Source organism: Bidens hawaiensis, unplaced genomic scaffold (assembly GCF_021521415.1).
Source record: "Bidens hawaiensis isolate Kalapana, Puna unplaced genomic scaffold, B.hawaiensis_p1.1 tig00023194_1, whole genome shotgun sequence".
Lineage (NCBI taxonomy): Eukaryota > Viridiplantae > Streptophyta > Magnoliopsida > Asterales > Asteraceae > Bidens > Bidens hawaiensis.
The window spans coordinates 42,617-114,705 of NW_027493626.1; the positions used below are offsets into that span (position 1 = coordinate 42,617).

Sequence of the window (72,089 nt, forward strand, 5' to 3'; positions counted from 1 at the left end):
AAGCACCAGGGACAAGATCAATACGGAACTCGACTTCACGAGCGGGAGGGATACCAGGAAGATCATCAGGAAAAACTTCAGGGAAATCACGCACAACAGGGATATCGCGAAGCTTCTTTCCTTCATCGGGTTTAACCACATGGGCTAGAAATGCAATACACTTCTTCCGCATGAGTCTTTGGGCTTCGGCGCAAGACATAAGTTTAAGACCACTGGAGGGTTTTTCGCCGTAGATGTGAAGATCACCATTTTCTCGAGGTATGCGAATCATCTTCTTGGCGCAAATAACTTCGGCGCGACTATGCGTAAGCCAGTCCATACCAATGATAACATCAAAGCTTCCAAGAGGCATAGGGATGAGGTCAATCAGAAAATCGTTTTCGTTAAGGTTAAGCGTACAATCTTTAATCACCGAGTTAATTAAAACAGTTTCACCGTTAGCCAATTCAACTGAAAAATCTTCTTTTAAATTGTTGCGCGGTCGCGCAAGCTTCTGCTCGAAGGCGCGAGAGATAAAGCTTCGATCGGCGCCAGTATCAAAAAGTACAGAAGCATAAAATCCGTTAAGTAAAAATGTACCATTAACTACGTCATTATTCGCTTGCGCTTGGTGCGCGGTTAGGTTAAAAGCTCGTCCACGCGTTACTTGGTTTGAAATCTGGTTCACCGGATTCGCTTGCGTAATCTGAACTTGTAGTCTTGGGCACGCGTTCCGGAAATGACTGGGATCACCGCAGTTAAAGCACGATCTGGGTCGTGGGTTTTGGTAGATTGATTGTGGGTTCTGCGGGTAGACTGGTGGTGTTGGCGCAATTGGATTTGCGGGAAGGACTCTACAGTTTTCAGCAGTGTGACCAGTACGGCCACATCGGTTACAAAGTCGACACGGGGTTTGGGTTGGGTGGCGAAATCTACAGGTTGGGCAAAAGGGATGGTTTCCTGTGTAAGGTTTCTTAGTTGGCGGGGCAGGGAGTGCTGGATTGGTTAAGGCATAGTTGTGGACTATAAGGGGAGTTGGGTAGGCTGATAGTGGGTTAGGCGTGTAAACTGGAGGTTGGTATGCGGGTTGCTGGACAATGGGCGGGTTGGTAAGCGCATAGGCCTTGCGCCTGCGCTTGAGGTTGTTACGGTTTGAGGGTTCTGGTTTGGTTTCTGCGGGTTCAGGGACAGTTTTGGTGGTTTTGGTCTTCTCAGTTCCCCGCAGGAACAGGGTTCCTGCTCTGACATGGTTGTCGCTAAGCACAGCGGCCAACTCGATGGCGTCAGAGAGGGTAACTGGGTTTCTGGCCCATACAGAATCTTGAATTTCCATGGGGAGACCCCCAAGGAATTTCTCTATGGCTCGGCGGGAAGGGGTAACAAGGTGAGGGACCAGTAAGCTTAGCTCGTGGAAGCGCGTCGCGTACTCGCGCGCTTCACCGCTGTATTGCTTCAAGTTCCAGAATTCTTCCTCCAGGCGCTTAACTTCGTTGGGAGGGCAGAATTCTCGCGTAAGAATTTCCTTGAATTCCTCCCATGTTATGCTAGAAGCTGCCTCTGCGCCACGCGCATGAGCTACTCCATTCCACCATGTAAGCGCTCTGGATTCCAGGACACTGGAAGCATATAGGGTTCGTCTTTCTGAGGGGCATTGGGTATGGAGGAAAGTGTTTTCAATCTTTTCGAGCCATTGGAGCATCACGGTGGCTCCTTCAAGACCTGTGAACTTCGGAGGGTTACCCGTATTAAAGGACTTAATGTTATAACTCGAGGTGTTGGTATTGTTTTGGCTCAAAGCTTGGGCTATTGCGGCGGCCATTTCCTGGGAACGTTGCTGTCTACGCATGCGCGAGGCTTCTCTTCTCTGAAATCGGCGAGATAGCGGAGGCATTTTGATAAAAGTTTTAAATTTTAGTTAATATCTTGGTTTTAGCGCAAAGTTTTAATCTTATAAAGCTTGGTTTCGCAGAGTTAGATACTATCAAAAGTTAAAGTAAAATAAATGACTTTAAATGCAGACTTAATAAGGGTAACAAATTCGAATCAAGAACCGACAATTCACGTATCACCGTGACCTTCCGAGTTCTCAATTTAAAATAGCTAGTAAACGAGTATTGGAGATTGACGATTCATGTATCACCATGACTTTCCAATCTTCAATATAAAATATACAAGAAAATGAGTATTGGAGGTTGACAATTCATGTATCACCATGACTTTTCAAGTCTCCAACCTCAGAACATAATCGTAAATGGAAATTGAAAATCAACTATTCATGTATCACCATGACTTTTCGGATTTTCAAATTCAACAAACGAATATGTAAGTAAAATCAATAAAAATCGAAATTCAACAAAAATCGAAATATCGCGAAATAAAACATAAAATCATATACCGCGCAAGCGCGAGCATATTCATAAATAACGAGTAATTAACAATAAGCGCGCAAACATGAGATTTCTCTCATGCGCGAGAAGGGACTCTTAGGTATTCTAGGCCGTTACGTCTAACCACCTATCCTAAAGTCAACGAGCTCTGATACCAATCTGTAACACCCCGACCAAAGGCGGATTATACATCGGGGCGCCACATATTGTTTCATTACTCGTGACACTATTGGTGTCAATATTTATTAATACACATTTTATCGCGCACGCGCAGCGGGGAAAATAAAGAACATAAATCAAACATAAATCAATATATTATAAATTATAACATTCAAACAACATTAACTTGTCTTGATACATTTTAATTCTAGGTCCAAAAGTAAAAACGTCCTACGTGTCCACAAGCTCCAAAACAGCTACTGCAAACCTGAACATGTGTTAAAATAAACGTCAAACACTTGCGTGTTGGTGAGGAATCAAGTTTAATACAATACATAGATAACAATAAATCTGCGCGCAACATGTGTATGTCTGGTTTTCAACAAGGGTGTAATCTGATCGGGACCAACTCTAAGAGACAAGACTGCCAGTGCTCGCAATTGAGCTCACAAACAAGACTAACTGTGCATGTGTAAACAAAAGAGAAAATCATAAACGAATGTTCTCCCGTGTTCATCTAATGGTACCATGAAAACTGCGGAATAGACCGACAAGACGGTTAATGATCCACACATACAAATAAACAGCCAAGTCTACGTCCTCAACACATGGGATACTGCGCGACTAAAGTTCATAAACAGTTTAAGACTCAAGTTTTGTATGAACACATGAACATCCCAAAGCAAAAATAAAAAGGGATTAGATACGAGATAACTCACTTGATAAACGATGCGGTGAAAGATATGCAAGAATCAACTCTTAAACAAGCAAAGTTAACCTATAATTAAGATTATTGTTTTAACGATCTGTTTTAAGTCTTGATAATAAGTTAGCATAATTAATAAGTAAATTATTATATAATATATATATATTACCGGAAAAGCAGGGCAGAACAAGGAGGAAGACGGAGGCAGAGAGGAAGACGGCAGAGAGAGCAAGGAGCAAGAGAACAGGAGAGATTAAGTGTTTTGTGTGTGAAGTGTTAGGAAAATATTATTATTACTTATAGAGAAACCCTAGGAGACATAAACCTAGAAAAAGGGAAAAAGATTTCAAAAAGTAAAAGAAAAGATATCAACGGTAAAAAGTTCTGAAAAGTAAAGATATCAAAAGATATGGCAGCTGCAGGGGGCAAGATAAAGCTGACAGGGAACAGTAAAAAGCATGGGCGGATCAGATAAAGGTACTGGTCAAGCATGGCAAAAGCAGATCTCAAAAGATTATGTCAGTCACTTTATCTGTCAACCAATGGGGTTGGTGCGCATGCTGCGCCGAAAGTAACTATTCAGACATTAGATGGGTTAGGTCAACGGCTCAAAAGATAAGACAACACAAAAGCAAACGGCTAGATTTAAACAGAAGATACAAGGGTTAAGCGCGGGAAGGCTGAGTGCGCGAGCGCGAAGGCTGGCACAACAATCCTTAGCGCACTGCGGGAAGAATCACATCCTTAGCGTGCTGCGTGAACTAGAATTCTAAGCGCATCGCGGGAAGAACATGCATTCTTAGCGTATTGCGGGAAGAACATGCATTCTTAGCGCGCTGCGAGAAGAGTCCTCTTCACGCATCGCAGGAACAAGATGTCTTCACGCAGGCTTCCATGTAAGGAGTCTGGCGCGTGGAGCTGCAGACATCCTTAGGCGGGAAGAACCAAAGGACAAGCAAAGAGTTGGAAACAAGGCTTAAGGGCGGGACGGCGACAAGAGGGAAAAGAAGGCGGAATGAGAGAAGGAAGAGGGAGGGGACGGCGGAAAGAAAGAGAGAGAAAGAGGCGGGAAGGAAATTATATATTATTATTAAAAGTAAAATATAAGTATAAATAAATATTAAATCATAAAAGAAAGAGATCGGATAAGGGAAACGGGTACCTGGGTCGGGTCGGATCAGGGCAGATGTCACAGTATGTTAAGATTATAGATGACAATATATTATAATACTGAAATTTTAAAATAGATCAGGGACCAGTTTTGCCATACCCCTTAACTATTTGAAACAAATTACATCTTTCACATGTGCCTTCGTCATCTCCGGCCCTCTAATATTCCGGCGCACATGAAGTTTTCCGGCGTGTTTTTTATTAAATTAAGAGTCAACGGCTCATTTTACAAATCCAACGGCTCTTTCACCATTCACCAAGTCCCCTCACGCTCACCAGCTCCCGCTACCCCACTTGCGCCTGCCTCGTTTTCCGCTCTCGCGCCCCTCTCGCGCCCCTCTCGCGCCTCGGTGGTGTGGTGCTCGCGCCCCGGGGCGCGAGCGTATGGCCTCTTGCGCCCTTCCTAGCGCTCCACACCCCTCAGCCTAAGTTGATTATAGAATTCATTATTCTATATATAAATAAAATTTCCCTACATATATTTATTTAAAATTGCTGAAGACATCAATAAATAGATGTTGAATTTCAAACATATTTTATATTTTTATATATATAAGTATTTTGTTCTACGTGTCTTACGAATAAAAGTTGTGTTCTACGTAGAATCTCTATACATTTGTGTATGTATACATATAAGTTACGTATGCATGCATGTATATGTTAACGTAGACCATATAAATATAAATGTTGTTGATGACATAACACTGACCTAAATGTCGGATGACGCTCAATTGAAACAGTTCAAACGTATTATCTTCATGTGGCAACTCATTTACACGCTTGGAAAAGGTTTGAACACGTACAACATGGCAACAGGACTTACCGATTTATTAGATAGTTGTAGCAACATACTAATTGTTATATTTAAAACTTCTTAAATTTAGATTTTAGATTTTAGAATAGTTAAGCATCAATATCCCATTCATAAGATGTTCGAAAGATTGGTAGGAAATGACTTGGTATTGGTTCTGAAACCAGAAAATTTTTTATTGCATTTAGCGATATTACTTCTTAAGGCTACAAAAGTTAATCTTGTCAATTAGATATACTTAGAACAACATAAAATTTACAAATGTAACTAATCAATCCATTTTCTATACAAAATGTAATGTCTATATTTAGAATTAAGTCAAACCTTAAAGCGTATAATTATTAATTAACAATATACTGATTCTATATATATACTCTTCTTTGTTCTATTTCTCAACACTTTGTTCTTGGGTTGAAATTTGTAAAACTTGTTCAGAAACCTCCTTTTCCTTGACTTCATCAAGAATCAACGAGTCCAATTCCTTCTCAGTCTCTTCAACCTATTTCATTTAGCATATTAGAATCCCTTCTTCTTGCAGTCTAGAAATAGTTAATGTTTTTAAGTTAATATAGAAAGTAAACGAGTATATATGCAAACCTTGTCGATTATTTCATTTACAACATGAGCATGTTTAGCCACATCTTCTGCCACTTTATCAATGGCTTCCAGGGTCTCTTTGAGTTGGCTTTGAGGAAGATTGTCGGTGATCCCATCGATTATTTCATCCGTTCCCTTAGCCACTTTTTCTACGGATTCCATTACATGATCCATCGTCTCAACCACCGTGTTCACCTTATCTACAGATAAAAGTCACAACAGCACACTTAATTAATTAATATTTAGTTATGTACCACTAATTCAGAAAAGGTTTAAGGATGTAGATTCTTACTTTTTATTTGAATGAATGACCCCTTACGGATGATTAAAGGTAAAATTATTGTTAATGCGATTCCTACGACCCAGTTTTTCCTGAAATTATATGCACACAATAAGAACATGTCAGCTAAAAATTAGAAATAATTTAGTCTAATGCATAAGTGGTCCAGGGGGATACATGAGTATTCAAATATGATGCTATGGGAGGCTTACAATGAACCGGAAGGCGATCCAGATGGAAGAGGAGCTCCCGGAGGAGTAATATTATTGCATACAACAAAGTTTCTTGGTGTTGGATTGTATTGCAAGCTTTTAGCAATTAAACCATGTAAACCGTATGATGCAAGGTTCTTGTTCCTTAATAATGATGCTTGAGAAGTTGGATTAAATGTGAGAGATGTTGAGCATTGAGATGGGCTTTTCGATATCGTTGAAGCATCGATAAATCTTGACAAAGTCGACAACATTTCTATTGTTCTACAAAGAGGAACTGTATAATTGGTGATTTGGTTGTGTTTGTATAAATTTATAGAAGCAAATTTGATGGTGAAGATAATATTAGATTTGTTCAAGGTGTAGCTAGCACATATATTTAAAGTTTTACTTGAATTGAAATTTCAAATATCTTATACACGTTTTGTATGGTCAAACCTTGAAACTTCTCTTAAGCTTCCATTTCACCTTTTTAGATTTGTCTTAATCCTTTTTTGCTATTATTCCAGAAAGTCATTATTGACATCTTAGAATGTCCTAAAGTAAGAAGCGTGTCTATTTAAAAGAATTTGATACTTTTTGTGTGGAGGTAAATTCGGTCTAATTAATAAGGCTGGTACGTAGTTGAATGGTCCGGACAATTACGTCTCTTTAATTTGTCAACTAAAAGAAGTCAAAATAAATGTTGAATAACAATTTTGTTTTTCGAATAATCATCAAACAATCACGAGACTTGAACTCACACCTTCTACGAAAACAAACCGCTAGCTCACTAGGGAGGAATCGGTTCAAAGAAACTCCAATTTAATTCATTCCAATGACTTTGTAGCAGTTCTATTAGAATTTATATTTGTATTAGTTAGATTGACGGTAAAATATCGTGGAGATTAGGCCTTGATATTCTTGCCTAAATTATGACAATGTAGATTGTATTTATAATGATGAGAAAGGCAGCAGTTATATTTTGGGGTTTATCTTCTCTTTCCTCCTCATAGTTATCATCTAACTCCACCTTGATTGTTTGTGTCATCTATATCCTTGTAAGTATTCGTAAGCCGTTGTAATACTCATTTGGTGCATTGACCAACAAGTGAATATATTATGTGAAGCAGGTCAGCTCTAAGCGGTAAAAAAATTTTGGACTGATTGCGGAATTTTTTTTAAGCATTAAGTAAAAGGGGTATCTTGTTTGATTTAAACAATTTAATTTTTAAATGGGCTTATTTGATTATAATTTGGTTGTGTAATTTTTTTTAAATAAATATAAGGTTAAAAAATGAATCAAGTGATGTTAAAATCCACAACATTTTAGTTGAAAGTTATACTCATTTGCAACTAAACCAAGCTAGTGGCTATGTATTTAATTTTAAACATTATATATACATATTGTTTTCATAGAAAATGGTTCAAATAAGAATAATAAGTTTCCTAAGAATGGTAAGAACCAAACAATTTTTGACATTTGACATTACAAATGATGATGAAAGAATAATTCTAGGAAATTATGTCGGTTTTAATGATTAAAGAGTAATTGTAGGAAACTATGTCGGTTATTGGTGATTTTAAATCTCAACCATTGATTAACATGATCTAATGGCTAGGATTTATTCATAGTCTTCCTAGGAAACTATCTTTTTTTATTTTAACCTACTACTATTTTCATATATATATATATATATATATTTAAAAAAATGGGCCTATCGGGGTGTCGGGCCGGGGTCCGTCGTCCACCCGGCCCTCCCTTAGAGCCGGCCACGATATGGAGGATGCTTCTTAGTTCTTAGAATCATGGTACTTCTTGTCTTCCATCTTTATAGTTTATACTATCCCATAACTTAAGGTCGGTTTGTTATGACGTAATTAAATGGAATTGACGTAATAATGGAATAAACAAAGAAATATAATAAATCATTACCATTCATTATCATGTTTGATTCCATAAAAGAATGAAATGATCATCCTTTTTATTAATAATAATGATAATAATAATAAATATTAATAATATGAATATTCATATTAACTCATTTCAAGACTATCAAATCGAATAAAAATAATCATAAAAATGTTGAACCACACATGCTTGTTGTGAAGCATTGACCCACCAAATAATAATAAACAAAATAATAATAATTGTCATATATAAATTGTTATATTATAGCATACAAAAATAATGGTAATATAATTAAATTAATTATAATAATAATATATAATAACCTTGATAATAATAATAATAGCTACTGTTGATATCATTTCTTGATGGAATTAATAAAAAAATACATATTCTTTGAAGAATGAAAATCCTATATTTGAAAGGAATTTCATTTATTATGAAATGATTTATTCCATTGCCACATTACAATCACACATAACTTTTTTTCATTCTCTCGGAATGAACCATTTCATTCCACATCTCATTCCTTTACATTCCTTTATATAAAACGTTTACATTTAGGGTATGTTTGATTTGAAGTAATATAATTAGTGAAGGAATGAAATTGATCATTACCATTTCATTGTCTTGTTTGGTTTTCATATGTAAATGGACATCACTATATAATAATAATAATAATAATAATAATAATAATAATAAAACACATATTCTTTAAAGAATGAAAATTCTATATTTGAAAGGAATTTCATTTATTATGAAATGATTTATTCCACTGCCACATTACAATCAAACATGACTTTTTTTCATTCTCTCGGCATGAATCATTTCATTCCACATCTCATTCCTTTACATTCCTTTATATAAAACGCTTACCTTAGGGTTATGTTTGGTTTAAAGTAATAGAATGGGTGGAGGAATGAAATGGATTATTACTATTTCATTGTCTTGTTTGGTTTCCATATGTAAATGGACATCACTTTATTAATATTATTATTAATACTAATAATAATTATACAAATATTAATAATAACTGGTTTTTGGACCTACGCATTGTGGTGACATTACCAAACCAAATAAATATAATTGTAAAAACATGAATCACGTATGCACAATAGAAGTGTTTATAATTCATCAAATTTAAATTAAGTATAATAATAATAATAATAATAATAATAATAATGTTGATTATATAATTATAACATTACATTGTATTATACAAATCAATAACATTAAAAATACAACAATAATATTTATATAATAATAATAATAATATTATTAATAATTGTTGACTATTCCATTTCTTGAAAAAATGGAAAAAAATACAATTTACCAAGAATGAAAATGATTAAAAAAGGAAAGAATTTCATTCATTAGAAATTAAGAATGATCAATTTCATTAATTCATGATAAACAAACATGTTCAATTTCATTTAATTGAAATGATCTATTTTATTTGTCTTTCATTTATTCATACTAAACGTTACCTAGATGTTTCATCATAATTATTCAACATCATGATGTTCATTTGAATCTTTCAATATAGAAAGGAAGTTTGTTACCTCAATATTTAACTTTGGTGAAACTTGAGATTTTTGTTTTAGTGGGCCCATAACTTTGGTATTTCACAAGTGGAGGAAACTGGAAAGTCCACTTCGTTCACAAGTGGGCTCACATTAGTTGGTATTGATGGGCCAGCCAATTGGGTTGTAAGACGCCAGACCAAGCGGGGCCGTCTCGAGGAGGTTGTGCATCTTATACATTTTTAAAACAACTAATTAAAATTTACATATTTTCTAAGATTACTTCTTTAAGTCAACATATACTTCTGGATTTGCTTCAATATCTATCATAGCACAATAAGTCAATAACCCTAATAACTCTAACATAATTTGGACTCTGTTCAAAATTTTGACCGAATTAAGATGTGAGCCCAAACAATTAAGTCCAACACTAAAAAAATTTTACTTAGAAAAAGCGAAATCCTTGTGTTTCGTTAAACCTCCTTTTAAATGCTAAGAGTTAATGAATATGTAATCTGCAAACTTTGAAACGAAAAGTAAATAGATATCGACATGTATATCATTGAGAACTTATTAACTGTTGATGTTAAAGAATGCAGCAGTTGATATTCGAACTTATTTATGAACTCACAAAACCAGCTTTTGTTTAAAGTTAATGAAGAAAGAGTAGCACAACATTGTTTTTATATTTATTACACACAAACGATGGTATTATGAAAACAATACAAGTACATAGTTTCAAATACAAACTGCAAGAGAACGATTAAACACCAAGCATGCAAAAAATGATAACACATAAAACAAAGGCGGGAAAACTAAGCAACACCAAACAAATCCCTTAATGCTCAAACTTAATAGTGCTCATCCTAATCGGAATCGGAATCGGAATCGGAATAAGAATCTTCATCAACATCGTCATCTTCATCGTCATCGTCTCCTTCTTCATCTTCATATTCACATGCATCCACATCCACATCCACATCCACATCCACATCTTCATCTGCATCTTCATCTTCATCTTCATCTTCATCTACATCTACATCTACATCCACATCTACATTTATACCTACATCTACGTCTTCATATTCTGCCAGGTTTTCGTCCTCATCATGAAGCATATCCAGACCGGCAAGTGTAATCCCAGCTGTTCCGGCTAACAAAAGGGCTCCAGTACCCACGTCCATTGCAATGTTTTTAGCCAACCCACCATTCTCTTTTCCTTGAAACTTCTTTCTAGGTTTGCGGTTCTTAGTTCCTGATGTGTCAGCTGACACTTTGCTGGTGTTCTTAGCTCCTGATGTGCCAGCTGACACTTTGCTGGTGTTCTTAGCTCCTGAGGTGCCAGACACTTTGTTGGTGTTCTTAGCTCCTGAGGTGTCTGACACTTTGCTGGTGTTCTTAGCTCCTGAGGTGTCTAACACTTTGCTGGTGTTCTTAGCTCCTGTGGTGCCAGACACTTTGTTGGTGTTCTTAGCTCCTGAGGTGTCTGACACTTTGCTGGTGTTCTTAGCTCCTGTGGTGCCAGACACTTTGCTGGTGTTCTTGGCTCCTGATGTGCTAGACACTTTGTCGGTATTGTTAGCTCCCGACTTGGCAGACACTTTGTTGGTGTCCTTAGCACCCGGTGTGCCAGACACTTTACTAGTGTTGTTAGCTCCCGATGACATGACCGCCGGATTTGAGAATTTATGTGAAAGGATGATTTTCCCCACAACCTCCCCGGTATCTAACTTCAACGGGTAACTGACCTTTTCTCCAAAAGCATTTCCTGCTAGGAGATTTGTGAAAGGCACTCGAACTTCTCCTATCTTACGGTCGAACAACGTCCCATCGTGGTTGATCTCGCAGAAGAGGTTGTAGCTGTTGGTCATGCTACCGACCTCGAATTGCATGGAAGAATTCCAGACGGGATTGCAGCCGGCATTCTGTGCCACGCTGATTTTGTATTGTACAGAGGACAAGCCTCCATAACTGTTGGTGATCCATAGCATGGCATAAGGATCCATGGTACCAAAGACTTTTACGTCCAACAGATCTACCGCGGAGTGGAGGACGATCTCTAACTTGCATGACTCCATTGGCGACTACAGTAGTAAATTAATTAAGATGAGCATCTAATATCTTGGAGTGCACATATATATACCTATTTTTATATATAAATCTGAACATTAAACATGCATATGACTATGAAGATCAAGTTCTACATATTACAACATTGCTAATGAATTATTAATCTAAAAGGTAAGAGCAAGTTTACTTATAACAAATTTTAAAGAGTCGAACACGTTAGTGTGAATCAGTGTTGTATGTATAGTTATCACAATAATGGCGTTTTATCAACAGGTAATTTGGTGAAATAGAACATATTAATTAGCTAGAAAGCATAATGAACACTGAGCTTAATTTCCATATCATACATATATTAGAAAGTAATTTTCATCCTCTCACACTTTTTAACTTTTCATGAATGTGTGATGCATATCTCTTAGTCTCTTACACGTCTTAACGTGTTGATCAACATTGTAACACATGGTCATAACGTCTTACCGATGGGTCCACTTTCCCAATTTTACAGTGGTCGCATTCTCTGTCTGCTCCTCATACAATCAGGTATGCCCTTCCAAATGTTGTTAGAATTTGTGTTTGTTGTTGATGCTAAGGCTACTACTGCAGCTGCAGCATCTGAAGCAGAGGTATGCGGGATGCACCTAGATGGTATTTGGTAATGACAGAACATATCGTAAATGATGCAAGTATACATTTTTAATGTTGCATGCTGAAACGATATACTTAAAGTTAATTATAATTGTCTATATTGATGGTATAATTAGTTTTAAAGACAAGGTTTTTATTTGCTTTATACAGGCTTACAACTTTTTAAATTTTTTCGAGGGCCTATCATGTCGTACGATTCCAGGTGTTTGACAGTAATGTGTTTCTTTTATTCAATGTCTAATGCGTATAACTAAAAATGGCACTTAAGTTTTGTTTGAATAATGAGTGAAGTGCGGTTTTTGTCCATGTAGTTTGTCCAAATCTACGATTTTAGTCCAACTGTCTCAAATTTGCGATTTTCGTCCCTGTGGCTTCATTTCACTTTCAATTAAACCTGAATTCACTAATCCCGTTAAGTCTGTTCGATAAACCCATCATCGTGCCCTTCATGTGAGAGACATTGTTGTCCTTTTTGCCCCAAATACAACTCAGCCCCTTGCATGAGTGTGTTTGCGAATTAGGATTGTAGTTTATTTGGGGAGAAAAATGACAAAGTTGCCTCTCACGTGAGGGGCACACTGACGGGTTTAACGGCCAGACTTAACGAGGTTAATGAATTTGGGTTTAATTGCAACTAAAATGAAACCACAGGGACGAAAATTGTAAATTTGAAACTATTGGATTAAAACCGCATATTTGGAATGAAACCACATAGACGGAAACCGCAATTTACTTTTGAATAAAATATATTCTCTATTTGAAAGTTAATCTATCATTACAGTAAAGATGTACGTTTCCCATCCGATTTCAGAAGAAATTCAGAAGACTTGAAACTTAAAAGTAACTAATTCACTCTTTATCATCTGTGTTTGTTTTCTAAAGGTGTTAACCAGAATGTCAAAGCCACTAATGGTTTCGATATGCTTTTGTAATATAGGTTTCTTATTAATTTCAAGTTACGATTTCCGTTGGCACAAATTGAAGTTTAAAATCAAGTGCAAATGGTCATGGTTCACCTTCGTCATTTATCAGTTGTTAGTAGCTTTCATTTAACATTGTCATGGAATGTCAATCATGGTTCGTAAGTTAACTGCTTTTGGTTGTACACACAAACAAACATCCGTGCGCCGCAATGCGCGGGCATAAAAACTTATTGCCTACAAATAGCACTGGCATCATCATCGTCATATGATCAGTTCACCATTAAAAAATGATGCTTCTAAGAATTCAATTATATTTAAACGAGTGACAAAATAATGTTTTATAATTTACGTGACTGATCATTCAATTTAATAGTTAAAAATTGTGTTAACCAACTCAATCTTAGAACCAAAAGTTAACAAATTCCGCTAACTATCAATATTTTTTTCTCCATCAATTTTGCTAATTAAACTTATTGGTTATTTTATCATCGTGGATTTTCAAGCTACTACTAGTTTCGTCAGCTACAGAAACTACATCAACAACATTTATTTGCCAATTTTTTACATTTGGAGGTTTGAACCTTCTAATCAAAACTACTTTTTCATAAGAATAAATTCACAAATTGCAACCTTCTAATCAGATTAAGAACTACATAATTTATAAGAATAAACCCAAAAATTATATAGCAATAGACAAAGTGTATTACCAACAACTTGTTTGTTCAACTATCCCATAACTTGGTTGATTTATGATTCACAATAATCTACTTATACCGTTAAAACAAGTGTTTCTATGAACACTTGGTCCCATTCAATTGGTTCAATTCATTGTTTTTCATAAATACCATGTATTCTCATAATTTCCTCGTAATATAATAAATAAAAAATATATATAATGGGCACAAATGGACGGGCCCATTTGTGTGCTTTATACCCATAACCCGACCCACCTAAGAAAATCGGGTTTATCATTTATTCAAAATGCATCCGTTATTTAAAACCATAATATGTTATTCTCTCCATGTTGGCTGCAAGATCCAGGCTAGAATAACAATTAAGGTTAACAATAACGATTTTGAATATTGAATCAATACATTCTTCGCTACTAGATTTGGTTAGGTTTGTTCTTATCTTCAATCGTGTTTTGAAAACCCTCCTAATCAATTGTGTTCATCAATAATATTAGTTAGTCTATCTGGTAGGAGAATTATCAATTATAAGGTTCTAATAAATGATTCTAATAGTATGAACCTTAATTATTTAATTTTGATTTAATGTTAGGTATAAAGAAATTGGTGACTTGTTGCAAAACACATCCTTTTTCACCTTGATTTATAATAACTTTTATCAACTTTATATTATTAAATGTTAAATAATGCTTGGTTTTACACAAACTTACATATGTTTGAATTTATAGGCACCTATGTACGAGAGGAGTGAAAAATGATACTAAAAGACACAAAAGAAGGCTCACACGGGGATTGGCACAAGAACCGATGACCGATGACCGATGACCGATGCACGGATCCCGAGGAATTAAAGTAATAGAATAATATAAAAAAAATTCTCAGAATACGTCTCCCCGTGCTACGCTAGGAAAGAAATTCAGGTTACGCACTACGCGACACATTGGAAAATTGGACCCGACTATTTTGTCTGTCGCGCTACCCGACGGACGTGGTAAAGACCCGCCACTATACGAGACAGGGTGGCTTGTCGGCTAAGCTTTGGTAACTTATATTTAAACAAGTTTTAACAACCCTAATTGATAGGACAACCCTACCAGGCGTCATATCAGTTTTTTGGAGAGATTTTGGAGCTAGGAGGAGCTTATGGATTGTTTGTTTGAAGATCAATGCTCCATATTGAATAATAAGCGAGTCCCGGGTTCGATAGTTGGTTTTATATTGTTCTATTCATCATAATCAGACTATGGTCATCATGTTTACTTCTGTTTTGCTACCGAATTTGATGTTTCTAGGCTAAACTCTTAAGTCTACCTAGGTTTTGATTGATTATTAGAATACTTTGATAGTTTAACGAATCTTGATTGATACTTGGTTGATTTGATGTCTTCGATAAAGTTTTTAATTATCTTGTTCATGATATTGTTGAGTAATCAGATTTGATATCTTACTTAATTCACTATTTCACTTGTGTTTGGTAATTGTTTGTGATTATCTGATGCATGTTAGGTTGTCTACTTCGTGTTTTCAACTTGTTTACGTTTTATGGCCAAAATAATCGTAGGTATAATTAATAAAAGTCGATTAGGTTTGATTGTTCTTTCACTAGAGACGCCCAGAGGCAATTTAATGTTGTGTCATCTTTGTCTTTTAAGGGTTTGGGTAATAATTGCACTGGAGTGAGTTATCCTATGTCCCTTATATTATTGTGATACAAGTTGTGTTTAAGTTAATTAATAATACCCTCTATATAATATATTGTATTCAAAGATATCGAGAGGTAATTTGGGTTTTGGGATACCATAGTATTATTAGGTAAGGTGAGAGCACAAAGTAATCCAAACCTTTAAAAATTGAGCTTCACATGTCATTAGAGTTCTAGGATTTCATTGGTGAGGTCGGGAGGCGATCTAGCATACTTTAGTGGTCTTTAGTGTCATAATTTAAATATATTGTTTTTCAACTAAGTTAAGTTCGTTAACTATTAATTTGACTAGTAGGATTCCATTACCCAGGTAGTTGTTTCTTGCATTTAACTAATACCCGATTTTTATAAAGTTTTGTTTTTAGTTTAATTCTTAACTAGTTAAGTATTATTAGTTTAATTAATATTAAAAAAAACAAAAGAAATTCTAGGCTAGTAATCGTTTAAGTTAATTAATTAGAATTTTCCCATAGTGTCCTAGGTTCGACATTGTGATCGGTACACTTGTCGAGTGCGTGGTTAATCTTGTGATTCTATTTTTTTTAAACACATACACATTTGACCACATCAGTTGGTCTTTTTAGTATGAACCTTAATTATTTGACCCTCGATTTAACAATGTCTTTTTCAGAAGAGTGCTAATTTGTATATGATGATTTTGACGATCTTTATTCTTTATATCCTAATAATATCTAATTATGCTTCAATGATCTATTTTGGCTTAAACCCTAATTTAAAATCGATTAATATCTGAAACTTTAACACTAGAACTAATACTTTTTCATTGTTGTGAGTTGTGTTATTGGCTTTTTTCTTTGGTGCAAGTTAGTGCTTTAATTACATGTGTGTGTATGTGAACGTTTGTGATACGTACTAGGTGTTTGATGAAATGTCTTTAACAAAAACAATCATTATTGTTGTTAGAATACCACTTACTAAGAAATGAAAATGGCAACATTCAATGCTATATCACATTCTGAATCAACTTTTCGTGTTTTAGATATAATTAAATGTAGTTAAGGTAAAATGTTGAAACGTGATCGAGTTTGGGAACAAAAGGATGAATGGTTTATAAGGTGGAATCCTTACACCCATTTAAATTCTTTGTGACATGTTTTACCACAAGTTTTACGTGCGCGCAGGGGGGGGTGCAAATTTGGGTTTATGGACTAGAAATTCATCGAACTCGTGCGTGCTCGCACGTCACGCGGACACGAATGCAACTCCGAAAACCCTAGCCCGCGTGAGACGATTTTTTGAATATTTTTGAAATTTATAATCATTAAGAGAATGATTATGATTTGCAGTTTTATAATCTGCACTAATGGCCATTATTTGATATTATTATTATTTAATGGTCATTAACAAATATTGATTGCTTAGTGTAATTGTATGGCTATATAAACATGACCAGTCTTCATTTGTAGACACACCAACAAAAACGAACACACTTCATATTCTTCCTATTGCAGCAACGATATTATTTCCGACTTCGTTTCAGGAAACTGTCCGAGTCCGGCAGAGCACCGATTATGTTTCGAACCGGGGTACCCTGGGAACAAACCGAGAATCTGTTTAAGGGAATTGTGTTAAACACAAGCCCGGTTACTGTGTTGATTGTCTCGTTTATTTCTGTTGATTATTAATACAAGATTTCCAACAAACTTAAACAGATTGCTTATTATTATTCTTGTATTTTCGAGAGATTGTTGCTACAATCTTAAAACCTTACTTGTAAGGATTTTTGGGTTCACGAAATGGTTCGAAATAAAAATATTTAGATATTATAATCTTATAAATATTTTCTTTTGGAAAATTATATGCGTAGCACATCTTAGTGCGTTTGGATTTTAGATATCATGATGCAATCTTAAATCCTATACAGTGTTACAAAATGTTATATTTGATCAAACATTTGGTTTTAGAAAACGTTTTGTGTAATCATTTGTGTTCTAACTATAGTGTTACAACTGATCTTGTAAACCCGTTGGGATTTTATTACTTTTGTTTTGACGATTTTTGCAATCGTTCGTGTCTAACAATTGTGTTAGAAATGGTTTTGAGTAAACATTCGTTTCTTGTAAACGTTAAATATCTAACATGCGTGTAACATACGATTTATTTATAACTTTTTGTGTAAACGTTAATTTTTCTAATGGAGTGTTAGAAAATTCAAGTTTTGCTACTTAAGTGTAGTAATTGTAACAAGTTGATGTTATTTGAACATATTTGTTCAAGAGTATGGTTTCAAAAGTGAAACAAGGATATGAGGTTATGTGTGCATGGATTTCTATTTGAGGGAATACTTGTATACATAAAACAATATCACTGAGATGATTCATGTCGGATGACATTGAAGATAATAACACTTGGAGAATTGATGTGTAAATGTCGTCAAAATAATTTCGTATAATAAACAACTTGTGAGTTGTTGCGAAGATTAACATCATGAGATGGTAATAGAATTAAGTGTGAATTGTAACATATGATTTAATATATGTTAATGACAAATTCAATTGTAACATATGATTTAATATATGTTAATGACAAATTCAATTGTAGCATATGATTTAATATATGTTAAAGTCAAATTCACTAAGTGTGAATTGTAAGATATGATTTAATATATGTTAATAACAAATTCAATTGTAGGGTTAGTGTGAATTGTAACATATATGACGTATTAACTCCTTGGAAATTCACTAAGTATGGATTGTAACATATGAATTAATATATGTTAATGACGTATTAACTCCTAGGAAATTCACTAAGTGTGAATTGTAACATATGAATTAACATATGGTAATGAGATATTTAAATCCTTGGATATTCATCATTGAAGATTCGCCGAACCCCTCGAGATGATTCACACCTATGTGTGTAATCTAAAAGCAATTCCTACTCGTTGTGGGAACAAGTACGTCATAACGTTCATTGATGATAGTACAAGATATTGCTATGTTTACTTACTTAAGAGTAAGGACGAGACTATTGATAAGTTTATCTTATTTAAAGCCGAAGTTGAGAATCAACTAAATCGAAAAATTAAAAGAGTAAGGAGTGACCGAGGAGGTGAATATGTTTCACCTTTTATTGACTTGTGTGAAAAAAGAAGGAATCATACATGAAGTCACGCCTCCTTACTTCCTCAATCAAATGGCATAGCGGAACGTAAGAACCGAACCTTGAAAGAAATGATGAATCCCATGATGATAAGTTATGGGGTAAGCCCGGACATGTGGGATGAAGCAATCTTATCGGCTAATTATGTCTTAAACATGATACCGAATAAGAAGAAAGATCTAACTCCATATGAGTTATGGACGAGAATTAAACCACCATATAAATACTTGCGAGTGTGGGGGTGCCTAGCCAAGGTAGTGGTGACTCCACCAAAACGTCTACTAATAGGACCCAAAACCGTGGATTGTGTGTTTATAGGATATACCCTTCCCGGTGGTGCATATTGATTTCTTGTGCATGATTCCAAGTATCCCGGAATAAACAATGGCACTATAATAGAAGAAAAGGATGCATCATGGTTTGAATATAAGTTCCCATGTTTGGATAAAGGAAAACCGAGCTATTCTAGACCGGTTGAGGAAAATATTCAAAACGAGAGTACTGGAGATGAACCTCGGGAACAATCTGAGACAGAGGAGGTTGAAATCAGAAAAAGTAAACGGCAAAGGACTGAAAAATCCTTTGGCCCTGATTTCCTTACCTACATGATAGAAGAGGAACCTCAAACGTATCAACAAGCGGTGAACTCCGCTGAAGGACCTCAGTGGAGGGAGGCCATAAAATGTGAGATAGATTCTATCTTACAAAATCATACGTGGGAACTAGTGGATCTTCCTCAATGGTGTAAACCACTAGGATATCGATGGATCTTCAAGAAGAAGATGAAACCTGATGGCACCATCGATAAGTATAAGGCAAGGTTGGTGATCAAAGGATATAAACAACGAGAAGGTTTAGATTACTTTGATACATATTCGCCGGTTACGCGAATAACATCTATACGGTTGGTGCTTGTCATTGCCGCCATTAGAAACTTGGAAGTTCACCAAATGGATGTAAAAACAGCTTTCTTGGATGAAAATCTAGAGGAAGAGATTTACATGGAACAACCCGAAAGCTTCATAGCCGTTGGGCAAGAAAAGAAAGTATGTAAACTTGCGAAATCCTTGTATGGATTGAAACAAGCTCCTAAACAATGACACCAAAAGTTTGATCATGTCATGCTTGATGTTGGGTTCAAAATCAATGAATGTGACAAATGTGTATCCGATGGATATGTCATTTTGTGTTTATACGTAGATGATATGCTCATTGCCGGAAGTGATGACAAAATCATAATGTCCACAAAGAACATGCTAAAAGCAAGATTTGACATGAAGGACATGGGTTTGGCGGATGTGATTTTGGGAGTTAAAATCACACGAACCCAAAATAGACTTGTTTTAAGTCAATCACATTACGTGAGAAAATTCTTGAGAAGTTTAATGCTAATGAATCTAATGTAGCTAGAACTCCCATTGACACGAGTCAACATCTAGCTAAGAATAGAGGTGAACCCGTTAACCAGTTGGAATACTCAAGAATTATTGGCAGCTTGATGTATCTTATGAGTTGCACTAGACCCGACTTAGCATATGCTGTGAGCAAACTAAGTAGATACACAAGCAACCCAAGTTCAAGTCATTGGAATTGTGTGATTCGGTTGCTTCGGTACCTAAGATACACTAGAGAATACGAGTTACATTATAACAGATATCCTGCAGTTGTCAAAGGACATTGTGATGCAAATTGGATATCTGACACGAATGATTCCAGAGCAACAAGTGGGTATGTATTCACACTTGGAGGTGCTGCTAGAGGTGCACAAATCGGTTTTTTTAAAAAAACCGGTTCGGTTATTAACCGGACCGGTTTTTTTTGGACCGGAAAAAAACCGAACCGGTTAATAACCGGACCGGTTAATAACCGGTTTTTTCATCTCAAAACCCTAACCGGTCTAACCGGTTAGGACCGGTTTAGAAACCGGTTAGAACCGGTTAATAAACCGGTTTTTTTATTAACCGGTTTTTTAAAAACCGGTTTTTTTTTTTTTTTTTTTTTTTTTAATAACCATAAAAAACGGTCAAAAAACCAAAAAAACGGCTATATGCCCGTTATACAACGGTCAAAACCGGTATAACCGGTTAACCGGTTATAAAAAAACCGGTTAACCGGTTATAAAAAAACCGGTTTATAAAAAAACCGGTTAACCGGTTTTTTTATAACCGGTTATTAAAAAAAACCGGTTTTTTTTATAACCGGTTTCAAAACCGGTTTTGGCTCTAAAACTTAAAACCGATATACAAACCGGCGGTTTGTAAACCGGTCAAACCGGTTTTTAAAAAACCGGTTTTTTTTAAAACCGGTTTCCGGTTTAAACCGCCAAACCGGTTCGGGAACCGGTTTTTTTGTGCACCTCTAGGTGCTGCTATATCGTTGAAATCGTCTAAACAAACGGTTATAGCTAGATCCACGATGGAATCAGAATTCATCGCCCTAGATAAAGCGGGCGAAGAGGCAGAATGGTTACGTCAATTTGTTGAGGATATACCAAGATGGCCTAAGCCGGCATCAGCCATCTGTATACATTGTGATAGCCAATCGGCAATTGGCAGAGCTCATAGCACAATGTATAATGGTAAGAATAGACATATTAGACGTAGACATAATACGGTACGACAACTAATATCTACTGGAATTATCACTGTTGACTACGTGAAGTCAAAGGATAATATTGCGGATCCGCTAACAAAAGGCCTAAGTAGAGAGTTAGTTCAGAAGTCGTCCATGGGAATGGGATTGAAGCCCTTGAAAAAATTAAAGTTCATGCGAAGGAAACCTAACTCGACAGAATGGAGATCCCAAGAGTTGAGTTCAATAGGAAAACCTACTTGTATGAATTAGTGCTGTCACTGTGGGGGGGGGGGGGGGGGATAACCCTACAATTTTAAGAGGGAGTTTACCACGTGGCAAGGTAACATTCCTAGTCCATTCCTAAAAGTGACAAGTGTGAGGCTAAGCATATGGCTTTTAATGATTCGACCAAGGTAGTCATACATGGTGAATCACCTATGTGAGAAAGAAGTGGGGTCGCTTCGAAGGGTGTTGTTGGGCACAACACTTAATAGCTCTTGCAGAACCAGGCGCATGTTCATGACCATAACGAACATAACTATGAGGACTTGACTTTGTCAGGGAGAGTCTTGTGTGAAGTGTATTGTCGTCTACATAAACGGCAGACGAGTTCAAAGACATCACTGTCTACTCAGAGCCAGTGGGCTAAGTATGCTTCATAAGCAAAGGTTCAAGGGATAACACCTACCTATTGTATGCAAGATTCAACTGTTGAAATCTAATCGGAATAATGTTGTTGTTTCGACCTCCATTCATGTGGGGGATTGTTGGAAGTTTTAAGTGTGTGAATGAAGGAAGTGGTGGAAGTGGTAAAGGTTTGTCCCACATCGGTTTGGGAACAAAAGGATGAATGGTTTATAAGGTGGAATCCTTACACCCATTTGAATTCTTTGTGACATGTTTTACCACAAGTTCTACGCGCGCGCATGGGGGGTTGCAAATTTGGGTTTCTGGATTAGAAATTCATCGAACTCGTGCGTGCTCGCACGTCCCGCGGACACGAATGCAACTCCAAAAACCCTAACCCGCGTGAGACGATTTTTCGAATTTATTTTTGAAATTCAAAACTGGTCTGGTCAATATAATTAATAATCATTAAGAGAATGATTATGATTTGCAGTTTTATAATCTGCACTAATGGCCATTATTTGATATTATTACTTAATGGTCATTAACAAATATTGATTGCTTAGTGTAATTGTATGGCTATATAAACAGGACCAGTCTTCATTTGTAGACACACCAACATAAACGAACACACTTCATATTCTTCCTATTGCAGCAACAATATTATTTCCGACTTCGTTTCAGGCAACTGTCCGAGTCCGGCAGAGCACCGATTCTGTTTCGAACCGGAGTACCCTGGAAACAGACCGAAAATCTGTTTAAAGGAATTGTGTTAAACACAAGCCCGGTTACTGTGTTGATTGTCTCGTTTATTTTCGTTTATTTCTGTTGATTATTAATACAAGATTTCCAACAAATATTTGATTAATTCACAAACTTTTAAACTAAATTAAATTAATAGATATTAATATATTAATATGCATATCCTTAAGAACTTATTCATTTGTTGATGTTATATATAGACAACAACAGTTAATATTCGAACTTATTTAACATTTTAACATTTAAACATTTATCGGCTTTATAATTTCAAACTTATGAACTCATGAAATTAGCTTCTGTTTAAATTTAAAGTAAGAGTAGTACAACATTGTTTTTAAAATTCACACAAACGATGGTTCTATGAAAACAATAAAAGTGCATACTTTCATATACATACAACAGAATATTAAACACCAAGCATGCCAAATATGATAATACAAAAAGCAAATACGAGTATGTAATACCCAACAAATCCCTTTCAATGCTCAAACTTAATTAATAGGAATCATCCGAATCGTAATCGTTATCTTCATCCGAATCATAATCATCTTCATCCTCATCGTCGTCATCTTCATCATCATCGTCATCATCTTCATCTTCATCTTCATCTTCATCATCATCCTCATCTTCATCTTCATCTTGTTCTACATCTTCATCTTCATCTTCATCATCATCCTCATCTTCATCTTCATCTTGTTCTACATCTTCATCTTCATCATCATCGTTATCGTCATCTTCATCTTGTTCTACATCTTCATATTCATATTCATCTTCATAATGTTCTACATCTTCATATTCACATTCATCTTCATATTGTACAACATCTTCATATTCAAATTCATCTTCATCTTGTTCTACGTCTTCATCTTCTTGGTCCACATCCACATCTTCATCTTCATCTTCATCTTCTTCATCCACATCTGCGTATGCATCTACATCGACATCTAGATCTGCATCTTCGTATTCATCAAGGCATCCGTCTTCGCCCATAATTTCATTAAGAACATAGCCACCGACGAGTGTAGCCCCAACTGTTCCTGCCAACGAAAGAGCTCCAACCGAAAGAGCTTCAACCGTACTCCTGCCCTTTTTAATCTTTTTAACAACTTTCTTTTTTCCTTTAACCTTCTTTTTAGTTTTGTCAGCTTTGCCACACTTGCTTCCCGATTTGCCAGACAATTTGAGGGTTTCCTTACTTCCCGATGTGCCAGACACTTTGGTTGTTTCCTTAGGCCCCGATACGCCAGACAATTTGGTGGTGTTCTTAGCTCCCGATGTGCTAGACACTTTGGTGGTGGTGTTAGCTCTTGATAGGCCAGACAATTTGGTGGTGTTCTTAGATCCCGATGCGCCAGACAATTTGGAGGTGTTCACTTTGGTGGTGTTGTTAGCTCCCGATGCGCCAGACAACACTTTGGTGGTGGTGTTAGCTCCAGATGCGCCAGACACTTTGGTGGGTTTGTTAGCTGTCGATGCACCGGACACTTTGGTGGTGTTCTTAGCACGCGATGCGCCAGACACTTTACTAGACATGACTAATATATGGTTTTGAGAATATATGTTAAACGATGATTTTGCCCCGAACCACCCCGGATTCTAACTTCGCTAGGTTTAGGAAATCTCTGAAAGGCACTCAGAGTGGAGGACGATCTCTAACTGCATGACTCCATTAGCGCTACGTAATCAAGATGAGTATTTTGAAGTACTCCGTATATATATAGAGAAACCAATAATTCAACTATATATATTAGCGTACGAATGTGTACGTTATATGAAGACTAGTAAGTTGTTGACTACGTCAACCGAAGATATTTTTGGTTCTTTCTTGCAGGGTCTTTGGAACGTGTCACGAAGCATAGAAAATAAGAATATACATGTACTAATTACTAACTAACAAATGTGTGATATCTAAAATTAACGACTGGATATAACATATGTGAAAGCCATTAAAGAACATTAAGTGGTCCAAAATCTCCAATGTACTAAGTCAAATTCCAACAAATTTTTTTTTGCTTTTTTTTTTTATAAAAAAAAGCTAGACAATTCCATTACTATACCATACATCAAGATGCCCGTTGCGACGTATACACGTTCACTGATTGTTTAATCGGATTCTAATTCAAATTAATCATCTTTATCGCTATCGATCGAATGAATAATTATTGAAGCAAAAGACAAAATCATTAATTTTAATATAATATCAGAGTAGGGATTTTTATGATCCAATAAACCATAGCTCAAAGTTGAAGATACGATGGTCGAGGACGAAGTAAAAAGAGAAAAGCCCAAATCAAGAGTCGGTCGTGTCGAATTCGGTGAGAAGGCGCGCAACAATTGGCGGGTTAGATGAAGAGCAATATCAAACCCTACTAAAAAATTTTACATGAACTAAAGAAAATTCACACGGTGATCATATACCAAAACCTAATATGGCTATGACTGGTAAGTTTAATCAATAATGAATGGATTATAGACTCTGGATCAACGGATCATATAGTCCACACATTCGTTTTACTTCAAAATTACACGGAGAATGCAAATGAAACACCCGCTATGATTCCAAATAGTGATAACACACTTGTTAAAGCCACATGTGATCGCCTATTAACAAAACCAAACGAAAATAACATGAGTCATATATGAATTTCAATTGTAATCTACTTTCTGTAGGCAGATTAGCAACTAACCTTTAATGTGTTGTGAGTTTCTTTTCTGATTTTTGTTGCATGCAATCTTTACATTCGAGAAAATAACTGGAGTGGGTAAACGCGTAAATTGTTTCTATTGGATGTGTGTGGTGATTAATGAAAAGAGAGCTATGTGTCAAAGGTGGATGCAAAAATTTGGCAAAAAAAAAAAAAAAACTCGGACATGCCTCATTTATTAAATTATGTTGGGTTATTTTTTAAAGAAGATTTGTTCTAACAAAAATTGGCGGAGCCACATATAATTGGCAGGGATTAACTGAACCCGGTCAATTTTCAGTTTTATATATCACCTATAAGTGTGATTTTACGAGAGAACCCACTATTTTTCGACGAGCGAATCCGATATCATTTAAAAATATAATATTTGAACCAATTGATTATGAAAAAATGAGTTAAAAATGTTTTAGTAATGAATGTTTTTCTGTGAAATATAAAAAAATATTTAAAAAAATTATAAAAATTAGTAACAAACATTATAAATGAGCCAATAATAACCCATATATACGTTTTGAAAAAACTAATAACCCATATATATATAATAAAAAAACACAAAATTATTAATAGAATCGGTTAATAAGCCCAACCAATTAACACTAAACATAAAACCTATATAAAATTAAAATAAAAAAAAGGCCAAAAACAACGACCGATCAATTTTTCTTCTATCAACCGGACTATCGCCTCTTTCTTCGCTAGTTCAGCCCGAAAACAACGACGATGTACTTTGGTTGTGATAGTGATTACGTTTTATTATTTGGCCAAGTGAGCGACTCAACCCATAAAGGCCCGAAAACTGTGACGCGACAAAAAATTCGAGCACCAAAAAATCCCGAACCCATAGAGATTCTTGTAATAAATCTATATTTACGCATTTGCCATTTCCAAAAGGTTATATCAAAAGCCACATGCTTGTTTTGATCTGATACATTGTGACGTTTAGAGAAAGTATCGCAAACCCTCTACTTCGTATGCTAGCTTCTTTTTAATCATCGTTGATAGGGGTGCAAACGAGCCGAGCCGAGCCCGAGCTTGACCAGGCTCGAGCTCGGCTCGTTTAACTTACATAGAGCTCGAGCTCGGCTCGTTTCGAGCTCTATTTTCAAAGCTCGAGCTCGGCTCGTTTACATTTTATAAGGTATTTATTAAATAATATAATTATTATTATATATTTTTTCTATTATAATTTTTTGTATAAAATAATATATAGTATTTACTTATTTTTATTTATTTTTATAACATGATATATATATACACACACACATATATATTAAATAATTATTAAATATATATTTTAAAAATTATATAAATAGCAGGCTCGTTTAGGCTCGCGAGCCGGCTCGAGCTCGATAAGTGAAACTCGGGCTCGGGCTCGTTTATTAAACGAGCTTACTATTAGGCTTGAGCTCGGGCTCGGGCTCGATTAAGCTCGGCTAGTTCAAGCGTTTTGACGAGCCGATCTCGAGTAGCTCGCGAGCAGCTCGGCTCGTTTGCACCCCTAATCGTTGATGATTTTAGTAGAGCACTATGGACATATCTTATTAAACACAAAAGCAATGCTAGCTAGGGGTGTTTAAAAATATCCGTATTCGAATTATTCGACTATCCGTATCCAAACTATCCGAATTTTCGAATATCCGAATTATCCGGTATTTTAATTTTAATATTATTTAATTTTATTTTATATTATATATAATAACAAAACCGGCCCAAGATATACACATACATAACACAAGCAGGCAAGCAGCGGAAGCGCCTCTCCTTATTAGTTTTCACACATTAACCCTTAGTCCTCACTCCTCACGGCAACACCTGCACCATCGTCGTTGCACCACCACCGTCCGTCCCACCTTCACGGCAGCACCAGCACCACCATCGTTCGACCCACCCTCACGACAACACCAGCACCACCGTTGCAACACTACCAGCGCCCGTCCCACCCTCACGGCAGCACCCGCACCATCGTCCGTCCCAACCTCACGGCAGCACCAGGACCACCGTCGCCTCTTCTTTGGTTGTTTAAACAAGGTTTTTTTATTTATTTTTCAGATATCCAAAGTTTCGGATTTAGATTTGGATAGTGATTTTCACTATCCGAAAGGTTCGGATATCAGAAAGTTCAGTATCCGGTTTTGAACAACCCTAATGCTAGCGAGTGCCTAATAAGCTTCCAAAGAATGGTAAAATCCCAATTTGGGAAATCAACTAAAAGGATACGATATAATAATGGTGGAGAGTTCATATCAAATGAATGATGGATTTTTTTATTCACAAGAAGGGATTCTGTTGGAAACCACATGTCCACATACCCCTAAAAAACGGGCTAGTGGAACACGAGCTTCGACATCTTCTTGAAATGGTATGTTCACTCATGTTTAGTGGATATTTAAAAGGTTTGAGGGCTTAGATCCTCTAATTTTGGCTCATTAATTCGGAGGCGGAACCGGTAACAAGTCTAGCTTTGAAGGCAACAACTATTTAGGTGAGATGAGGGTAACCAGGTTGTGGTGGTGGTTGGCGTAGTGGTGTTTCAAGTAGTGTTAGTTGGTGTAACACCCGACCAATGGCGGATTATACGTCGGGGTGGTATGTTGATTGCCTATAAGCTCGTAATATTGTTAAAGTGACAATAATATATTTATTTCATTTGAAGCAAGTCGCAAGAACATCAGAGTTTTGAAAGAAAATAACAATACATCGGCAAATCAAGTATTATGAATTCCAAAATAAATCCTAAAGGCAAACTAGTTTTCTTCTTCCTAGCAAATCATCGATTCAACATGTAGCAGATTTAAAATAATAGCATTTAGTCAGCATTTATGTTGGTGAGATTTCGTAAGTAATATATATATATATGTATAAAATATGAAAATGCTAAACGATTCAAAAGCCATAATGTAATAATACCCAAACAAAAAAGAATGAAATCGTCTCATTCCCTTGACCGAAGTTGGATTACTAGGGGAATGGAAACCACCATCCATTCTAACTGAAGTTGAAGAATAGGTGGTGCTGGTACGTCCCTTCGGACCCTCCCATTTCGATTTTGTGTACCAACCACCATAAAACAATAAATGCGTTGCCCACACAACACTTATAGTCACCGTAAACCATTTGAAGGTATTATGTTAACATGCATGACATAAGTGGGATCGGGTTGTAAACATGACATGAACTAGCGAGAAAAACAACTTGGAACGTGCTACACCCCAAAGTATTATAAAACATTAAATAGGGTTGGAAAATTGATTTTTATTGGTCCCAACTATTTTATTTTTGTCGGCGTTGGTCCCAACTTTCATTTTGGCTGTCAACGGTCCCAACTTTCACATACGTTTCTTCCACCAGTCCACAACTAACGGAGTACTAACTCTGTTATGTAAATGCTGATGTGTCCATCCAACTTGTCAAAAACAAATGACATGGCTGCCTACTTGTCAAACTCAACCTCTCCAGCAACAAGCAGTACTCAACCTCCTCGTTGTCTTCTTCAACTCTCTATTGTTCTTCCACGAACCACTATCAATGGCTCACTCTCTGAACTTCACCATATCAACAGCCCCCCACTCACCTGACCTCACACACTACCAATACACCAAACCCACATCCTAAACCCCTCTTCGCATCTTCCTCATCACCAAACGCCCATCAAAACCACTCCTTCTAGTCTCCGCAGCATCCGACAACAACCCCGGAGCCTCGTGCTTAACCACAGATCACATAATCAACAACTGAACCAAACCGATCACAGTTACCACTGATTTGGGTTCAATTGAGGTGGATGCGATGACAGAGGCTGAACTGAAGGAGAATGGGTTTAGGAGTACCCGGCGGATGAAGCTCGTATAATCTAGGAGAATGCTTATTGAGGTGTGATCAATTTGGGGATTTTGAGAATTAGGGCTTGAGAGTGAATGAAAGTTAGGAGAGAGATTGGGGCTTAAGTATAATCTACATAAACAGCCATAATATCCACGTGGGCTGCCATGTAATATTTTTTTGACAAGTTGGATGGACACGTCAGCATTGACATTACGGAGTTAGTACTCCGTTAGTCGCGGACTGGTGGAAGAAACGTATGTGAAAGTTGGGACCGTTGCCAGCCAAAATGAAAGTTGGGACCAGCGCCGACAAAAATAAAATAGTTGGGACCAATAAAAACCAATTTCCCAAAAGGGTTAGATGATTCTCAAACAAGTCTTCTTAAACAAATACATAAATACTAAAATAAATTATTAATGAAATGAAACTAAGACATTTTTGGGGATTTATTTTTCATGTATCGAATTTGGGAATTCGACTAAATAAACGATAATTGTTCGTTAAATACAGCCAACGACAATGTTTTGATAAAAAACGATAATAGTTAAATAAATAATGACAACGAAATAGCATGTAATATAATATTCTAAAATAATAAAAGTGTGTCAACGTTTTTATATTAAACGAATAATTATAATAATAATAATAATAACAACAACTACGTTCGACGTTGGTTCGGTTTTAAACAAAAGAGTCAAGAATGTTATACAATATCTACTAAAAATGATATATCGTTAACAAATTAAACGATTTATATATTTTTATGTTAAATGGTTTAAAAGAACGTAATTGCGTAACGTAAACATCTATATCTATTAAATATTATTAAATTTGAACCGAATGAATGTGGTTTTAATCATAAAACAAACTAAAAATAGGACTGGAAATGAAGCGGGAATGGGGGATTCAAACTCGGGTCCTGTAACCACACAAACAATAAACAACCCAATTACACTAGCTTGATAACTTGTTTAGGATACGTTTCAATTATTTTTAACACATAAATAGGAAAAACCTTAAATTCTCATATGAACCTTAGAATATTAGTTCCCCAAATAGAATGTGATTCACCCTCTATTAATTGAAATTGATAGAGGGTTAACGATCACGACATGAACTCATACTAAAAAGTAACACAAATCAATTACCCGGAAAGAAGACGAATTAAGAGTTCATCACGAGATGTTTGTTCCAAACCTAGGGGAAAATCAAAAGGAAACACAAAGGTTGACTTCGAAGCAATTAGATGTGACAATTGGATCGCGAGTTTCTGAGAAGTGATTTGATAGCCCCAATTTAGAGAAATCGTTTAAACAACGGGTCAATTTGATGACATTAAGTCCGATTTTGCGTTTCATAGTTTATTACCAATTCAATGTTCATAAAAATGCAATTAAACCATCGATAATGATCAATGATCATATTGTTGTGTTGTAACATAAAATGGATTAAAATCTAATTAATGGTTTATAAAAATGGTGGGGTTGGGAATGTGAACGTGACTCAAGGAAGGAGAAGAAAGAAGAAAAACAAAAGAGTTGCACTCTGGTCTATAAGGTTTGAGGATGGAAACAAAACAGAAACTAACTGCACTAATTAAAAAATAAATAAATGACTAACCAAACTAATTGAGGGCTAAACGAATAAACTTTAACGAACATAAATGAACAAAATATGATTGATATTTCATGCTTCAAATCATCAAATTAAGAGATAGTTGTACAGAAAGAAAGAACTAAAATAATAAATAAATGATTGAATTTGTATTAAATCTCAAACGGGTCGAGTTATAAATACAACAAAATAGACGAATGATGTTATAGTTGGTGGGTTGTTGTTGTGGTGGAGGGTGTTGGAAAGGTGGTGACGGTGAGGTACGGGGTTGAAATTGAAGATTGAGATTGAATAGTTGGGTCCCATTTATATTATTATTATTTATATTATCATTGTTATTGTTATTAAGGGTTAATTTGTCATTTTACACATACTTAACTGAAAACTTTAACGATGTTAACGAGTAAAGACCGCCGTAGTTACAAAAATTCGCACATATGAACTACCTTAGTAATAAGTTTATAACTATGAGAATCAAGTTTGTAATCAGTTAACTTTGAATATCAAGCGTGCAATATCTTTAAACCACAAAGAACAACCATGTAGTTAATTCTAATTTTAACTTAGAAAGAAAACGAAATCCCTTGTTTCGTTAGACCGCCTTTTAGATGCTAAGAGTTGGTGAATATTTTATATACAAACTTGGAAAAAAAATAATATAGATATTGACATGTATGCATATTTTTAAGAGTGAAAGGTTAAAATACAAATAGTGACAAAAATGAAAAGTGCAAGAAAGATTCGTGGCTACACAAAAACCCCTAAGAAAATTTTTATTAAAAAAAATCATAACTCAAAATATAAATAAAAACAAAAAAATTAAAAAAACTAAAATGGTTCCCTCGTCATTCTCATTCCAAAAAAACCGCTGAAAAGACACAATGACGAAAGTAAACAAAAAACAATAAAAAAGACACAATAAATCGCAAAATATAACACAATAATAAACAAAATATAAATACAATGTTGAGTAACACAATATCAGAAAAAATAAAGACACGATGTTAAGAAAAAAACATAATCAGTGACGACAATAAACACAAAACATAATGATATTAAAAAGACATGATTTTTCCCTCAACATTGTGTTTGTGTTTTTTTAGATCAAGAAAACGGTGGAAATATGTATGTGTTTTTACTTTTTTCGTTTTTTATTAAATGTTGAGTTATGATTTTTTTTATTAATTTTGTTGATTTTTAGAGGGTTTTTTTTGTGTGATTATAAATATTTCTCATTCTTCTTATTTTATTTACCTATTTGGAGAATAACTTACCCATTTGTTTTTGAATGCAGTGGCTTAAATTTAAAGAAGAAATTAAGAGTACAACACTGCTTTTAAATTTATTACACTCAACCAATAGTTGTATGAAAACAATGAAAGTACATAGTTTCAAATACAAAGAAGAGAACGATTAAACACCAAGCATGCAAAAACAAACATTAAAACAAAGACGAGAAAACTAAGCAACACCAAGCAAACCTCTTCAATGCTCAAACTTTATAGGATTCATACTAATCCCAATCGTAATCGCAATCGTAATCGTCACCATCATAGTCATTGTCATAGTCGTAGTCATCATCATCGTCATCTTCATCTTCTTGTTCTACATCTTCATCTTCATCCTGGTTTACGTATTCGTGTGTAGTTTCATGAAACATATACTCACCGGCAAGTGTAGCCCAAACTGTTCCTTGAACCCTCTTTCTAGGTTTGCCGTTCTTTGTTCCTGATGTGCAAGATACCTTGTTGGTTTTATTAGCTCCCGATGTGCCAGACACTTTACTGGTGCTCGCCGGTTTTAAAAACATATGTGAAAGGATGATTCTCCCTTGAACCACCCCGGGTGCTATCATCACCGGATAACTAACCCATTCTTTTGGCATGTCTTTTGCAATAAGATGTGTGAAAGGCACTAGAACCTCTCCTATGTCCCTGTCGATCAACGTCCCATTGTGTTTGATCTTGCAGATAAGGATGTCGCTGTTGTTCATGCTACCAACCTCGAATTGCATGCGCTTTTGCCACACGGGATAAGGGCCGGCCTTCTTTGCCACACTGGTTTTGTATTTTATAGAGGCCATGCCCCCGTCCGGTCTGGAGATCCATAACAAGGCATAAGGATCCATGGTACCAAAGATTTTTACGTCAAACAGATCTTCTGCGTACTGGAGGACGATCTTTAACTTGCGTTGAGCAGACAATTTTTTGGTGCTCTTAGCTCCTGATATGCCAGATGACATGACTACTGGTTTTAAGAATTTATGTTAAAGGATGATTTTGCCTTGAACCTCCCCGGTATCTAACTTCACCGGGTAACTAACCTTTTCTCCTAAAGCATTTCCAGCTAGGAGATGACTGAGAGGCATTATAACCTCTCCTATGTCTCGGTCGAACAAAGTCCCATCGTGTTTGATCTGGCAGATGAGGATGTCACTGTTGTTCATGCTAACGACCTCGAATTGCATGCGATATTCCCAGACAGGATAGGGGCCGGCACCCTTTGCCACGTTGGTTTTGTATAGGTCGGAGGTCATGCTCCTATCCAGTCGGGTGATGCATAGCAAGGCGTAAGGATCCATGGTACCAAAGATTTTTACGTCGAACAGATCTTTTGCGGAGTGGAGGATGATCTCTAACTTGCATGACTCCATTGGCGACTACTGTACGTAATAAAGGTGAGTATATATCTTGGAGTGAGCATATATTATACCTATATATATATATATATATATGCATATGACTATGTCAAGAGGGGGATAGAGGGTTGACCGAAGATTTTTAGGTCTTAATTTCATGTAGGATCTTTCAAATGCGTGTGTGAAGGAACATAGAAATAAGAATGAATATACACAATTCATGGAAAATATTAATGACTGAAAATAACGTATTTGGATGCAAGCATGTAGTTAAAGAACATATATATATAGTCGTCTTTCCATTCTTCATTTCACACATGGACAGATCAAGATAAGCACATCAATAGGGTACATGATAAAAGATTGTAACTTGTTTTCAAGTAACGCCAATCGCATATGAGTATGTCAAGTGAGGAATGGGTTGACCGATGATTTTTGTTCTTTCATTTTCATGTAGGTCCGAAACGTTAAAAATAAGTAATGGGTTGACCATTACTTATTACATAGATTTTGTAATGGGTTAACCAATGCCCAATAAGTCAGGGGTTGTGAAGATAACTCTTAACCGGGCTTGGGTCACTAAATTTAGAGTTTCATGATGGTGGTCATGAAGCTCCCTATATAAGAGGTCTTCGCCTCTAATTTTAGTGGACGTTTGGCCTCCACCATTTTTTTGTGTCAGTAAATAAAAAGAAACTATCGGCAGTCATCTCCACTCCCCCGTTTTTCATGGCAGGTTCCATGCACCCGGATAAGAAGATCGAGGTATGGCTACGTTTGTGCTCAAAACTAGAGAACATCCATTCGACCCGGGCGGGGTTGAATCTATGTTTCTTTAGTATTGATTGAAAAATAACAAATATGTGTTACATCTCAAATTAATGAGTGAAAATAATTAATGTAGGTGGATGTGGGGATGAAGCCAAAGAACGTGAAGTACTCGAACATTTCGTATGTACTACTCAAAGAATTCGACAAATTATGTTGATCATATAGCTAGTTATCTTTCCATTCATCATTTTACACCTAGACAGTTCAAGATAAGCACGTAAAAGGGCGGCGAACCCGTTAATAGATTGTAGTTTGTTTCTAACACCAACTCTTACATGCACTTGAGCATCACTTAATCTTTTACGTGTTAGGATTTAAACACACACATCACTTTTGTAGATGGCAAACACGATTCGGCACTAACTAGCAGTGGTGAAGCTTGGATGCGTTTGTCAAAATGCCGGACTCAAAATGTATTAAAAAGTGATAAATTTTAGGTCAAAAACAGTTAATTTACACTACATATACAAATTTTCGGGGAAAAAGTGATTAATTTACACTAATACGCGAAATAAACAATGGGGTTGGGCCACCCCAAACCCTCACTAAGCGTCACCCTTGCTAACTAGGTCATGGACTTGTGGGTACCATGAGGCAAACCACTTGTAACGGTTTTGATTACCGAAACCCAAGATCAAACCATAAAAAATTAAAACCGTCATGGCTAGGTTTTCAGATTTCGTCTTTATATAAGATACATGGAATGCAATTTAAAGACTTCCTAAATATATATACAAGCTCTTCAAAAACTTATTTTTGTTTGATTCTTTTACGACCATTTATTTTACAACTTCAATTATCAAAATTGTTGCAACTAACATTTAAATGATTTTCATCAATTATTTATATTTCTGAAACAGTGAAATGTGAAAAACAAATTGGTTTAGAGAGACGAGAGGTGTTCATACGACAAATGCTATATTCTTACATTAGAGAATCTTTTAGAACCGTTGAAAAACAATTATCTATCTATATCTATACTATATATAATACACCAAACAATGACAAATTAAGACACTCATTTTTAAGTAAATTACAACTTTTAAAGCTTAAAGTACACCTTATATAGCATGTAAGAGAGGGACAAACTTGTCCACTACAAATTATGTCTTGAAATAGTTACAACATTGCCCCCTTAACTATAATCAACTTTTGTAAATATAAGAAATAGTTACTTCTTTGGACCTTTATCTTTACCTATACATTCATTTTAATTTTAATTGTAAATAACTTCCCACCAACAATTTACAACGGCCATAACTTTTTCATACGTTAATATTTTTTATAAAAAATTACGCCATAAAAATGAGCATTTTATTGTCTTTAATTTGGGCATGGTATTGCTATAATTTTTCAAATAAAAAAATTAACATATTACGTATGGGCGTTCACAATTCGGTTTTAACGGTTTCTAAGTTATACCATTGGTTCGATTATTTGTTATTGAGAACCGAAATTGAACCGTAGAAACTTTAAACTAAATCATTACCAATGGTTTTGGTTTCATGAATTGAGCCTTAATAATAAGTTTACCGTCCAGTCCGGTTTTATATGGCCAAATTTCTGTATAAACCACAAACCAAACTGTTAGCTATGGTTTGAACATTCGGAAACCAGCTGACCAAAAGTGATGATTAGTTCAAACGTTTTCAAAGTTTCAAACGAACATGATTACTATGATTTTTTTTCCCCGCTGCATCGCGCGGGCACCCGTCTAGTACTATATATAATGTATGAAAGGAGGGCAAATTAAGACACCTTAAGTTTAAGGGATTTACAAATTTTAATGTATAATATACACCTTATATAGCATGTAAGAGAGAGACAAACTTGTCCATTAAAAAATATGTATTGAAATAGTTACAACATTGCCCCCTCAACTTTAAGCAACTTTTGTAAATTTAAGAAATAATACTACTTTGGACCTTTATCTTTACCTATATATTCATTTTAATTTTAATTGTAAATAACTTCCCACCAACGATTTTCCAACGGCCATAACTTTTGCATACGTTAATATTTTTTATAAAAAATTGCACCATAAAAATGAGCATTTTATTGTCTTTAATTTGAGTATGGTATTGCTATAATTTTTCAAATAAAAAATATTAACATATTACATATGGGTGTTACAATTCGGTTTTAACGGTTTCTAAGTTATATCATGAACCAAACTGTTGGTTCGATTTTTTGTCATTGAGAACCGAAATTGAACCGTAGAAACTTTAAACTTAATCGTTACTAATTGTTTGGTTTCACGCAGTGAGCTTCAATAATAAGTTTACCGTCCAGTCCGGTTTTATATGGTCAATTTTCTGTATAAATCATAAACCAAACCGGTTGCTATGGTTTGAACATTCGGAAACCGGCTGACCAAAAGTGATGATTGGTTCAAACGTTTTTACGGTTTCAAACGAACCTTGAACATCCACAATTATTACATGATTACTATAATTTTTGTTCTCCGCTGCATCGCGCGAGCACCTGTCTAGTTATATTTAAATATAACAATTATAGTTTGGTGTCGTTAAGTGTCGACAGGGACACTTGGTGGCACCGTATTGATCGTTGATTTTTTTAGTTTCGGTACCGTAACGAACATAACGAAACCAACCAAATTCGTATAGACACGCTGCCTCAACGTACGAGTTTTACCAACGGCCGATTTTACCAACCGATGCCACCCCATTAGTCCACCTCATTTATATATATATATATATATATATATATATATATATCCACCTCATTTATATATATATATATTCTGTTTTTTTCTCTGGTGGCGTACGAAAGTAACCAAAACCGACTAAGTCATGTCGAGTTACCGTCTCAATGCCGGATCGATAACGCTTAGGTTTGACTACCACCCTGGTTTACTGACCAAATATTATGTGTTAATCTTTTTATATGTTAATTTTTCTAATTTATTTTTGGGTTTTAATGCTCAGATTTTGCCAACGGTTTCTATAACGAGCGTAACAAAAATGTCCGAATTCGTGTCGACTCACCATCGTAACGCTCGGGTTTAACCAACTCCTGCGTTTTAACGTTGGGGTTTTACCAGCTGTCCTTTAGCGTCGCTAAGCCCCCGCTGGGCCACTTGGCGGCACAATATTGATAGTGATCAACATTTTGTTTTTTTTCTTCCGGCACCGTAACGAAGACCGTGCTAATTTTTTGGTTTTGTTTCCGGTATCGTAACGAACGTGACGGAAACCGAGCGGATTCTTGTAGACTCACCGCGTTTGTTTTAGTTCCGGTATCATAACGACACAACGAAAATCTACCGAATGCCATTTTTTTGTTTTAGTTCCCGTACTATAAGAATGTGACGGAAATCTAAAGAATTTTTGTAGAATCACCGCATCAACGTCGTGGATCGACAATGATAGGGTCTTTCCAACGCCTGATTTTACCGACCGACGCCACTCGATTGGTTCACTTCAAATTTTATATGTTTTTCTTTTATTTTTGGTTTTTAGTTCCAGTATCATAACGCACTTAACTGAAATCAACTAAATTTGCGTTGAATTGGCGCTTCAATGCTCAGGACCGGCAATGTTTGGATTTCTCATCGCCTAAGGTTTACCAACCTGTCCGGCACAACATGCCGGATAAAACCCTAGTTTAGAATGATATGAAATATTTGATTTCATGATAACAAGTTAACAACGCTATTCACTTATGAATTTATGCCATGTACTTTCTGTCATTTGGTTAGCACCAGAAAAACTGAAAAACACACATCCTTTTGCCCTTTAACCAACCTACTTAAATTCATCATTAATCCTTTTGAAGTGCTTGTCACATCTACTTCTACGGTTTAATAAAATGAAATTTTTATTCATAATTATTTTTTTGGAATTTATTGCATGTCACGGTTCAAATCCTTATTGATGTGCTGCTATCAACGCTTTTGGGCTTGAAATTTTTATGCAATTATTTTTCACGGTTTTCCAAAACAAAACATGATCCTGTTCCTGTCTTTTACTTGATGTAAGATATGACATCCTTCAAGAAACCAAACTGTAGGTCTTGTTTCAAAATTATTCTTTGTTATCATATCACTTTTTATTCCATTCAAAAATTGTTCTCATTTTTTATTAGACTAAGGGGTGTGGGGGGCTTTAGTGGGGGCTCTAGTGGGGGCTTTAAGAGCCAAGAACCAATAATATTATGACGTGTGGCAGAGAGAGAAACTGGATAAGGGGGGTGTTGGAGCCCCTGGTGGAGCCCCTGGCCCCTGGTGTGGAGGGGCTCCAGCGAAATTTTTTTTTTATTTTTTTATAAATATATTCAAATAACGTATTAATAAAAAAACTCATAAATTATTAAAAAAACACATTAATATCTAAAAATAAAATAAAAATTAAAGTACTAAAAAGAAACATTCTTCTTATTCTTCGGCTTGGTCTTCTTCGATCAACCTCTTTCGGATACGTTCCTTTTGCTTTTCCATTAGCATTTGATCGACCGGATTTAGGTTACTGAAGTCTCTAGTAAGAAAGTCCAAATCTCTCATTCGATGGTATAAAAATGGGTGAAATGGAGTATAATTATATAGGAAAAATATTTTTTTTTTGGTTTCTTTGGCTCCCAACGGTCAAAAAAACATAAAAAGATGTGCAGCTCTCTCTCTTCTCTGGCTAATCGGCTCACGCCTGCCTTGGTTTTCCCGCTAGCGCCCCCGCTAGCGCCCTGGTGGTGTGGTGTTAGCGCCTGGGGGCGCGAGCGGAGGGGCTCTAGCGCCCCCGTTGAAGCCCCACACCCCTCAGTCTTACCATGACCAAGTTATATCCCTAATTCTTTTAGGTTTCAGCTAACTAAACTAATCTTGATCAATGACTTGACGATTCATCGTCTAATTGCTTCCTCAATAAAAATATCGCTTCATTCAGTTTATGGCTGGCGGTACCTTTGGAATACTTTGACCGTCCTCATCTGCTAAAGTAGTTCAAATATTGTTCATTCCATTTCGTTTGAGGTTTATTTATTATTATTTCCAGCAATCAAACGAACTTTTATCTAACTATACTATTAAAGCAATAGGCTTTAAGTCCACCCCCTTCCTATTGGTTGTTGATTATACTTTCCATATATATCAATGGCTTCTCTAATTTTCATCTTAATAAAATAAATTAATAATAAATTTAAATAAGATTCATTAATTCTCTTAAAGTATTATCTTTCATCTTTCATTTAATTTTGAATTTTGAATTTTGAATCTTTTATAATTATGTTTCAACTTAATAATTATAATTACTAATTAATTATGATTTTTTTATTATGTATACTATAACTATAATTATATTTTAAAACTAATTTTATTTTATTATATTTGATTGATTCATTCACAAGCTTTGTTTCTTCCCAGCAGGTTTAATGTTTTTTAATTAATATATAATATATAATTTAGATAATTAATTGATTTTCATCTTAATAAATCAATAATAAATTTAAATAAGATTCATTAATTCTCTTAAAATATTCTCTTTCATCTTTCATTTAATATTTAATTTTGAATTTTGAATCTTTTATAATTATCTTTCAATTTAATAATTATAATTAACAATTAATTACGATTTCTTTATTATGTATACTATAACTATAATTATGTTTTAAAACTAATTTTATTTTATTATTTTTGATTGATTCCTTCACAAGCTTTGTTTCTTTCTAGCTGGTTTAATGTTTTTTAATTAATATATAATTTAGATAATTAATTGATATTTAATCAATAGGATTCAATATAGAGATACTATGGATTTAACTTTAGTAAAATCCAATGGTTAACATTTGTATCAGTCAATCCGTTAATTAATTATTATTTTACATAAATTTTACATAAATATAAAATCAGAACCAATAAATTATACATTAATATAAAATTGGAACCAATTATATAAATTTCAATTACAATATTTAAATCATTAATGGCTCAATTGATTAAGGATTTGACTAACCATCCGTAACATTTACTATAAATACAAATGCTGACCAATTGAATGATTCTAAATTTAGCAATTATTCATTTAAATATATGGTTCTTATTTTAAACTAATTGATTATATCGGATTAGATAATTAGTGTTCAATTGTATTAAAATTGTGTTAATGTTAATAAGTAAAAACAAAATTAGTAACTTATTTTTTCACACCTTATATTAATTACATAATTAATTAAATGTTGATTAATTATATTATGTTGAGTGTTTTTATAACTTTCAATCATATGATTCAGTAGTTCATTATATCGGAATTTATTATAATTTTATATATTATAGACATTGTTATTTTATAAATTACATATACGGTGTTATAATTGATGAAGTTATAAAACATTTATAATAATCTAATTTTGGAATATTACATATACGGTTTATTTCCGTATGTTTAAATATGGTCAACATTTAAATGAAATAATATTACATTTGTAATAATCTAATTTTGGAACATTACATTTTAGTAAATTCAAAATTTGAAAATACATTAATCCTAATTCCCTATCTTTCGTTGTTACTTAAAGTATTTTGAATTTTTTTGAATTTTCCTAATTTTTGGTTTATAATCAATTCCATGTATACCTTCCTTCTATAATCAAGTCTCACATAATTCAATCCCTATAAATACCTAATTTTCATAGGGTAATTCTTACACCATCAAACCATCTTTAACAAAAACGATTATCTTTGTGTCTAAGGTTTTTATTTGCGTTGTGTGTATATCGTCCATTTTTGTATTCATTTTTTGGCTTTAAAGTGATACTGTTGCTAAATGATTTTTTTTATTTTTCACCACTAGCAAGATGGAGCCAACAAACATCACCATTTTGAACCAATTGGATGTTCTTAACAGTGAGTGTATTCTAAATGTGCGTATTTTTAAACTTTGGCGGCTGAAGGACAATTCAAAGCCCGGATAGGTTTTAGGTTTTACATCAAACTTCAAGATTCAATGAACATGTTGAAGTTTTCTAACTGCTTTATCTTCCATACAATGAATGGTTTATTAGACTGTGATTAAAACTTCTCTAATTGCATCTATCCGTCATTGGTAATTCTCACTAAACTAAAATATATGTTTTTATTTTTAATTTAGCCAGAATAATATATTATGTAACATTAATTTAATTTTATCCATTTCAGCTTATAGCGGCCCAACTTGTAAAATAGCGAATTGCCTAGAAGGAGTATTTGCTGGAACAATGGCTTTGTTTTTGTACAACATGGATATTAAGTTACGAATGATTTATGTATTTATGTAAGTTACACAATTTATGTAAATTAAATCATTTATATATGATCAATCTTTATTTTAACTGTTAGCACATGTGAATATTCTCTTGAAACTTCTATCAATTGTTTACGTGTGTGTTAATTTAATTTTTTTTTTTTTGCTTTTTGCATAACTTGTTTACAGTTTATTACCAACTTCTATTTATTTTTGTTTTTATATAATACCCTTAAAAGTTTCCATACTCTTCAATCTTATCAAGATTTCCATTTTTGTTATTTCACTATTATTTAATTATCTCTAAATATCAAAATTAATGTCTAAAATGAACCACTCATTTTAATGTTTCAAAAGTAAAAAAACATTTCCATAATTTTTGAAAGTTTTCTAATTAACCAATTTAATTTTAAATTTTGCAATTATGTCTAAATTATTTAGTAATATTAGTAGAATACAACTTTATTGTTTTGATTTAACATATCTAACTAAAAAGCCATTGAATGTAACTAAAACAAAAGTTAAATTAATAATTCCTTTATAATAAAATGTACATCTATTTATTTTTTTCTTTTTTTTATAATACACTTACTTTATTCTTATTATTTATAACAAATTTAAACACATTTTAAATTTAGAATTTGACCACTCTTAAAACAAACCTTTAAAGGTTTTCATATCTTCAATCTCATAAAAGTTTTCATATCTTCAATCTTATAAAAGTTTCCATTTTTTATATTTAACCATTTTTTTAATCATCCATAAATGTCAAAATTAATGTCTAAAATAAACCCCCCATTTTAATGTTTCAAAAATAAAAAACGTTTCCATAATTTGTGAAAGTTTTCTAAAATAACAGATTTGATTTTAAATTTCGTAATTATATGTAAATTATTTAGTAAAGATTTTCTCAAACTGTATAGCTAACTGATTTGTGTCTTTAGCCAATATGTGGAGTTTGTAACTTGGCTACTATCGCGTTATTATTTACATTTTGTTTTTACGTCTTATAAAATTTTATTATATTGTAGTTATTTTTTGAATGACCAACAAGTTATATTGGAACTTTTAAACATTCTGTCAGTTATTCAAATTATTACCATAATTATGTAGTTCTTTATAGGTATATATATGTATAATTAATATGATTATGTCAAACATTTAATAATTGAATTGACTAACAATAACGATTTCTTTAATTATATATAAATATCAATATTTGAGTCATTGTCTTTTAATACGTTAATAAACACCTTATGTAATATTATTGTCATGAGATTTTAATACTTTCTAGAAAAACTAAAATAAAATAAAATTAATTAAATTATTAAGTCATTTTAAAATTTCTTAAAATTTGACACATATATATATATATTTTATTTCTAATTTTATTTTTTTACTTTGTGGTTGATATTTTCTTTTCATGGTAACGGGGTCAACAAGTAAATTCATAAACATTCAATTGACTTTCTTTATATTATTTTCTACGATTGTATTTAAATGTGATAGGCTAAAACAATAAGAGTTTAAGGATCATAACAATGCTTGCATTCTTATTTGATCATTCTTAAAGAAAGTTTAGTGAGTAGTTTAGTAAATGAAATAGTTTCATAATATTATAATTATTAGGCATGGCTTTCTACGCATTTCATTTTTGGATAAATTTCAATAACATAACATTTATAAAAAAATATTCGTTCATATAAACACAAAATTTACAATATTTCAATATATTAATGTTGGAATATCGTATGCCCGAGACACATAATTAAGTTAATGTGGCTAGTTATGTTTGATCCAAGTCGGGTCATACCCAATAACGAGTTAGACACACACCAATTATGTATTTGTTAAGATAAGATCTATAAGACAAATACAGAACACGACACTTTCAGAAAAATGGGTTTCTGAATAATTACTTGAAAGTATTAAATAATTAATTGGTTAATTTATTTATTTAAATAATTATTATTGGAATGATTATTTAACTATGTATTCTTTTATAAAATGGTTTATAAAAGATGGGGTGTTTATATATTTTATAAAGTATAGAATATATAAAATAAATAAAAAAAAAAAAATAATAATAATAATGTTGGGGCCGGTTTTGGGTGGGCCCCACACCCCACCAACTTGGTCATATTGTCAACATGCAAAAAGAGATTGAGTGTGGACTTGTATATAACTAAATCTTATGTATGCATGTGAGTAATCAAGTTCTTACAACTTTCAAGTAACCATTTTGAAAAACAACACCCATTCTCTCTTTCTCTCTAGCTCACGGCCAAAGAAGAAAGATTTCGGGTCTCGGGTTTTTCGTGTTCAAGCTCCCTAGCATAGCTCGGTGCGTGTTGGAGGCTCGGGGTATATTCCGTTTGAGGGTTTTTCTTTGAAAATCTAGCATTCACATCATCATCTTCTTCAACATCCACTAAACTCTTAAAGGGTTAAGATTGTAAGTGTTTATATGCTTTGATAGTTTAGTTGTTCCCGTATCATTTGATCCTAGCTTCGGGTTTCTAGTAAATAGATTATTGGTAATCTTGAAATGAATAAACTAGGTTGTTCATATGTTTAGTTTGTCTATCACGTTTCCGCATATATTATAACTAGTTAATCGGTTAACTAAGTTTGTTAAATCCTATAGAAGCCCAACAAATGGCATCAAGAGCCGGGATACGGGAAACTAAGCTACGGGTTCTCGGTTTTTTATTTTCCCCTTGAAAGATTTATACAAAAATTAACATGCATGATATTTTTGTATTTAATCTTGTTATTGTTTTTGGCTTAGTTCAAATTTCAAAAAAAAAAAAAAAAAAAAAAAAAAAAAAAAACCGAGCAAATGGGCCGAAGCCCAATTCGGGTGAATTTGGGCCGAAGCCCACTTGAAAAAGGGTTATTGGGCTAACCGGTTTTATAAAAATTTTTGGGCCGAGCCCATAAGGATTTTGGGCCGAGCCCATGGGTTTTTATATTGGGCCGGGCCCATAAGTTTTGTTTGGGCCGAGCCCATGCAGTTTTGATTGGGCCGAAGCCCATAATCTTGGTATTGGGTCAAGCCCAAATGGGTTGGGCTAGGCCCGATAAAGGCAAGGGGTTTTGGAACGGGTTCCTATGACATAACGGGTTATGTTTGCTAATACTAGACCGAGCCGTAGACCAATGTGGATGTTTGTTTGTGGTTGATGTTGTGATTGTAGTTAATTATTCAAGTTTCGGTTTGTAATAATTAATTATGGGCAATTTTGTAATTTTGTAATTATTTATTCATATGGGTATGTAATAAATAGGTTATTTGTAATTTCTTTATTTTATAGAAAAAATGTATTAGGACATTTGATTTTGTAAAATTAAAGAAGATTGCAAAATTGGAAGTTTGGGCCTAATTGGGCCGGGTATGGTGATAATGGGTTTCACAAGCCCATTAAGGGATTCAAGCCCAAAAGAACCTAAGCCCACCAATTGAGCCCAAGTGGAAGCTTATGGAAGCTAAGGCCCAAGTTCAAGCCCAATGGATCACAACAAGGTTGAAGAAGATGCTCGAAGCATTTGGATGCGGGATCGAGTGGGAGCTACAACATCCATGTGTCATGTGTCCCTTAGGATCGGACCTAAGACACACACTTGTTTCGGCTAACAAGTGTGGTCTAACTTAGTGGCTCGTGTCTAGTATAATTGTGTATGCTTGTTAATTGATTGTTTGATTGTGTGGTTGTTAGATATTAGGATATCAACTTCGTCACATAGAATTAATTAACAAAGCATAAAACGGGTTCTAATAATTATCGGTAATTACGTGACACATAGTTTAATAAAATGGATTTATTAACTAGCCGTCTCACGCCCATAATAAAATGGCTTTATTATAAATTAGAATTTTGAAAATGGTTTCAAAATATCATGTTACTAAATGCATGTTAGAACATGATTTAAAGTTTTACAACTAGAATTATTAAAACTAAAAATCCCTTTTTTAAATTTAAGGATAATAAGTTAAACACCATCCTTTTGTATAACACTTAACATATTAATAAGCTCTTAGTGGGAAAAAGGTCACCTAACCGCATAGAGTAAATTAACATGTTGAGGTAATATTGGCATAAAATGGGAAAAAGGTCACCTAACCGTTTGTATGTTAATATTACAAGTTGATACAAGTAGGACGACTTAAATTAGAACCATGTGAAGAGGGTCACCCAAGCATGGGGTCTAATAGGTGTTGATGGGATAAACATGCCAACACGAAATATGATTTCGAACCGGTCCCATAAATTCTAGAAGTTGCAAAAGGGTTTGCAATTGTTATGAATAACTACCTTGATAAACCGACAATGGGAAAAAGGTCACCTAACCGGAGTCGGGTTTATCGTTGGATTCTAGATTTTAATTATTAATTATATTTGCATATATAAAAAGGGTATTAATAATTAAAAGGTAAAACACTAAAATGAACTTAATTAAAATTCTGCAGATGGCCGCACACGTCGACGACAACATAATCCCTAACGTCCAAAACGTATCTCTCCGATCTATTCTCGCTAAAGACCGTCTTAACCACAATAACTTTTCGGATTGGTTCCGAAATTTAAGGATTGTTCTAAAACAAGAAAAATTATATCATGTTTTGGAAACACCTATCCCCGAAGAACCGGAAGAGGGAACTGAGGTCGAATACATGAATTGGGTCAAACTCACGGAAGATTCCATTCAAGTATCATGCCTCATGTTGGCGACTATGGTTCCCGAAATCCAAAAGGATTTCGAAAACCATAATGCGTACGACATGATTACTCAACTTAAGGAAATGTTCCTTAAGCAATCGAGAGTGGAAAGGTTCGAAACGGTTCGAGCCTTGCATGCATGTAGAATGGATGATAATCAACCAGTTTCAACTTATGTACTTAAGATGAAAAGTTACATTGATCGCCTCGCCAAGCTCAATTGTCCCATCTCAAAAGAGCTAGCAACGGATTTGATCCTTAACTCTTTGTCGAAAAGGTTCGACACTTTCGTGTTAAATTATAACATGAACGGGTGGGACAAAACCATTGGAGAACTTCACTCAATGCTTAAAACAGCCGAGGCGAGCATGGGCAAAAGGGTTTTACCCGTGTTTGCGATCAATGAAGGTAGATCCAAGAATCGATCTCAACCCAATCTTAAGGCTAAGGTAGCAAAAAGAAAGGGTCCCCCTATGCATCTTAAGGGTAAGGGCAAATCACCGGTTATGGCAAAGAAACAAAAGGTTATGGAACCGAGGGGTCATAAGGATGATCCTTGTTTTGGTTGTGGGGAGACCGGACACTGGAAACGCAATTGCCCGGTCTACCTAAAAGAGCTAAAAGACAAGAGGAATGCGGCGCATACCTCGGGTAATGTCTTTATGATTAATGTTGAGCTAAATCTTATTTCTTCTAACACATGGGTATTGGATACTGGATGTGGAACTCATATTTGCAATTGGTTGCAGGGGTTCAAAAAGAATGAAGACTTAAAGAAGGGCGAAGTGAATCTTTTCATGGGCAACGGTGCAAGAGTACACGTGGTCGCTAGAGGAGACTTCACTTTATCACTTCCAAGTGGTTTGGAAGTTGTTTTAAAAAATGTTTTGTATGCTCCTAGTTTGACTAGGAACATTATTTCTGTGCACCTTCTTAGACAATGTAACTTTGACTTTAAATTTGTAAGATCGGAAATGCATGTGTCATCTAATGGTATCTTTTATTTTAAAGCTGTACCAAACAACGGTATTTATGAATTGGTTCATGATAATACCTCAAATAGCTCATTATATCAAACTTCTACTAAAAGACTCAAAAAGGGTTTGAGTGATTCCTACATTTGGCATTGTCGCCTTGGACACATAAACAAGAATCGTATAAATACTCTCCAAAAGAAAGGTCTTTTGAAAACAAACGAGTTAGGTTCGTTTGATGAGTGTGAATCTTGTATTCAAGGCAAGATGACCAAAGAGCCTTTCAAAGGTACAAATGAAAGGGCTAAGGATTTGTTAGGTATCATACATACGGATGTATGCGGACCTTTCAAGCCAACTAGTAGGAATAGTGAAAGGTACTTCATTACCTTTACCGACGATTTTAGTCGATATGGGTATGTTTATCTAATGAAACACAAACATGAAGCCTTTGAAATGTTCAAAGAATTTCAAAATGAAGTGCAAAATCAGCTCAACCGAACAATCAAGGTACTCCGCTCCGATAGAGGAGGCGAATACCTAAGTGATACCTTTCAAAGTCATCTTAGAGATTGTGGAATTATTTCACAGCTCACTCCTCCTGGAACTCCTCAACATAACGGAGTATCCGAGAGGAGGAATCGAACACTGTTGGACATGGTTCGATCAATGATGGCACGAAGCTCACTACCGCCATCATTTTGGGGATATGCGCTACTCACAGCGGCTCGTATTTTGAATATGGCCCCGACCAAAAAGGTGGATCGAATACCCTATGAAGTGTGGCATGGAAAGGTTCCATCCTTTTCATATTTAAGGGTATGGGGATGCATAGTTTATGTTAAACGTGACACCCCAAATAAGCTTGAGGCTCGATCCATCAGGTGTGTCTTCATAGGATACCCAAAGGATGATATAGGATATATATTCTATGATCCTAGTGAACAAAGAGTGTTTGTTTCACGCAAAGGATACTTCTTAGAAACTAGGTTCCTTATGGAAGGACCTAGTGAAAAGAGAGTGGAACTTGAAGAGGTTCAAGAATCACTGGATGATACACAGTTGGTCGATACTAGCTTTCAACACGAGGATGTTGAAGATGATCAAATGGTTGATCATACACACGTTGCTCGCAGATCTAGTAGGGTTAGTCAACCTCCCAAGAGATATGGATTTCTTGTGGATGATTGCTACTTGGTCGATTCGGATGAACCGATCTCCTACAAAGATGCTATGTCACAACCTGATTGTGACAAGTGGCTTGAAGCCATGAGCGCCGAGATGCAATCCATGCACGATAATCAAGTTTGGGAATTGGTTGATCGTCCACTTAACTCCAAACTGGTTGGATGTAAGTGGGTCTTCAAAAAGAAGACCGATATGCATGGAAATTTAGATACTTACAAAGCTCGACTTGTCGCAAAAGGTTTCACGCAAACTCAAGGGATTGATTATGATGAAACCTTCTCGCCAGTCGCGATGCTTAAGTCGATCAGGATATTGTTTGCCATTGCAGCTCATTTTGATTATGAGATATGGCAAATGGATGTCAAGACCGCTTTTCTAAATGGATATCTTGAGGAAGATGTCCATATGGTTCAGCCTGAAGGTTTTGTCGATCCATCTAATCCTGATAAAGTTTGTAAGTTAAAGAAATCAATCTACGGGTTGAAACAAGCATCACGGATGTGGAATCATCGTTTTAATGAAGAAATCAAAGCGTTTGGTTTCGTCCAAAACGGTGATGAGGCGTGTGTGTATAAATGGGCTAGTGGGAGTATAATCATGTTCCTTATTTTGTATGTCGATGATATACTTTTATTTGGAAATGATATACCAAGTATGGAAAACGTTAAAGCGTGGTTAAGTAGTCGTTTCTCAATTAAGGATCTTGGAGAAGCGACATATATCTTGGGAATAAAGGTCTATAGGGATAGACAAAGGAAATTGATCGGACTCAATCAAAGTGCGTACATTGATAAAATCCTAAAGAGGTTTAGGATGGAAAACTCTAAGAAAGGTTTGGTGCCTATTCCTAGAGGAACCGTATTAAGCTCATCCCAAAGTCCTAGCTCTAAGGAAGAGCAGGATAGGATGAAGCATGTTCCTTATGCTTCGGCAATAGGATCTATCATGTATGCAATGATGTGCACTAGACCGGATGTCTCGTATGCTTTAAGCATAACAAGTAGATACCAGCACAACCCAGGTGACAGTCATTGGATGGCTGTCAAGAATATATTAAAATACCTTAGAAGGACTAAGGATATGTTTTTAATATATGGGTCTGGTGAGGAGGAACTCGTCGTAAAGGGTTACGTGGATGCGAGTTTCCAAACTGACCGAGATGATTCTCGGTCACAGTCGGGATATGTTTTCATCTTAAATGGAGGCGCTGTCTCTTGGAAGAGTTCGAAGCAGGATGTTGTCGCGTTATCCACTACAGAATCTGAGTACATCGCCGCTTCAATGGCAGCCCAAGAGGCTGCATGGATGAAAAAGTTCATCATGGATCTAGGGATTATCTCTTCCATTCAGGAGCCCCTAGAGATATTCTGTGACAATGAGGGTGCTATTGCACAGATCAAGGAACCTCGTGCTCATCAGAAAACGAGGCACATTGAGCGCAGATTCAACTACATAAGGGATGAAGTTGAAAAGAGAAAAATATGTATTCATAAAGTTCATACCGATCAAAATATTGCGGACCCACTCACGAAGCTCCTCGATAGGCCAAAGCATGAGGGTCATGTTTATGCATTAGGACTTCGGTATTCTAGTGAGTGGATTTAAATCCGTGTTTAGTGTTTGTATAAGAACGAATGTAATGGGTATCTCATGAAATTAATTAAGTTTTAATTATTAAATGAGTTATGTTCTAATTTTGCATGTTTAATCCATGAATGACTTATGTTATTCTAAACGTCCGTAGTCGATCATGCTTGTGGGAACAAGTATGAAGGTAAGACTATTATGAACCCGGATTGGTTGATATTCATGTGATGAATATAAGGCATAGGTTTGCCACCAAGGTTCATAGATATTTGTGGGATACAAATATTGGACATGATCCGCTCTCAAGGATCACTGCATGGAGTTAGTGCAACTGATCATAAGTAATCCTTGAGTAAAGGCGAGTATCATTGTGTCCTTTGACCTGAGATGCATATTGGATCTGGCTTTTCATCAAGTCTGATAACTTGACTCTCTTCTTTGTTTTTCGGTAACACGATGACATAAAAGAAAGAGCTCAGATATCATACGAGATGTCAACAAGGATGTATGCAGTCAAGATGGAATTTGTTCCTCTTATGTGTTGAGAGTTTAGATGTCTAAGGCCTGTTAAGTTAAATCAATGAGAGAATGATCAATCTGTGTCTCTCCGATTTGACAGGACATCTAGAAACAAAGGGATGTAGTGATAAGACTTACCTATATCATATCAAGTATGGACTTGAAGGGGATGATGTTATTGAATGGCACTTAGTCAAACATACTAGGGGTGGTGACCTGTTGTTAGGCGGTATTCACCATTAGCATTAACTTCCTATGAGTCTCGTGCAAGTGGGAGATTGTTGGAATATCGTATGCCCGAGACACATAATTAAGTTAATGTGGCTAGTTATGTTTGATCCAAGTCGGGTCATACCCAATAACGAGTTAGACACACACCAATTATGTATTTGTTAAGATAAGATCTATAAGACAAATACAGAACACGACACTTTCAGAAAAATGGGTTTCTGAATAATTACTTGAAAGTATTAAATAATTAATTGGTTAATTTATTTATTTAAATAATTATTATTGGAATGATTATTTAACTATGTATTCTTTTATAAAATGGTTTATAAAAGATGGGGTGTTTATATATTTTATAAAGTATAGAATATATAAAATAAATAAAAAAAAAAAAAATAATAATAATAATGTTGGGGCCGGTTTTGGGTGGGCCCCACACCCCACCAACTTGGTCATATTGTCAACATGCAAAAAGAGATTGAGTGTGGACTTGTATATAACTAAATCTTATGTATGCATGTGAGTAATCAAGTTCTTACAACTTTCAAGTAACCATTTTGAAAAACAACACCCATTCTCTCTTTCTCTCTAGCTCACGGCCAAAGAAGAAAGATTTCGGGTCTCGGGTTTTTCGTGTTCAAGCTCCCTAGCATAGCTCGGTGCGTGTTGGAGGCTCGGGGTATATTCCGTTTGAGGGTTTTTCTTTGAAAATCTAGCATTCACATCATCATCTTCTTCAACATCCACTAAACTCTTAAAGGGTTAAGATTGTAAGTGTTTATATGCTTTGATAGTTTAGTTGTTCCCGTATCATTTGATCCTAGCTTCGGGTTTCTAGTAAATAGATTATTGGTAATCTTGAAATGAATAAACTAGGTTGTTCATATGTTTAGTTTGTCTATCACGTTTCCGCATATATTATAACTAGTTAATCGGTTAACTAAGTTTGTTAAATCCTATAGAAGCCCAACAATTAACATATATTTATAATTGATGTTTTTTTATATAATTTTTTCCAGTGTAATACACATGTCACTAACCTATAACATATTAAAGCATATATTTTCGAACGTTTTTCTTAATGTTACAAAGTTTTTGGGCATGTAACATATGAATTAAATAGATTTTGCATGTTTTTCTTAATGTATTTTTTGTTTCATGTTTTAAGTTATAAAGATGTTTGAACTTGTAATTTTACTCTTATAAATACCTAATATTTCATATAGAATTATATTTTGTTAAGAAATTTTTTACAATTCATTATAGTGTATAACATATATATATGACATATTATATATTTTACACATGCGTGGTAAACGATTATTCGATTTACTAACTTGTGTTGAACATTTCTCCTTTTATTTTAAGATAATTTATTTTTTTACAACAAAAACTTAGTTTTTGTAAATTTATATTTTAAATCCGTGACAACATTTTTTTCTAAACATCATTTTTATACACACAAAATGTAATACAATAATATCGTTATGAATGTTTTATTTTTAAAATAAATCACATCAAATTTTGGTTTGTCACTTTAAATTAATAGTGCATAAATATATCAAAAACTTATTAAAAAGGTCATAAATAAAGATTATTATAGGAAATAACTGAATTTACGTATTATATCATAATTGGCACGACTCAAGGTGGATCTTTAAAACATCATTTATTATTTTTAATATTTTTTATGAGTAATTTAATTAAATTATTTTTAACACATAACCATTTTCTTACGCAACGACTCAGAATCAAGTTCGGTAATGTTAGATAAAAAAAATAATGAATTACTTGAAGACAATGTTGGATTCTCAAAATCCTATGTTTCAAGGATACCGAATGATAAGTAATTGTTTTAAAAACGATATCGGTATGGATTTAAAGTTGTGCATTATTGGAACAAGACAAAAAGATGCAAGGACTTACAATATGCCAAAAACTTCTAATGTTGTAGCGTTAATCGTTGGTGATTTGGTGACACAAAAGATAAGCGGATATAATTGTAACAACTCAAAGCAGATCTCTAGCAAGAGTTGGAATATATGTGAGAGACCCGTTTTTACTTATGGTCAACTATATGTTGTCTTATCAAGAGTGAAGAGTAGAGATTGTATTAAAATGCATATTTTGGATAAGCAAGATAAAGTTACAAACAAGACAACGAACATGGTTTATAAGAAAATATTTGTAATATGAATTGCAATTATATCAAATAATTCTCCCAATAAACACATAAAACAAACTTTTATCATCTTAAATATGTCTTTAGTTGACGATTTTTATATTTCCACCCATGTCGTACACGGGTTAATAACCTAGTTTACACTAAAATAGTACAACACAACATCAACTGAGGTTTATTCATTTGTTGTTTCAGGAGTACGTGCCAATTAATTTCTAGCTTCTCAAATCTCAATTGTTCATTTTGGTGAAAATATGCCCTTGTCGATAAAAAGAAATTATAATTAAATTTTATATGTATGTTTCAACAACATTATCTTACTATACTATTAGAGAGGAAAGGGCACTCATGGGTAGAACTCATACATCGACCAATCATATAAAATTATTTCATTTATATCTTTAAGTACCCACAAACCATAAAATAACTGGAAACACATACTCACAAGTACCCTAGGACATTTTTTGTTTAAACTTAAAAATAAATAAACAATTAAATGTAATTATAATTAAAATTTCATTGAAAATTAATGAGTGTTTAATTTTTCAAAAACCTCCAATGGGTTTGCCATGTGGTAAACCTTTGCCACAAATTGTAATTTGGCAAACTACCCACATAGTTAGGGGTGGGTTTGCCATGTGGTAAACAACCCATAAACCTTACCCACACTAGTGCCCCTTCCCCTCTTAAAACAATACAAGATATTTACGTGGCCTTCAACTAGCATGTTCAAATAGGATTCCAATTCATATGTTTTTCATCCATCTAATTGCCACTTAATTCACTAATTAATGTTTTCTAAAATCATAACTCACTAATTAATTCTTTCTATAATTATAACTAACTATTTCCTTTCAAATAATTTAAAAACCGATTTTGACCACAATTACTATTTTCTTTCAAATAATTTAAAAACTGATTTTGACAACAATTAATTATTTATACTGATTTTGTGCTCATATTTTTAGTATAGCTATTATTTTAGCAATTCAATGATTTGTATATTTATTCAGTTTCTTATTCCACCATTTATACAAATTTTTCCTACATCTTGTGGTTTTGCAGAGAACACGGTAAAAAATTCTTATGATATCTACATATATATAACGTTTGAAGTATTTTTCACCCATGTGTAACACGGATCAATATCCTGGTTATATTTATATATTTATGCAATGTTTTCATCATTTGTTGAAATCAATTCCAATATTATAGTTTTGCATTAAGTAATTGTCGAAGGAGTTTGAATTTTGAAATCCTTATTCAACATAACTTGTATTATGTGAGGCAATGGATGTACATTGATTCAAATCACACATGTGACTAGAATTTTGTGAAAACCTCTTGGGACCGATTTGATTTCAACAATAAGTGTATGTTATCATTAGGAGTGAACACCTTTATTCTATGATTCAAACTCGGGTAAGGTGAATTGTATTTGTGCGGTAACTTTTTAAATTCCCCCAGCAACTAGTTGCACTAAAGACGTCGTTCAAAAAAAGTTCGACGTATAGACTCATTGATCTCGATTTAAAGGGAATTTATTTTTTGAAAACCTTTAAAATCTTGAGGATTAGAAATATGACTGAAAGTGTGGAGAAATGTTTCACCAAACACGACCAATTATTGTTCATGTTTTCACTTTCTCATTTGTTTTTTTCTCATCATTCATGAAGTACTGTACTTGAAAGGTTCTATACATGTATATGTAAAAGGTTTTCTCTTAATCATTTTCATCTTTACCCGATTAATGTCCTTTTCTTCATCATTTTTATTCACCTCGAAGTATGCAATTCTTTTCACAGGAATCATACCAGAGTTAAGAGTACAATGAGGCATCAAGGGTCGTTGTGATCATTGCATATAAAGAAACTAAAAATGTTTCGAGTTTTGCGATCATAATTTTTTTCCCTCAAAATTTAGCTAGAATATGTATTTAAATTGTGATTGTTAGTAAGAAATAGAAGTGAATCTGATTTGATGACTCTAAAATGCTTGTATTAGAAGCAATAGAAATTCCGACCAGACAGAATATATGCTGAACACTCTTCTAAAATTAACTAGCTAATTAAGAGAAGTTACCTCTTATGATAAACCAACTGTTTCACTCAACTATGTGTGACCGCAGTTGCGAAGCTTGGATGAAAACGCCGGCGTGGGAGGCTTCGCTCTTGGGTGACCGATATCAAGAGCAGGTAATTGTTATTTATTTCCGGCAAGGTTAGTTTCATCATTGTATCATATAAGTCCAAATTAAGTGATAATTTTAGAATATGTATTTAGGTTGCATTAAAAGATAATGATAAGAGAATAAAGGTAAAAGGAGGCCTTGGGTTTCAACAATAAGCTAGGCACCTCACCTCACATATATATTACGCTAAATACATGCAACGCACATCTATATTACACAACTAGAACACCCCCTATTAGTTACTTCAAAAATATTTAATCAACTACAGATTTTAAAATAGTGTACAACTTTATCACCAACTCTCTCTGAATCACGAAATTTGGAAATTAACGTACAGTGATAAAGAAAACATAAACTCAACATCAACAGAGATAGAGTGGGAGGGTAATTGGAACCCTTATTTATTATACAAACAATAGGGTTATAGTTGGGTTAGGTTAAAGAGCTTGTTCTTCAATTCTTCCCAAAATGCAATTAACTGCAGTGGCAATGTCATCAACCGTACTCAGCTGGCATCCATCCTCAAGCTGTCGAACGAAAACCAAAAAAATCTTACATATAAATAAAGGGTAAGTACTGACCGATAATGACTTATACCGACAATTTAATAAATTCGATTTTACTAAAAAAAAAAGTAACCTTTTTTCCTAACAAATAACAGGCTAATGTTAACACAATCAAAATATTGTAATTTTATCAAAACGATATAAATGAAAGTTATGGTTAGGCGAAATTACTTCTTTGTTATAGTGAATTGTTCTTAAAAAAGTAAAGAGCAGGTATGTAGTACTGTGATTAATCAAGATAGTATATATAGTTTGAACTGGGGAAAATTACCAAAATAAACATGTTTGATCAAGAATTTATCAAACTAGACATGTCTATTTTAGCCTACATCTCTCTAATCATTGGTTTTTTGACCAATAAACAACTGACACGTCACCGAAGCCGGCTAAGCCTTAGCCTCCACTTTATGGACACGGAATTTTATGAAAAGTAAACGGGGCCCACCTTTAGCAAATAACAATTTGACACGTGTCAAAGGCGGCTAAACTTAGCCTACATCTATGGTTATTTAACCAGCATCTTTGACTCTTAGTCGGCTAAGTAAATAAACACATATCCCGAAGCCGGTTAAGAGTCAAAGATGCTGGCTAAATAACCATAGATGTATGCTAAGTTTTTAGCCGCCTTTGACACGTGTCAAATTCTTATTGGCTAAAGGTGGGCCCCGTTTACTTTTTATAAAATTCTGTGCCCATAAAGTGGAGGTTAAGGCTTAGCCGGCTTCGGTGACATGTCAGTTGTTTATTGGTCAAAAAACCAATGATTGAAGAGATGTTGGCTAAAATAGACATGTCTAGTTTGGTAAATTTTTGGTCAAACATGTTTATTTTGATAATTTTCCCTTTGAACTGTTAAAATTCAATCTCTTAATAAAAAATTAAAAACTAATCCAACAATTCTAAAATGTTGGGAGAATATTAATATGAATGTTAACCATTATTTATCATAACACGACAACCAAGTCACCAAAAATTGAAGTGAAAAGTCAAACTAACCTTGACACTAAGACTGTAGAATACCATATTATCAACGGTAGTAACATTAAGGTGCAGAACTGTGAGCCATAAACACTGTAGCTCACCCACCATCCTTAACAGCTGCCTATGGCGTTTCCTTGATAGTATTTTGAGGTTTGCATGGTTCTCCACCATTGTTACCTCAATCTCCGCCATTGCGGGTGCTCTGTTGTCTACCACATCCGCTGAACCACCACCTTCGTTGGCGGATCGAATAGAGTATTGTGGGAATGTGAAGAATTCACCAAATGGTAGCGGTGGAGAGTAGCCGTTGTTGCGGTTTGTTTGTTGATGCATGGCTCTCTTTTGTACCTCTAGAGTTTGTAGTTTTTGTTCTAGTTCCTTCACAAAGTTTATTGCTCCTCCAATTATTGATGCTTGATCACCCTAAAAATTAATTATTAATTTTTGTTTGAATATAATTCGTCTGATAATTGATTTGATAATTACTAAAATACATCCAAAACACATTTTTGCCTATATATACGTGCACGGATATTATTATACAAGTTATATATATTTAGAAACTGCTTAAATAATTCAGTGTTTTTATTATTTATTGTTGTTTGACAATAATATAGTCCAATTTAGTTAAAAAAAACACATATTTATTATGATCTCAAATTATTTAAAAAAAATTAAGATACATAATGTGTAAAAGACTTTTAAGACATATGTTTCAAACATATATCCATAACAAAGATAAATAAGCCTAACTAAATGTTTTAAACATATATATCTAAAAAATAATAAACATGCCTAAAACGTACACAACATAAACTGCAACACAATAAGAGTGAATGGCAAACCCAATATAAGGTTTGATAAGTATTTAAACAATTGTTTATATATTTATTGGAATATAGAATTAAGGTTAATTATGTATCAATATTTAATTATTAATATATATGTGATAAACATGCAACAAATGAAGCACATTATTCAAAAAATAAATTATATTATATTTTTCTTCTTTTTTTTTTTTTTTTTTTTTTTTTTTTTTTTTTTTTTTAAATTATAAAGATTTTCTTCTTGTCGTGTTTTTTTCTGATAGTTGGCCGTTAAAAAAATAAAAAGAAAAAGTCATAGCTGAATTAATGTATCACTATTACAAAAAGTCTGTTGCACATATTCATATAACATAAATATTTTAAATCACTTACCGCTGTTTCCTTTTCCAATTATTTTGTCATCATACATTTGTTTTATATATACTTTACTTAATATGCTACTCTTTCTCTCTATTAAATGTAAAAATATCTCTGGTAAAGTTGTACAGGATGTTATACATTAATTCTCATACAGTTATTGTTGTATAACATGTAGTTAATTTGCGATAAATAGATTTTTATTTCTTATGAAATGAGTTCATATATTTTTTTATGAAAAATGTCAGTTTAAATAAAAACTAAATAGAAAACTAATAAATATTATAGCGGTTTTCCAACTTCATTATGAACAGTTTTTGTATTTAATATTAAAAAGTTAAGTAGTGCAAATTAAATATATAGGCTAGAACAAAATATTAAGTAACTTTTAACTTCGAATAACTAAAGAAATCATTATTGTTACACCAATATTGTAAGGTATTAACTTTTAACAATGTTTATTTTCGCACACTTTACTCATTAAAATTTGTTAGTAGTGAATTCCACTATAGGTGGTTTAGTTTCAAAGTGGTGGTCATGGGTTCAATCCCCACTATAGGTGGTTTGTTAATGTATTTGGCTGTTCAAAAAAAAAAAGTAGTGAATTCCACCCTTACATAAATACATGTTTATACATATATGTTCAATGATGTGACACTGTCTGCTCCGCATATTAAAGTAACATCAATATTCTTTTAATTAATTTCAAAAGTTTGTGTGATGTAACATCTCTTTTTCTTTTAAAAACAAAACAAAAATGAAACAGGTTTAATGTACAAAGCAGACGTGGAATTGAGAACCATTTTACCCTAAAGCAATTCCAAAATTTTTAACACTTCAAACAAAAAAATAAAAAGTTAAAAATAATTTATTTTTAATTCATTTCTTTATGGTATTTACGACTGCATAGGTGCTAGGTTTAAATAGTAAAATCCAGGAAAAGTTTAGAAGTGAAAGAAATGCATAAAATATAAAATTTAGCACTTTTTTCATACACCATAGTGCATATATAATCAAATAAGTAATAACCACACACCATTTTTCTGTAAACTACAGTTTTACTTTGTAAATTTTTTCTTCATACCCTAGAGGTGTGTAAAAAGTTAAAAACCATGACCCCACCTTTTACATACACATTTCTAAATAATGGACACTTGACATAAACTAAATGTATATTATAAATTTAGTCTTACCCTTTGAACGTATGAAGATGGCATCAATGTTCTAATAACAGCAAGATATTCATTCATCTGTTTCCTTCGGTTTCGCTCCACCGTAATATGAGTCATCCTTTGATTCTCCAATTCTTCTTTGTTCTTTCCACTCTTAGTACGCCGCCGCTTTTTCCTACCGGACGGTGCCACCTGATCACCGGAGATGCAATCTTCCGGTGAAGAATTTGTACCATAAATGTTGTGGTTATGTATCACCGAAGAAGATGAACAATAAGATAATTTTTCTTGGCTTTGATAAAGGTTGTTACTTTCCAAAAACCCATAGAAACTTTTATCATCTTGTAACATATTATCGTACCCCCATATACCAATTTGATCATGAGGATAAAATACCGTGTCTAACGCCATTTGTTCATGAACAATATTCAATCTATAATATTATTGATCTTGAACTTGATCTTTTCTTTTATTATATGTATAAATTATTGGTAGGGTTTTGGTAGTTGGGTGTCTAAAGTGGATTGTAATCTCAGTTTATAGGAGAAAGAAACGAACGAAAAACATATACGAACACGAACACTCAAAAGATCAAAACAGAAGCAATGCTTCTCATTATTTGCTTGCTAGTTGGTGAATAATATAGAGAAGGCAGGTGGAGATGTTGGTGTGAGTTGGTATGTATGTATATATCTTTCTCTCTCTCTTGTGCTTATAAAGACAGAAGATGAAGAGGTAGGTCCCAGCAGAGCCCAGTTAGACCCGCAAGACTCACCTTGAACAGGGACGTCTGCGTAACGACCAACTGCTTCCGCAGGACCCACCATGCTCAGAGAAGACCTTACGCGCAGTACGCCAGCTGTACCCGCAGGGAAAGCCTCCCAATGGTGAAGTACCCCGCTTGTTCCCGCAGTTGCGGATACAAGCCATCAGGGAAGGCTACCCGCACTGATAGCAAGGCTACACGCACAAGGCACTAACTCTTGCTACTTCAGTAGTCACCTGAAGGAATGAGCAAGGCGGGAATACTCCCGCCCAAATGAGCCAGTCCGTATGCTTCTGGAAGATCTTTTGTACTATACCTACCAAGGTATGGGCAAAACAGACGATTTGACCAGAGACACCCATGAACCAATCACAGGGTGACAGCTCACCGACAACAGTACGAGGAGGTGCACCCTCTAGTACTGTTTGTCACTATTAGCCGCTGCCTACTCACCAACCCTTACTGTGGGACGTGCGCAGCCTACAGTTGGTGGAACAGTGCATAGCCGGCAGTAAAGGAACAGTATACAGCCGACCTTGTCACTGTCGGCCGCAGCCTATCCACCAACCAACATGGCTTGTGCGTAGCCCACTGTTGGTAGAACAGGAATACTATTCAGCCGGCTGTACCTTCTAGGAAACCTACCTTCGGCTATAAATACTCCAACACCTTGGAATGGTAAGGACATCATCTGATATCTCATTATCTTATCTTATCTAGCAATCTCTTAATATACACTTATATTCAGAGCAATCTAGTCTGATTCTCACGCCGGAGGGTGGTCACAAGGAGGAACCCCCCTCTTCTCAGTGACGAGCTTACGGTGTCTGTTTTGCAGGTCATCTGAAGAACAACATTCTCTGCTGGACCTCATCCTCGTGGGAAACATTACTTAACCCACAGATTATCCGTAATCTGCCCTGGGTCACATAGTGTTTCTTCAGAAGAGAATCTTAACTATGTTGCACGTGATAACGTAAGCTGGACCACTAATGTTTCTGGTGTATAAAGGAAGGTGAGGTGAGAGGGGGTGTTTCAGGTTTTTGTTTGATATATAGTACAAAGTAAAATCAGTAAAAGTGTTGCCAATATTTGGCTAATTATGAATTGACAATGGACAATAATATATATACTTAATAGGTTTAACCAATGAAACTTTACTTTCACTTTCGCTTCAAATGAAATCCCACTCGCATGTTTAAGACAATTTAATAGGGGTGATAATCTTGACTTAAACCATTTCAAACGAGTTAATTTATGTTGTTTTAAAAATTAAATGGGTTTGTTTGGATTAGAGATTTTAACCTGATTGTTAAAAATAAGTCATTTGAAATTTCATCTTGTTGTTTTCGGATCAAAATGGATCGGTATGGGTTAGTGTCATAAGGAAACGTGACAGGTTTCGGATGGGAATGAGTTTCGCACGAGACATGTCGGCACGAAACGTGTTCGGTTGAAGTTCAAGCCAACATGAGTTTTCACACAAGACGGATTGGGTTTTGGTTTATTTAGTTTCTTTTTTGTCGATTCCAAACTCATCTGTGGTTCGTTTTTTGTCTGTTTTTTTCAGTTTCGTTTATGTTATGTTTTAATTTTTGTTGAGGGGTTTTTATCTTAATAGAAATCCCCTCATAAAAAGGATAAAAAAATAATAAAAAAAATCACAACTCAAAATATAGATAAAAAACAAAAAATCTAAAATATTTCCGTCATTGTCCTCATTCAAAAAAACCTGGAACTCGTTCTGACCCGTTCCGACCCTAGTGTGTTCCGACTCAAAACAAACCAATCATTTTCATTAATTAACCCCTTCTGACTCTAACCCATTCTACCAAAACATGTTTCAACCCATGACCCATTTCAACCCATGCTCGTTCGACCAAACCTAACTCATTTGCCACCTCTACATTCATAAACGAGTGTTGGTGTCATATATATATTGTAGACCTTCTTAAGAAAACCGAAGTATCAAATTCAATTGAAATAAGCTGCTAGTTTGTTGACGAACCAAAAAAAATTATTCGGTTAGGTTAGGTTAGGTGAGTGAAGACTGTTAATGATTAGAGATGGATAGCGGTTCCATGAATTGGACTCATATGACCGTTTCCGACTTACAAAATTAAGATTATGTAAAAAAAATTCAGGAGAAAATAGAGATTAATCTACTTATATTAATAAACACAATTATTTGGCTATGCCAGAGTAAGCCCACACTTTTACACTTACTAGATTACAAGTTTCTAAAGATGAAGAATTTATATATGGCATACTTCAAAGAGATTATATATACACTGATGCAATCCAAACCCATGCCACAAACAAATGGACGTTTGATAACACCCATAACGGCCGTTATAGTAGACAAGGGCTGACAACGTCACTGACATTAATATGATGGTCGTCAGTAACTATGAACGGGCGGTCGTCTCTAGACAGTCAAGACGACTGTCAAATTCAGACTAAACGGTCGATTTCCTTCTCTTTTGTTTTTATTTAATTTTTCATTTTTAATAAATTTCCTTTACGATTGCTACATATATGACATCATGTGTTGGGATGTAATCGATATGAAGCATCCATAGAGTGTAAGTCAAACATTTTGGATATAATCCGCACTTTTACCTTTCAAACAATCCATTTGATGAATTTATTATTCTCTTTGTTCTATTAAAATTGTCGCGTTTTTAAAAACATAAAATTTAAGGTAGATTGCATGATTATTTCTTTTGTCTACTAAATGACAATAATGTCATTAAAAAATGGGTCCATCAATGTCCTTAAAAATGGGTTCATCAATATTATTTATTAATGTTAGTTATATGTGTTTAAAAGTAAACTTGAAAATTGATAAATAAATTTTGAAAGTATACATTTATAATGAGAAATAAAAAAGCAAATATAAACACTTTTAATGAAAAGAAAGAAGTACTAAATAAAATTACTTTAATTGTTTACTTTTCAAATAATGTATCGGATGAACCTGCTGATCCAACATGTCATACAACCCTTAGATCCCAAAAGCATCCCCTATTTTTTAACTTTCAAACAATTCATAGGATGACCTTATTGATAAAAAAATGTCTTAAAAGTTTTGGATCTTACACATCACCATAAAATTAAATCCCTCCTCATTTTTACTTTAACGTGTTTAAAATGCGGGCATTACGTTTTGTTTTTGCCTTGCATTATTTAGTGTCAATCCAACAAAAGAACTGTAGACATAAAAACTAGTCCTATGTACTAAGATGTAAGATTATTGTCTTTGCATATAATCAGCATTCGTCCTCAATCTATATATTAATAAAAAATATCCATAACCTCAACATCTAACTTTGGCCATATATAGATGTCCAAGATTTACATGTGGGCTTCAACTTTACGCGTTCAAAATTTGACAAACAACGTACAGCGGTACAGGCAAGAAATTAGCTAGGCATTCATCAAGTACGTTATGAGTAGCTACAAATTTAACAGCAGCAAGATATATAGGTTTTTTCTGGCTAATTAATAAACAGTCGTCCGGTTAACAATTAATCCAAACGTGCCTTCACTTTTGCCAGATGAATATTTAGCATTAGAGGTAGAATGGGAATGCGAACATTTTAAAGTGTCATCTACCCTAGAGCGCAAGTTAAAAATGGTTAATTAAACACAGTATGAATTTCATTGAACCTGAACGCCCATGGAATTACTTAGGTCCGTCACATGGTCGTTGTACTAAAATTTTGGCGGTCGTCCAAGTTCAGGGGTGGCGTCAATCATGTCGAATTAAACACCATGGAATTTAATAGTCGGACGGCTATCCTAAAGACACCCAAAGGCTGTTGGACTTGCAGGTTTGCGTCATAACCACCAACAACAAACGGCTGTCACATTGTTTCTCATATTGCCCTTCCGACTTTTCCGTTTGTGTGAGATTGGATTAATTTTCCGGTGTGTCTTTAACAGCCCGAATAAGATCTTACGAGTAAAGATTATTATTACTACTTCCAAAGAAAATATATGAAGTAAAGAAACCATTATATGGCCCCTAGAAACAAACTGACACAATAGTGTAACTGGAACGCTTTAAAATCTTGGATGTAACAATGACAACAACAGATAACTTAAAACATTGTCAAGCAACTTTTCTTTACATTTAGGATCATACCACAACTTTTTTGAAACATTTTAAATGCATGTTTATAGCATTAATTGTTTCATAATGTAAAGTTTTATAGGTTGTACCGTATTATATATTCAATATATAATATACTTTCAACTTCAAAGCTGCAATGAGAAATGGAGCTTGGCAGCTTGCTGTGAGGAGAAGCAACAGCGACTACAACCAAGATTCTGCAGATAATGCTCAAACATTAATACTAAACTGGATATCAATGATTTATATGTCTTTTCATCGAACATAACAATAAATATATATGTGAGTTTAATACCAGCAATGATCAAAAACGAAACTACGTTCATAGTAGTCTAAACTTGATCGTTTATTAATTGTTGCGTTAGATAATATTGGTTACAAACGAGACTAAATAAGAAGCAAACTAAGGGGGTGTTTGTTTTTTCTTCAAACATCTTCAAGGGAGCTAATGTCTGCAGGCGCGCAGACATTACCCTTGAAGACTGTTTGTTTTTTTTCTTAAAACAGATCTGAAGTTATCTTCTTTCATCTTAAAAGAAAAGCAAGGAAATCTTGCTTAAAACATCTTCACAAAAAAACCCTACTCTTCTCCCTTTGCAGCCACCCTCTCATCCACTGCTCCTACCACCGTCCGCCAACACCACCACCCACCGTACGCCGCCACCACCACCCCCGTACCCCGCCGCCACCGTCCACCACCATCCACCGCCACCACCACCGTCCACCACCCACCATCCATCACCACCACCGTCCACCACCCACCATCCATCACCACCACCGTCCGCCACCACCACCACCATCCATCACCGCCACCACCACCATCCATCACCCACCACCACCACCATCCATCACCGCCACCACCACCACCATCCATCACCGCCACCACCACCGTCCACCACCCACCATCCATCACCACCACCGTCCACCACCCACCATCCATCACCACCACCGTCCGCCACCACCACCACCATCCATCACCACCACCGTCCACCACCCACCATCCATCACCACCACCACCATCCATCACCGCCACCACCACCATCCATCACCCACCACCACCACCATCCATCACCACCACCGTCCACCACCAACCAAAACCATCCATCACCACCACCCATTGTCCACCACCACCATCCACCGCCACTACCCACCGTCCGCCGCCACTACCACCATCCACCACCACCACCTTCCACCACCCACCAAAACCAAATCGGCATGGAAAGCAAAGACTAAAAACTAGATGTAACTTGAATAAATGACTTCTATCTTGTGAGATAAGTTTGACAGTTATGCAGACAGTATCAGCTTATAAAAACAAACAGTCTTATATTTTCAGCTTGCAGATCTTCAGACCACATCTTCAGTTGCAGACATGAAAACAGATGAAATCAGCTTGCAGACAGTTTATGTCTGCAAAAACAAACAGCACCTAACTCAAAAACCCTTAGGTTTTGTAAGTACGACAAATTACCCTATACTTACGCAAGATTACTAACATTATTGTATTTATTTAAATATACAATTTCAAAGAAGATTTCGTTAAGTTATTCTTGCGTTTAAAATTGAATGAAACTAAGTTGTTCAACAATACAATATCCACGTTACGCGTTATCTTGTCACAACCACCAATTTGATAATAAACAACATTCTCTATATATATATAGGCTAGTAGCCAATTGGATTCAAGGTGTTCTATATAACAACGACCTAGTTGCAGAAATTATTCTTCTCCGTTCTCTATATTTCACGCATATATTATTTTATAAGCTTTGTCCTTATACAAATTTAGGGCTTCTCAAATAAATAATACTGTGGAAATTATGCCAAATTCACCGAACGTATATTGTTGAAATATAAAAACAAAATAAAATATAATCAAATGTTAACTACCAACAAATCAAGGGTGCAAATTTCGGAGACACGATTTTCAAACGTTACATCGTCCTTGATATCATATATAAACAAATTTAATTATTCGCAAGGAATAATTAACCTAGTAAATATTCATTAATTAATAAGGCTGGGGTTAGTTGTTTCCATAAAGAAAAAAAAGGTCTTGATAATATTAATCAACTTGCCAAGTTGGGTGTTCTCTTATCGAGTCTCCTAAGGCATTCAACGATTTTGCCAGTTTATGTTTGGAGTCTCCTTAAATCATATTTTATAAAAAAAAGAAAACAAACAATAATGTGAAAATACATTTTAATAATTAAAAAATTATTATTCCATTGGAAACAGTAGTAAGAGAAGACGCTTTAGAACACAACTTAAGAATGTCTTTTTTATGAAAAGTTTTGCAACTTTTTAAATCCGCAAAAAGTTTGGAAGATAATTTTCTATAAAATAATAAGTTAACTGAAATTTTCAATAATGCGAGATTATTGATATATCATTTCTCCAGTTTGTTTCTTTGAATTAAAATATTCATTAGTTTTTAATTTTGATATTCAAAATTAGCACTGATATTTTTTTGCATTTTTTATCGTTTATAAATAAGAGTATAATTATACATAATAACAGTTGTGTTAAAAGTTGCACAAATACACTATTTACTTTAAAAGTAGCACACATATTTTATATTACAATCCATACTTAGGTGTTGTTTGTTTTTGTAAACACAAACTGTCTGCAAGCTAATTTCATCTATTTTCATATCTACAATTAAAGATGTAGTCTGAAGCTCTGCAAACTGAAATTATAAGACTGTTTGTTTTTATATGTATCAAGAAGCAAAATTAGGTCTAACAAGATAAACTAGGGCTAACAAACAAGAAACAAAAAAGAAGCTACATCAAGAAGCAAAAAAGAAGTACCTAGTCGGAGGAGAAGAGGGAGGTCGTCGGACGGTGAGGAGGACCTAAAAACTGGTCGAACAAGCTTGGTCTTGCCACTGGGGAGCGGAGTAGAGGATAACGACGACGAAGGGGTTGCGGGAGTAGAGGATGACGATGTGGGCGAAGGAGATTGGCGAAAAGGAAGGAGTCAGAGGTGGGGGGGAGTGGAGGAGAGGGTGGTTGAAAGGGGAGAGAAGTAGAGTTTTTGATGCATATGTTTTAAGCAAATGTTTCATTGCTTTTTTTAAGATGAAAGAAGATAACTTCAGATCTTTGAAAAAAAAAACAGTTTTCAAAGGTAATGTCTGTGCGTCTGCAAACATTAGCTCCCTTAAAAATGTTTGAAGAAAAAACTGACACCCCTTAATTAACTAAATTAATACTAAAACGGCCAAATAAATAACTATTCATCGTCAAATGTTATAATTCTGAAAGCTCAAATATTTTTTTCTCACTTCTCTTATTTCATATTTTACCATTATCTAATTTATAAGTTACGAATTACAATGCTAAATAAAAATGATTTCAATATTATAAACATGTGACCTTTATTCAACACTTGTAATATGTTTATTCCTAATTTTACTATATAATGTAATTACATAATTATTCAACATGTATATAATTGTTCTATTTGATTTTTACAATTACCACGTTTAATTTCATTTATATTTGATCTGAACTCGTAACTATAATATACTAGGTTAGCTACCCGTGTAGCACACGGGTTAAAATAAATAAATTTATTTAAACAATAACATAATGTGATATACAAAAAAATATGTTCAATAGATATAAAGATATATTATATGGTATAATAAATTACACACTATACAATATGGAAATAGAAAATTTATAAACTTTTAAATAAATCTTGATACACAGTATGTGTAGTTTTATTTGTAATTTTACTTGTTTTTTTCAAAACTTAGTAGTTTCACATTGTTTCTGATTTTAACTCTAGATAATAAAACAAATAACTGGTCATGAGTAAAAACAAATTGTCTAAAAAAACAAACCAACAATCTACAATAATTGACTTTCGCTTTTGTTAATCTTCATTCCAAACAAAAATTAAGTGAAAATTTCATTCTTTAAAATTAGTACTTTTATCTAAAGGTGTAGGATTAAAAAAAAAATTGTGAGTTCCAGTATTATTTCCGGATATGATTTCGGCTTCTATAGCACAGTTATCATATTGTATTTTCACATGTAGCTTAATTTCATTGCATAGACCAATTTTCTAGTTAATATTTTAATCAGCATCAGTTCAACATCAGCTTTTAGAACTAACCTATGACTTAACAACCTTATATTTTGAAGTCATTTAAAAAGTCAAGAAACTAATATTTTCTTGTAACGTATCATTTTATGTCTGATAGATACCATATGAAGAAATAAGGATATACAAAGTCAATTTATCATCTGTTTAACAGTGTGCTAACGTTTAACATTTGTATTCCAAAGGTAAGAAGTTGTCTTTATCGCATGAAAAACCAAAACATGTAGTATAGTGTTAATATTTTTGTAGATTTTTAAGATGATGGACTTATCATAAATGATGGGTCGATTAAATAGCAAATTAAAAAAAATGTTGTAAATGACTACTTTTTTAAACCAATTTCCCATGGATCGAAACTCATTCTAATAATAAATTGTTTTGACTTGAACCATGTTTGATATTTTAACCAGTTAAAAAACCCGCCGTTTAAATTAACATAAACACTGAGAATACTTCAATAGTTAATTTGTCTTTTAAGAGTTTGAATGATTAAAAAGAAAAAAAAATGTATTTAATATGAGAGAGAGAAAGAAAAATTTTAAATACAAAATTATTAATAATAAAAATAAATGTATTTAATATGAGAGAGAGGGGGGGAAAATTTGTAAGGATTAATATGGTGATTACATGTGACAATAAAAAAGTTTTATTTATTATATAGAATAGATTAGTTCAAACAATCATTATTACCTAGTTTAGTACAAAGATGGTCTATATGGTTTGTACGAGTTATGTTTAAGGTATGTGGACCAAATTTTAAAGTTTAGAGTTTTAAGGCTAAATAATGTTAAGTTTAAGGACATTTCTGTCATTTCACATATGACATATGAGAGACTAATTGTGTAATTTACGTAAATAATAATAATTAAATTTAGGGAACTCTAAGAAAACACCATGCGTTATCATTTCACATATGACATATGAGAGACTAATTGTGTAATTTACGTAAATAATAATAATTAAATTTAGGGAAGTCTAAGAAAACACCATGCGTTATCAACAACACCCACCGCCCTATAATCAAATTTGATCTATAGTCTTTTTATTTTTAAACGAAGAAAAATGTGATCTATAGTTAGTTTATTAAAGTTTTCTTAACTAAACAAGTTTTCTCAGAATTTATATGTATAACATAATAATAATTACACTTGTTCAAGCATATATAATTACTCGTCAAGTTATTCCAACACTTGCATGTTAAAAATCATTCGTATAATTTACTCGTTTTCATCTTAAAATTTTGGGCCTCTAAGCTTCACCATTGTATTTTAGGTGATTGAGATTTATATCTTTAATTTTGGGCCTATAAGCTTCACCATTGTTTAACGGGAGGGCGGCCATATTGCGGGAGGTTATTGGAAACATCAAGTCGCTAGCGTTTTTATGGATAAAAAAACCGGTCCAAAAGAAGGGCATTAACATGGGAGAAATGGAGACGATTTGAAATTTGAATATTCATTAGTTGGTGTATTTTAGGTGTTATACTCGGGGTTTTTTTTTTATCCTTTTTGGATCTTTTTTGTATATTTAATACTAGGTTATTAACCCGTGTACGACACGGGTGGAAGTATTGATATTTTCGAACAAACACGTATCATTTGAAAGGACAACATAAGTTGTTATATGTTATTTGGGACGACAACATACTTAAAGTTGTAAATGATATTGGTACGAAAACAAATTATTGTGAAACACAAAGATAAACCCAAATAACATTCAAATTACAATCTTTGAAGACATAATCAAAGGTTAAAAATGTAAAATTTATAAGCTACAAAAAAGACTTTCTTATAAACCATATTTATTCTTTATTTGTAACATTGTCTTCCTTGTTTAATATAAGAATTCTAACACCACTCTTCGCTATAAAACTACATAGAGTTGTCTATGTGTAAACACCGGGTCTTTGAGATATATGTCAACTTTTGCTAGAGATTGACCTTGACTTTTGTTAATGTTCATTGCAAAACAGACTACAACTGGAAAAAACTATTTTATCTTCAATTTAAACGAAAGTTTCTTATCTGAAGGTGTTAGACCACAACGAATTATATAAGTGTGATAACCAGTATTAGTACCTGAACTAACTTTTACTTCAACAAAACGCCTACCCAAACTAATTACTCGCAATTTAGTTTCATTAAACAAACCGTTATTCCGATCCATATTGCTTAGTAACATTATTGACACACCGACTTTTAAAACCAATCTATAAGTCGAAATAAATTCGGTCTTTTTGATTTTATTTAGCATAATGTGTTTATGAAAGTTTTAGTTCAAATTAAAATATAAAAAAATAATTGGTATGATCTTACTTAAAAACAAAAAAACTGTTTTTTTATATAGACCACAACTAAATTTGTGAATTTTGTTACTAAGTTTTGAAACAATATAAATTGAGTAAACAAATATAAGTAAAAAAATAATGTAGAAATATCTTTGCGCCTCTAATTAACATAAATTGATTCGTATACACATCTGAATTAAAACACATATTTTAATTGGTTTTGAAGAAAATAAAATAGTACTGGATAACTGAAAATTATGTTTCGTATCATTTCTAAAAAAGAAAATAGAAAAAAGAAATGTGTAAACATACATTCAGTGTTATTAATACTTTGTTTATCAAAAATGTATAATGTAGTTAATAATAAATATATTAAAAATCGTTTATAAGTTTCTGTTACAAGTGCCTAATTTTTAGTTAATAACATATTAATTTTTATTTACTATATTTTAGTTAATAAAAAAATTATATTAATACAATATAGTGTATTAACACGTTTAAAATAAAATGTTACCGTTCAAAATGCTAATAATTAGTTTTCTTGGTGTTGAAACTGCACGTTTAAAAAATATGCATTTTTAAAAAACATTTAAAGGGTAACTAAAAAAATATTAAAATGACTAACCGTTTGAATAACTCCTCTTATTGAAAGACGTTGATTGATCCAAAAAATTCCGTTTTCTTTAATTTTGAACAAATCTATAATATAATATAATATAATATGGTTAGCATACGAAAACGATGAACAACATAAATATAAAAACAGAATTTTATAGAGTATGATGTTTCAATTTTGCTGACTTAATGATTGATTATAATACATAAAATAGAAAAATTAGAAAATTGGGAAACCAAATACTATTAACTTTAGTGACAATTATAGGTTATTTATATTTGGTATTCATAAAGATATTATAGACATGGAAATTAAAAGTATTACATAGAAAACAACAATAACACAACTTAATCTACTGAATATGTAGACTATCAGCTAACTTGAATCGACATAAATGATCAGAAATTAATTCATTTATGTAAAAGTATCTAACCCACCAATATATTTCTAGAATAGTAGCCCATGTTAGACATGGGTTGAACACGTATAAACAACCATAAAATTTCATAACTAACATTTTAAACCAACACAAATAGTTAACATAAGTTTGTAACCAAAATATTAAGCATAAACTTGTGTACATAAAAATCTAATACTTACACAAACTTACTATACACCTAAATTAAAACAACAAATGAAGACATGAACATGTTATAATCATATTAGCCCACCATCAATTTCTTCGACATTTCACAAAAAAAAATCATTTTGCTTCAAAATCTAAAAAACAAAATAAACCATAGCAACCTGATTAAATATACAATTAAAGTCTTAAGGTATTATGAGTTTCATTTCAACATTAATAAATAAATAAAGGTATATTTTATTATAAATTATTTTGTAATTAAACTTTTTTTTATTTCGATTCAAAGACTTTTTAGTTAACTGTATTAAGTTAAATCGAAGCAATAAATTTTTGTTCTACTAATTTCACTAATTAAGTATAATTAAAATAATATATAGATAACTAAAATTAAACCGGTTAATTTTAATTGTATTACATAGAG

The 72,089-nt window shown here is 34.0% G+C and overlaps 4 protein-coding genes across 4 annotated transcripts; all 4 read right to left on the reverse strand.

Moving 5' to 3' along the window:
* Nucleotides 1–5,585: 5,585 nt before the first annotated feature.
* On the reverse strand, nucleotides 5,586–7,376 carry LOC143566992 (uncharacterized). Its single transcript, XM_077053525.1, has 4 exons — nucleotides 6,302–7,376; nucleotides 6,102–6,181; nucleotides 5,810–6,009; nucleotides 5,586–5,711 (listed from the first exon to the last, which is right to left on the reverse strand). The coding sequence occupies exons 1-4, from the start codon at nucleotides 6,553–6,555 to the stop codon at nucleotides 5,598–5,600; spliced, it is 648 nt and encodes a 215-aa protein (XP_076909640.1). The 5' UTR covers nucleotides 6,556–7,376; the 3' UTR covers nucleotides 5,586–5,597.
* Nucleotides 7,377–10,379: 3,003 nt separating this feature from the next.
* On the reverse strand, nucleotides 10,380–11,886 carry LOC143566998 (uncharacterized). Its single transcript, XM_077053530.1, has 2 exons — nucleotides 11,195–11,886; nucleotides 10,380–11,086 (listed from the first exon to the last, which is right to left on the reverse strand). Exons 1-2 carry the CDS (start codon nucleotides 11,788–11,790, stop codon nucleotides 10,579–10,581), a joined length of 1,104 nt encoding a protein of 367 aa, XP_076909645.1. The 5' UTR covers nucleotides 11,791–11,886; the 3' UTR covers nucleotides 10,380–10,578.
* Nucleotides 11,887–33,234: 21,348 nt separating this feature from the next.
* Nucleotides 33,235–33,621, reverse strand: LOC143567003 (protein SRC2-like). Its single transcript, XM_077053540.1, has one exon. It carries the CDS (start codon nucleotides 33,619–33,621, stop codon nucleotides 33,235–33,237), a length of 387 nt encoding a protein of 128 aa, XP_076909655.1.
* Nucleotides 33,622–55,611: 21,990 nt separating this feature from the next.
* Nucleotides 55,612–59,860, reverse strand: LOC143566993 (transcription factor bHLH94-like). The gene is made up of 3 exons (XM_077053527.1): nucleotides 59,181–59,860; nucleotides 56,819–57,226; nucleotides 55,612–55,783 (listed from the first exon to the last, which is right to left on the reverse strand). Exons 1-3 carry the CDS (start codon nucleotides 59,568–59,570, stop codon nucleotides 55,694–55,696), a joined length of 888 nt encoding a protein of 295 aa, XP_076909642.1. The 5' UTR covers nucleotides 59,571–59,860; the 3' UTR covers nucleotides 55,612–55,693.
* Between the last annotated feature and the right edge of the window lie 12,229 nt (nucleotides 59,861–72,089).

Coding starts and splice junctions, on each gene's coding strand:
- LOC143567003 (XM_077053540.1), bottom strand. CDS start 33,621: ATGGAGTCATGCAAGTTAGAGATCATCCTCCACTCCGCAAAAGATCTG.
- LOC143566993 (XM_077053527.1), bottom strand. CDS start 59,570: ATGGCGTTAGACACGGTATTTTATCCTCATGATCAAATTGGTATATGG. Junction 57,227..59,180: donor CATCTTCATACGTTCAAAGG/GTAAGACTAAAT, acceptor ATTAATTTTTAG/GGTGATCAAGCATCAATAAT. Junction 55,784..56,818: donor TCTACAGTCTTAGTGTCAAG/GTTAGTTTGACT, acceptor TTCGTTCGACAG/CTTGAGGATGGATGCCAGCT.
- LOC143566998 (XM_077053530.1), bottom strand. CDS start 11,790: ATGGAGTCATGCAAGTTAGAGATCGTCCTCCACTCCGCGGTAGATCTG. Junction 11,087..11,194: donor ACCAGCAAAGTGTCAGACAC/CTCAGGAGCTAA, acceptor AGTGTCAGACAC/CTCAGGAGCTAAGAACACCA.
- LOC143566992 (XM_077053525.1), bottom strand. CDS start 6,555: ATGTTGTCGACTTTGTCAAGATTTATCGATGCTTCAACGATATCGAAA. Junction 6,182..6,301: donor GGATCGCCTTCCGGTTCATT/GTAAGCCTCCCA, acceptor ATATAATTTCAG/GAAAAACTGGGTCGTAGGAA. Junction 6,010..6,101: donor GTCATTCATTCAAATAAAAA/GTAAGAATCTAC, acceptor TTTTATCTGTAG/ATAAGGTGAACACGGTGGTT.